This window comes from Erpetoichthys calabaricus, chromosome 1 (assembly GCF_900747795.2).
Source record: "Erpetoichthys calabaricus chromosome 1, fErpCal1.3, whole genome shotgun sequence".
In the NCBI taxonomy this organism is placed as follows: domain Eukaryota; kingdom Metazoa; phylum Chordata; class Cladistia; order Polypteriformes; family Polypteridae; genus Erpetoichthys; species Erpetoichthys calabaricus.
Window position 1 is genome coordinate 306,085,666 of NC_041394.2, and position 72,089 is coordinate 306,157,754.

Consider the following 72,089-nt stretch of genomic DNA (forward strand, 5'->3'; position numbering starts at 1 on the left):
CCTCCCTCCCTGACACGCTGGATCCTCTCCAATTTGCTTACAGAGCAAACAGATCGACAGAGGATGCCGTTGCGCTAACAATAAACATTGCCCTCACCCACCTGGAAAGAGGAAATACATATGTAAGAATGCTGTTCATAGATTACAGCTCGGCATTCAACACCATCATCCCCTCAAAACTCGTCTTGAAGCTTGCCGACCTTGGGTTGGGGACGACCATCTGCAGATGGATTTTCTCTTTCCTCACAAACAGGTCCCAGGTGGTGAGAGTCGGCAAACACACATCCTCATCACTCATTTTAAACACAGGAGCGCCGCAGGGCTGTGTGCTTAGCCCCCTCTTGTATTCCTTGTTCACCCATGACTGTATTGCAAAACACGGCACAAACACCATCATCAAGTTTGCAGACGACACAACCATCATAGGCCTTATCACTGACAATGATGAGACGGCCTACAGAGAGGAGGTGCTGGCATTGAGTAATTGGTGCCTAGATAACAACTTGTCTCTTAACGTCAGCAAAACCAAGGAGATGATTGTGGACTATCGAAAACAACAAGGCAGAGAACACCCGGCCATCTACATCAGTGGCATAGAAGTTGAAAGGGTCAACAGCTTCAAGTTCCTCGGAGTAAACATCACCAAGGATCTCTCGTGGACCCTTCACATAGACACTGTGGTCAAGAAAGCTCGCCAGCGGCTCTACTTCCTGAGGAGGCTGAGGAAGTTTGGCATGAATGCCAACATCACCTCAAACTTTTACAAGAGTGTGGTCGAGAGTCTGCTAACGGGCTGCATTACCGTCTGGTATGGGAGCTGCTCTGCCAGCAGCCGGAAATCACTACAGAGAGTGGTGAAGGCAGCAGAGCACATCACGGGCAAGAGTCTTCCTGCCATTGAAGACATTTACCTCCATCGGTGCTTGCGTAAGACAAACAGCATCATAAAGGACCACAGCCATCCAGCACGCCAGCTGTTCTCCTTGTTACCGTCCGGCAGACGATACAGGAGTCTGGCTGCTCGGACTACAAGACTTAAGAACAGCTTTTACCACCAGGCCATTCGACTCCTCAACAGCAACACCTGAACACTTACACACACTTACATTACATCTACATTGCACTACTCACACACAAACTGTACCTGCACACACTCTGAATACTGACTGGAACATGCATCTGCACTTTATGGAATATGCATCTGCACTTATAAAACATTATCTGTGCAATAACTGTCATTTGTACTTGCTGCTCATTCAACTCATATTGCTCTATAACTTCTTTTAAAACATACACATTTTATTTTATATGACTTGTCTATTTTTAACTTGTAATCTTTTTTTAAGCTTTATTGGATCTAGGCTGAGTGACTTGTTTTTCTCGTCATACACATTTCATTGTATGTTGACCCTGTGTTAACCTATATATGACAAATAAACCTAAACCTAAACCTAAACCTAAACTGACAGTTTAAACATCTGAGATAGCTTTCTGTAGCCTTCCCCTAAACCATGATACTGTTTTCAGATCTTTTGAGAGTTGCTTTGAGGATCCCATGCTGTCACTCTTCAGAGGAGAGTCAAAGGGAAGCACAACTTGCAATTGACCACCTTAAATACCTTTTCTTGTGATTGGATGGACACACCTGTCTATGAAGTTCAAGGCTTAACGACCTAATCCAACCAATTTTTTGTTGCAAGTAATCATTATTGAGCGGTTACATGCATTCAAATCAACAAAATTACAAGGGGACCCAAATTTTTGCACAGCCAGTTTTTCACATTTGATTTAATTTTATACAAGTAAATACTGCTTCACTAAAAATCTTTGTTTGGAAAACACCCCAGTACTCAGATGTTCCTAGGAAATGAAAGACATACCACTGTTATCTTTTTTGGTGAAAGTAGAGTAAATTATTATGCAGGCTGAGAGGGGTTCCCAAACTTTTTCATATGACTGTATAAACCCAGGCATTCACCTATTAGATAAAACTGTGCTCTGAAAACTGACTACAAAAAACAATTTTCCAGCATAAAATTTTAAAATAGAATGTAATCATTTTATATATTTTTTTGACAAATACAGTCTGATGAACTTTAATTTATCCATTTTCATTAGGCTGAGCATTCAGTCTTATCCTGACTCCTCTTACCTAAGCCCTCAAGGTAGATATTTGGTTTAACATTAGATTATCTAGTTATATCTGGATTATCATATACTGATAATTCCTTCACATTACAAAGCCATTCTAAGATCACTACTTCATTGATTTCAGTGCCATCAGTGATCGTACATTATGACAATGACTACTACATTATAATTCTTTACTCCTGAATTTGGTTAACTACATCTTAGCAAACTCATACTGACTGACCCCTTCCCTATGAGGCTATTGTCTGCTCAGAACAATTCCAGTGATATGGGACATGGCACCAAAACTGATGGTGGAAAGCAGAATGATGCCATACTCCACTTAACTAAAGGCATGGGTTGAGTTGGAAGTATAAATGAGGATGAGCAGAATCATAAAATTATTGATAGAAGTCATGACAAGTCTTTAGAAATTTTGTTAAACAGAAATTGCCCGATTTCCCCCACCTCGCACCCTCCACAATACTGGAAAAAATACTGCTTAATTTCGAGGAATTAAACACCATTTCTGCATTATATAAAATCCTATTAGAGTCCCTACCTTTCAAAGATCCAAGAGGACATTGGGAAGAAGATCTCTTAATCAATATATCAGAAAAGGAGTGGAAGGTAGCAAAGCAGAGAATTCACTCGAGCTCCATATGCACAAAGCATAGAATTATTCAACTAAAAATTATATATTGAGCCCATCTGTCTCGCCTAAAACTGTCCAAAATGTTTCCAGGGCAAGATCCATCCTGCGAACGCTGCAACCAAGCTCCTGCCTCACTGGGTCACATATTCTGGGCCTGCACCAAACTAACATCATTTTGGACCAAAATTTTTAAGTGCCTTTCAGACAGCCTTGGGGTCACAATCCCTCCTAACCCATTAACAGCTGTGTTCGGTGTTCTTCCAGACGAACTTGAAGTGGAGAAGGACAAGCAAACGGTGATTGCATTCACTACACTTTTGGCACACAGACTTATTCTGTTAAATTGGAAGAATCCTAACTCTCCTCTGATAAGTCAGTGGGAAACCGATGTTTTATATTATTTGAAATTGGAAAAAATCAAATTCTCAGTTAGAGGATCTGTACAAAATTTTTTCAAAACCTGGCAGGATCTAATCAATATTATTTTAGAATAAGAGAAATAACTATTACCGCATTTAATTCCCTTCTCCATCTCTTATTTACCTATATATTTATTTCTCCCTTTCTTTTATTTATTGTTGCCTTATTAAAAAGCCCTAAGCAATTCTCCTTTGGCTTAGCTCTCCTTCTCAGGGGTGGGGTTTGATTTGTCTTCAATTTTGTTTGGTTATAAATTGATCTATTTGTATGGAATGATTACAATAAAAATTAATAAATAAAAAGATAGCTCACTATCTTGTTGCTGCACAGATGCATGCTCCTCATGTTGCACAGATATTGTTCTGCAATGAGTGGAAAGCAGTTCTCAAGCCTTAAAAGTTGGGGATCAATTAACACAATGCAAGAAGTGCATCAATTACATTGTACACAGAGCAGCAGAAAAAAAAGAATCCATTCTAAAAACAGAGGTAATGAGGTATAAAACAAAACCAGTAATTACTTCACTTTTTTGCTCTAAGGGTACAAATTAAATTACAGACAATAATAAAAATTAAAGCTAAAAAGAATGGAAAAAAATCCAGGAAAGAACAATCAAAAGCAAACCAATACAGTGCACTTGTAGACAGGCAAATAAACAGAATGCCAGAACAAAAGAAAAGCTGTGTTTTAAATATACACACATTGAAAAACTGAATAATTAGTATTGTTAGGGTACTTGACAAGATGAAGAGGGTTAGAGGTAGCACAAGATATGAAAAAAGTCCAAGGCAAGGTACAATAAATAAATTAGTAAATGAAACAAGGTGTACCTATAAGACACAAAAAAGGAAAATTGTTTACAACTGAAGACAGAAATGTGCTACTTTTAGAATATACATATACATTGTTGTGTTGATTCCTGTGACTTTCTTTTGAATGTTCTGACATTACATACTATCATTGCAATATGTGTTAGTAATAATGATTTATTAACCACAAACATATGATGAGGTTAATAATGTTTTACAAAGGCTCTGTCTCTGGTCTATGGTTTATTTTGTTAAGTTTATCTTTTATTTTATTATTTTTTGTTGATGTATTTTTGTTAAGTTCTTGATTTTTATTCTTGTGGTGTTTTGATAGTTTGTTCTGTCCTTCATTTATGAGTTTGTTTTTTAACGATTTTTTAAAGATTTTATTCACTTTTGCATTGCCTCTTGGAAACACGATTTTGAAATCTCTTTCACCAGTTTTTGAGAAAAAAAACTTTATTATAATTATACATTAGTTTCAAGGCCTTGTCTACTTTTACTTTTACGGTCTCTTAACAGTTGTTATTTTTCTAGTTTTGAGTTTTACTCCTATTTTGGAGGGGTGGGTAAAATCACAGCAAAGAGGAAAGATAAACAAAAGGGTGAGCATACCATATCAATCCATCCATCCATCCATCCATTCTCTTCCGCTTATCTGAGATTGGGTCGCAGGGGCAGCAGCTTGAGCAGAGATGCCCAGACTTCCCTCTCCCCGGCCACTTCTTCTAGCTCTTCCGGGAGAATCCCAAGGCGTTCCCAGGCAAGCCGGGAGACATAATCCCTCCAGCGTGTCCTGGGTCGTCCCCTGGGCCTCCTCCTGGTTAGACATGCCTAGAACACCTCACCAGGGAGGCGTCCAGGAGGCATCCTGATCAGATGCCCGAGCCACCTCATCTGTCTCCTCTCGATGCGGAGGAGCAGCGGCTCTACTCTGAGCCCCTCCCGGATGACTGAACTTCTCACCCTATCTTTAAGGGAAAGGCCAGACACCCTACGGAGGAAACTTATTTCAGCCGCTTGTATTCGCAATCTCGTTCTTTCGGTCACTACCCATTGCTCATGACCATAGGTGAGGGTAGGAACATAGATAGACTGGTAAATTGAGAGCTTCGCCTTGCGGCTCAGCTCCTTTTTCACCACAACTGACCAATGCAGAACCCGCATTACTGCGAATGCCGCACCGATCCGCCTGTCGATCTCACGCTCCATTCTTCCCTCACTTGTGAACAAGGTCCCGAGATACTTGAACTCCTCCACTTGGGGCAGGATCTCGATACCAACCCTGAGAGGGCACTCCACCCTTTTCCGGCTGAGGACCATGGTCTCAGATTTGGAGGTGCTGATTCCCATCCCAGCCGCTTCACACTCAGCTGCGAACCAATCCAGAGAGAGCTGAAGATCATGGCCTGATGAAGCAAACAGGACATCATCATCTGCAAAAAGCAGTGACCCAATCCTGAGTCCACCCAACCGGACCCCCTCAACGCCCTGGCTGCGCCTAGAAATTCTGTCCATAAAAGTTATGAACAGAATCGGTGACAAAGGGCAGCCCTGGCGGAGTCCAACTCTCACTGGAAACGGTTTTGACTTACTGCCGGCAATGTGGACCAGGCTCTGGCACCGATCGTACAGGGACCGAACAGCCCTTATCAGGGGGTCCAGTACCCCATACTCTCGGAGTACCCCCCCCACAGGATTCCCAGAGGGACACAGTCGAATGCCTTTTCCAAGTCCACAAAACACATGTAGACTGGTTGGGCTAACTCCCATGCACCCTCCAGGACTCTGCTAAGGGTGTAGAGCTGGTCCACTGTTCCGCGACCAGGACGAAAACCACACTGTTCCTCCTGAATCCGAGGCTCAACTATCCGACAGACCCTCCTCTCCAGAGCCCCCGATACCATATCAAACAAAGAAGAAAACTAAAAATTACTGCTTTATTGTATGTAACTACACAAGCTCTACTCCCTAACAATCCGTGGTGGTGAGTTGCTTATCTGGCAACTATCCCAAGAACATTGTTCCCCAGTCACCAAAAATCTCTCTAAAAAATCTTCTAGTATATCTTCTCCTCTGTTAAAGCATCTGTCTTAGCCTTTAAACCCCAATCTAGGAATTAATTCCTGGGTAATGCCAGGAAAGACAGGAATTCTCTTTGAAATGTCTAGGTCCATTTCAATAGAACCCTCTTACTGTTCCCAGCTAGTCCTAAAACCCTAGCCTCCAATTTCTTAATAAAAGTCAAGGTACTCTTTCTAGATTCAACAGAGCTTACTTTCTAAGACATTGATGTCCCACGTGGAAACACCTTGCTGCTTCCTAATCTTTCTGGAGTATTTTCTGTCTTTTGCCATGATTTTCACATGATTTTCTTGTCACTTCACTGAATGTCTGCTGTGTAAGTGCGAGCAGGAGCACGCAGACGGCCGGTTGCTGTGTGCTACAACATGCTTGACCTGGTGGCGATCAACACACATATACTGTACAAGGCATGCATGGGTCCACTGAGAAAAGAAGAGTGCTCTTTGCTCACCTTCGTCGTTGCTTCTTACAAGAAAAGGCGATGGAAAAAGAAAAAGAGGATGTAACATTGACAAGCTTTTGTTCCAAGAACACTGCTTCCCCCAGGAAAGCAAACTCAGTCAGTGTCAGGTGCCCCTTCAATGTAATAGGAACCACAGCACAGAGAGAAGTGTGCACATTGCAACAGGTACACATGTCATAAATGTAGGAAGGACGGTCCTTGGGTGTGTAGGAACTGTTAACATTTGAATTTGATGATTGCATAGAGCGCTGAACTGACCTCTCTTAACTATTCTTTTCTCTGCATGTCCTGGAGTACAAAAGAAATACCACCATGAACTGAAATGTGGAGATTAGGCAAGATTGAAAAAAAAAAAGTGGTCACTGATTACAACTGTTAGAAGGCATGCAAATGACTATTAATAATATGAATAATGTTGCATCCGTACCACAATATTTTCCAAAATGTACTATACAGGTCATAAAATGAATTATTCCAAATATCATATATACCTATATCTCTGTTTATTGTCAATGTGACTTTGACATCATAGACCATAAGGTGCATACTAATTCAGCGTGAGCAGGAACACTCAATAAAACTGAATAAAAAAAAATCAAGTGACAGTGAGATACGATGAAGGCAGATTCACCAGCATTTCTGTGTCAGCTTTTATCCCTCCAGATCAGAGAATGTCCAGTTCCATTGTCTCAAAACACCACTCACATCTCCAGTTATTCTCAGTTTCAAATAAAAACTAACAGCATCAAATCTGGGTTGTATCGTGATCATGACTGAGAATAAAAGTACAAAAAAAACGCTACTATAAATTTACACTGGCTGTTACAGACGCAAATCAAATGTATGTTTTTATTTTAAAATATTAACAATAAGAGCAGCTCACTACTCAAAACGGTAAATTTGCAAGGCACACAGGATCGAACCCAGAGCCTTTTGATTGCAAGTGAGCAGTACTAACTGTTGCACCACGAAAGCTGTCATATTGCACTTGCACCTTTTGTGAAAGTGTTTATTTGATATTTGGACTTCAGCCTTCACACATTGTACAGTTCATGTCGACAATTTGATATTTATTACTAAAACATGAAAAACGTTTCTGTTTTAACAATGTGTTTCCATAGATTGTTTTTGACATGGAACACATATGAAATGTATGTATTCCAAGTATTGATCTATTATTTCCCCTCTAAAACTCCAGCACTTCACTCCAAGATAATCAAGGCTTGAGCCGGGAGAACTTCTTGCCCTTTCTGTGGTGGTGGGAGAGGGGGAGGGATCAGATGGTATAGCACGCTGCTTGCTGCTTGTGTTGATCAACATATTTAAAACAAGACAAAAGACGCTGACGAAGAGGAGTTTTTTTGTAGGCTTTGGTAATTCTAGTGTTAAATACAAATTCTGATACGTGTTTTCTCACTGAAACCAAGTTTAGTAAATCCACCTTAATAAAAGAATAAGTGTCTGAAACAGAGACATATGCATTGCATTTGTTATTCCAAAAGGTGTAGCATCACAAACATTTGCAGTAATGCATTTTATTAATATAAATGTGATGTGCCATCTGTTGGGATAATAAATGCAATGTGTTTTATTACTACATGCATTACAAAATACATTCCAAATGGTGGTATACTGCAAATGTTAGTGCTGCAGTCTATGTTTATTACTTAGATTTCAACCTTTCTGAGATGGGTAGCACAGCTAGTTTGACAGTATCCCTTTAGCTGAAGCTGCACCAAATGGTTTTACATTTCCTCATAAATCAAGAAAAGCTGGTTAAGAAAATGGCCTTGGGATAATTCTAAATCATAAACCACATACTGTGCTTGAAAGTAAGGTGAATTTACATCCTTTGAGGAGCTCATATTAGATATTATAACAGACTCCATCAAAATAGTACTACCTGTCTTGAGACCAACAGGGACACATTAATTGTTAATTTCTTAATTTGACAGTCCTTTGTCTGATTTAGCTGTAAATTATGATCATGAAATATTGATGGGACTTTTTATACACACACAGATATGGAAACTGAAACCTTTAGAAAATATTTATGTTTTACTCATCATTCTAGATTGTTAATGGCCCCAACTCACTGTCATAACAACACATTTAACGTAATTATTACTTACAAAGTTGAGATTCAAAATTTAAATAATACTCCAGTAAATGAAGTTATGTATGATAACTACTTATTTATGTTGAATTTGTTTTTCCCATACCAATACAGCCACAGATGAAAATAAGAACAAAGCAACATCTAAATTATCACTCTGTATTTAATGTTATAGATTATTTGAGAAAATTAAATATAATTAGGGAAAATAATTTAGATCATCTAATATCAAATATAATGTGACTTTGAAAGAGGCATTTGATACCGAAGTCTCTATTAAAGCACAAATTATTAAGAAATATAGAAATTCACCCTGGGTACTACTACAAAATGCAGACATCTAAGCTACAGGACTGAACTGTATGGACAGAAAGTGTTAAAAAGTATATAAAAAACTCACTTTATGTACCACTCTGACAACTGTTCCAGACTTACAGCAGAAATAATCATTATTTATTGTTTAGAGGAGTTCATATTCTAACAATTTGGAATTCTAATCTGCAATGCAAAGGCCCTACAAACATAAGCTCTGCAGATTTTATACACTTCTTTAGTGCTGAAATTTACAAAAGCTTACAACAGCATCATCTGTCATACTGTCTCTTTTTGCTCCCACCACTTTAGTAATATAAACTTCATAACTGAAAAGGAATTAATTATTATAAGTTCTAACATTAAACCCACTACCTGTCTCTTAGACCCAGTCCCAACAAAACTAGTAAAAATCTCAATGGCTGTTCTGGCAGGACCCCTTCTTAGCATTATCAATAGTTCATTGCTGACTGACATGGTTCCTGATGCATTATAATAGTCAGTTATCAGACCATTGCTGAAAATATCACACTGAACCAACTTCTACTTAACATTTATAAAGTTATTTCAAATTTACCTTTACTTTCTAAAAATCTACCATATAGTTTCTTCCTCTCCTTATACATCACAATTTATTTGCGAAATTCCAGTCTGGGTCCTACACCGGTCATAGTACAGGAACAGCACTAACCCATGTTGTAAATGACATACTAATATCCTCTGATGAAGGAAGTTCCACAGTAAATATGTTGTTAGATGAAAGTGTAGCATTTGATACCGTTGACCACTCTATTCTGTTGTTTAGGCTAGAAAATTACATTGGGCTCTTGGGACTATGCTTTATATTTATCAAATTGATTTCTATATGTACAGAAATGTATTGACAGTACTCCATCAATCTATTCAGAAGTTAAAAATAATGTTCTACAGTCCTCGTATTTTACTTGTATTCATATAAAACCCAGCTATATCTTTCTTTTTGATCAAGTGATGTTTCTCTGATGGTGTATAATTTAATAGAGTGAATTAAAAGAGTGGATGGAAGGGAGATACTTGTCCCTGAATATGTGATTCATGGGGGTGGGGGTGGGGGTGGTTATGATGCAAGCTGAAACAATGCTCTGTAACTTTTAACTTATTTGGTCTAAACATTAATTTTATTGAATGAACTTTAGAGCCTTGGGCATGGATGTCCTGAACTAGCCCTAAGAGCCACTCTGCCAAGCCAAGCTCTGTGTCATTGCTTGAGCCCCATCTGAAAAGTCTAAAAAGAAACCATTATTTCATGAAGTGAACTTCAGAGCTTACACTGTTGTGTCAGAAAGAGTAATGCTTTCCCTTATGAAGGACACTGCAAAGAGCCTAACAGCAAGTTGAGGAAGACAGCATCACACCAAACTAGGAACAAAGGAACATGTAGCAAAAACCAAGAGTGCACTCACACGCAAGAAGATTCCTCCACTTGAATCTGGAGCCACAACACTCAACTCCACACAGCACTGGACATCAACCTGAAAGACCTGATATTTGTACCAAGATAAATTAGAACTCTACATAGCCAGCCTCTTCTCTGTTATATGTTTGTCTGTCTCATCTACATACTGTCCTGTCTTCTAAGTTAATAAATATGCATTTATCATATTGTATAATTCTTATTTTTACTGATATATTGTATTACAGTAATCCCTCGCCACTTCGCGGTTCACTTTTCGCGGATTCACGACTTCGCGGATTTTATATGTAAGCATATCTAAATATATAATGCAGATTTTTCGCTTCTTCGCGGGTTTCTGTGGACAATTAGTCTTTTTACTTCTGATAGTTGCTTCCTCAGTTGGTTTGCCCAGTTGATTTCATACAAGAGATGCTATTGGCGGATGGCTGAGAAGCTACCCAATCAGAGCACGCAGTTAAGTTCCTGTGTGCTGCTGATTGGCTCAGCGACGCAGTGCTGCATTAACCAGGAAGTCTCATCTCATCTCACTCATTCAACATTAACGTGCTCTTTATACTGCATTCAGGGGATCATCACTTTCATCGTCATCATTTTTACTGCGCAGCATATTCATCACGTCATATATAGCTACATGTACTTCGCTATACAGTAAGTGTAAACTTATCTACCGATTTCATATTGCTTAGCAGTTGTCCCTGTTATTAATAGAGTAAAGGGTGGGTTGTAAACAATACAGGGAGGGTTTAAAAACGTCCAAATAAACGTTAAATAATTAAATAAATATGGTGTCCCTACTTCGCGGAAATTCAGTTATCGCGGTCGGCCTTGGAACCTATCTCCCGCGATAAGTGAGGGATTACTGTATTCTGTTTCATAAAATGAGTCTACTTCAACAACCCAACAAAAAGTTTAATGGCAGGAAACTCTTTCCACAGAGAAAGGTAAGGAAATAAAACGTGAACCATACCAAATTACTTAATTAAATATTGGCATTGCCAAGGCAAAAACTGATAATTAATTAAGTGATCAATTAACATCAATCAATTCTTCTTCTCACATCATTTCACATTTTCTTTCAATATTGCATCTCTGTTTGTTAGTAATTTGTATAAAAATATAAGTAATACATATGACTGTATCAGACTTGGTCCTTACTGTATCTGCCACAATTGACCGTAGACCTTTCAGATGTTTACTTTCTCCATTGTTTGCTGGCCATAGTGTAACAATTATGTTAATGGATAGATACCGTTAGGTTCCATTTATGTTAATGAGTTTAAATTGCTTTGTCTTCCTATTTACTAAAACAAATCTGTGTCTTTATGTGCATGCATGGTGTAATTAGTAATTTGTGAAGTTTATAATTGCATTTACCTGTAAACTGCTCTGAGCCTGCATTCAGTGGAGAGTGTGACATAAAAAAAGTGAATTAAATTGTACTGAATCCATAGAAAGGGGGTGTGGCTTATAATGACATATTTGCCTATTTCCTGTCCAGTATGATGGTCACCCACCTAGATGAAGATCAATGGCCCTGTCCTGACTCTGCCCAACAAAACACACACTGGCTGTTGTCTCTTCTAATGGTGCACCAGTTCATTTCACTAGTTTTTTACAACCGGATGGCAACAGCAACTCTAATATGACATACTGGAAAGTGTAATAATCATTGCTGGCAGTGTGTCTGGGCACCATTTCAGAACCTCTGGTTCTACAACTACTACAACAACTGGACCCCAGGTCTTTTGGGTTATTTAGATTATGTTTCTTTTTACAAAGCAAGTGTTACAGTACATATTGCTATTACTTATCATTCAATATGATTCATAATCTATTTATTAAACATTAATATTGGAAGTGACAGTGCAATCATGATATGGTCTGTCTTGAGTCCTGTGATAATGATAAACATCAAAGTGGGCATTACTTTTCTCACTTCTCATAATTCTACTTGTAGTTTATTTCTTGATAGCCAGGAGTTTTCCTCAAAGAGCATTTTACTAACGATCTGCTTTTGCACAATTTGCTTCCACTGGAAGCCAATACTGTTCCCAAGAGATATTCATTGGTTTTTCTTGGAAGTCAGTGTATGAAATAAGTGATCAACTGCAAATAAGAAACTGCCAGACACATAATGGCAGAAAAATTATGTTCAAGCTGTCTCTTAGACTAAATTGTATTAATTAAAATATATTATGTAAATTTTTCTTGCTTTATTTTTGGTATTGCTTTAGTCTGACACAAGGCATGTACTGGCAGTCATGTTTACAGACTTTTTTCCATCTTCAGCTTCAAGATATACAGTATTCATCTCATCTAGATTTTACTTTTTAGCTTCATTCAAACAAAAAGATAAGAACCCACTAAGCACAAGGAAATTAAACTTAAATTAGCACTTGCAAATTACATTTTGTTTATGGAAATATACCTTAAGCATAGTTCAAAACGCTAAACAGTGTTAAACACCATCTGTGCCCCTTTAATACATAGGTTCTTCTGAAATCAGTTTGGCATTTATAGTTTGGTTCGAGGAGCTGTTTAATTCTGCAAAGGGTATTTTCTTTCATTTTTCTATTATCCTCTTTTATAAATATTTTTTTAAGGCAAAGGTAGAAACCAAGCTTGGATGGCACACAGCCTCCCATAATAAGATAGTGTAGGATTCCCAGGTAGCTTAGGAAACATAACTATGGAAGGAAAATGAAATACCCATGTGGACAGAAGGAGAGCAGGCAAACCCTGAATGGCCTCTGAATTGAATCCAGGCATTACTGTGCTAATGTGCCTCCATGAATTTTTAATATATTTTTATGACTGAATGTTATTAGATCATCTTAATTGCCATAACAAACTTTCAAATTCATTTCATAAGTGAAATCATACAAAATGGTGTAGATAACCTGAACATAGGAAAACTGAATATGTTTATTCAATTAAACAATTAAAAAAAAGGTGCATTATAAGCTGGACTTTTAGTCAAACTGTCGTTACTTTTCATATATACAGTTAAAATCATCAAAGGCATTGTGACAATCTCATGATCTTATACTGTATAGTACAGCAAAGGTAAGAATTTAGAAGCTGTATTTAAAAATAGGCAGCAGTCACTAGGGATGGTGGATAAAAATCAGAAAGCACAATGCCGACTACAAAGAAAAAGGTGCGTTGCTTGAATTACCAAAGGATTTAACTAATTTGCTCAAATATGAAGCCTTTATAGGTTTAAGATGAATCATAAATCATTATAATGTTCAAAGAATCTCTGTTGGATACATAAAACAATAAAGTCATTGTCCCTTTGCTGTCTTTATTGTAAATGTATAACTACTTTACATAAGCAGTGTGAAGAATACAATATAAAACAAAGAATCCTGACATTCAAAATAAAGAAAGATTCCGTACAATGTAGCTTCCTTCTTATAATCAACAGTAAAGAAAATAAAAAAAAATGTAGAGAGTTATGCATAAGCAGCCATTTCACTTTATGTGGCATTTTTAGATTTTATTTTGCTGAATGACTTGTTTTAAAATGGAGCAAATTACTCAAAGTATTTAATATTCAACAGACTGAGTGATTTATTCCTGCTGTGAAACATTATTGAAGATCACTTTATAACATATTGACAGGTTTTAAGCACTTAATCAAAAATTACCTTTGTGCTGCTTCTACGATATGGTATTCAGTTTGAGAAATTAAAGATAAAAAAGACTTGTAGATCATATTGCAATTTTTAAATTTAAAGAACAGACCTCAAACCTTTATAAAGACATTAAATAATTGACCAAGTGCTGGGTGTCAGACTGTTAAACAGGATTGACCTCCCCTGCTGCCATTATTCCTGAGGCAGATAGCACCAGCCTGAATTTGATTATCATCTAATTAAATCACCCAGCACCTACACAATTTAGGAGACTACCACAACTATCGGAAAAAATAAACCTACACTGTTAATGGACAAAGAACCCTTAGATTCAAAATCTACAAATTAATTAAATTATAACAATACTATTTGTGTAAAAGAAGGTGGAAGCAAGTTTTGATAAATGTTGATGGGTGTGTGCAAAATGAAATACTTTCCATTTTCAAATAACATATTTTACAGAAACTGACCTGGAGGTTTTATCTGATTTGAAGCAGACAGCGTGAGCCTGGATTAGCAGGATTTCCAGCCTGACATCTCACAGATGTGATTCTTAGACTAGCATCTAGCATGTCTCCTGTGGCATATAAATAAACTAAAGCATACAATCTTGAGGATTTTTGACTCCACATACCAACAGAAAAACAATCTAATTAAAGTGTTAAATCAAACAAAGAAATTAACCTCTAATAAAAGTGACTGCTTGCAATGAAACACACAGCTACAGTGTTTGAGAACTTCCCTCACAGGGGATGCCTGCTACCCAAATGGCAATTTTACCCAGTGTGTGATTTATGTTGTATTTGTTAGCAGAATTATAATTGGTTGGCCAGAAAAAATAATACATTTTGGAGTGAGTTCTATTACCAAATCCAACTGTTTACTTTTCATAAGTGTCTAAATGTAATGTGATAAGGATAAGGTGAAGAGGGCTTTTCATTGCTAAATTATAGTATTGATTACTAAGTGAGCTTATAGTGACCCCTGTGTGATCTAAGAGGGTCATATCACAAGGGGACAAAATCATGATCATTTTAGTGCTAGAAAAATAACAGGTTATAACAAATGAAAAGTGGATTTTCTATTGCCCAACTGAGACCACAGACTTTTAAGTCCAATCTAGTATCTATAGTGAGTTTTTCCTAGCATTCAGTTACTGAATGTACTTATTCTAATGTTATGAACATGCAGGGAGGCAGTGTGGTGTAGTGGTTAAGGCTTTGGACTTCTAAACCCTAAGGTTGTGGGTTCAAATACCACTACTGATACTATTCGACTATGAGCAAGTCGCTAGACCTGCCTGTGGTCCAATTGGACAACCACAAGAAATGTAACCAATTGTATCATAAATGTTGTTAAGTCACCTTGGATAAAGGCATCAGCCAAATAAGTCAATGTAAATAGAGTATGAACCAACAATGGCAGCATTAGTCAAGAATCAGCCATGGAGTACATGGCAATCATCATGAGGCACACTCACTAATACTGAAAGGAATTATAGTTACAAATCAGATTCACACCTACATCTTTATGTATACACACAAAGAAGGAAAATGTTGGTATATATACTCATGTTATTTTTCATGACTTCCAAGTTATCATTTCTGGAAATTGGTACTATATACCATAAAAGGAGTCATTTTGCTTGGCTTTTCTCTACATTCATAATGGCTAACACGGTACAACACCCTAGTACTATTATATACCAGGAAATTGTGTATTTGTATCCTGGCCTTTTTTTCAAAATCAAAAGCAAACACACGTACACACACACACACACACCTCAAGACAGGTTGCAAAAGACAAAACACTTGAATATTAGAGGAAAATATTACTTCCAAGAAGGCAGCAGACTATCATAATAGAACTCAAATGAAAGTCCAAAGGCTGCATGGCTCAATGAATTCTAACAGGACAGCACCCCAATGTCCACCAGTGTGATAGACAGCCAGCCGTCATGCAGCACAGTATGTCAGTGGCTCTTGTTATCATCTAATTTATTACAAGAATTAATCTAATAAAAAAACAGTACTCTAAATGTCTCTCCATTCTGATTTTCTGTGTTAACAGAACATTCTGTTTGTTGTATATAAAAAAGTCTTATTTTAAGTCTCAATATTAAGATTTGAAATTGGCCTTGCTTCATAGCTCATACAGCATTTTATGTTAATAACACCAGCATAAAAATACTTTTATATGTGTCTATAAAATGCCATTCAAATTAATTGGATTTTTAAAAATATATTTACACATACAGTGGACCCGAAGCAATTTCCCCCCATAGGATTGTATGTAAATACAATTAATCCGTTCCGGACCGTACGAGCTAAATATAAATATTTTTTTTAAGATTTTTAAGCACAAAAATAGTTAATTATACCATAGAATGCACAGTGTAATAGTAAACTAAATGTAAAAATATTGAATAACACTGAGAAAACATTGAACAGAGAAACTAACATTGAGTTAGTTCATGCTAGCCTTACGAACCGATTGCTGTAAACACTTTTTTTTAATGAGTTTTAAGCACAGGGAAAAAAATTAACATTTGAACAAATCCGAACTTTATTTAAAAACCAACCATGAACAACCAAGAAAGTAACATTGCAGGAGTTCACGCTAATAGCCTTATGAACTGATCGCTGTAAACACTTTTTTTTAAATGACTTTTAAGCATAGGGAAAAAAAGAACATTTGAAAAATCCGTAATTTATACAAAAACTAACCTTGCATGAGTCGAGTTCTGGCATGAAGGAAGTGAGGAGGAACTGGGTGGAGAGGAGATTACAGTTTTGAGGTAAAGTCCCTCTGTGAGATGCACGTCGGACCGAAAACAATATACTGTACACATACAGTGAGAGACTGAACATGTGCGTAAATCACCAGCACGTATGAACCGGAATGGAAATGAAATAGAGCACAAAGAGTTCACAGCGCATGCACAGGGAGAGACTGAACACGTGCGGAAATCATCGGCGCATACAAACCGGAAGGGAAACTGGCTTGTTCATCATCCAAGTGTGTGGTCGTGAACAGATGCAAAAGTTTGCCAAACTTTTTGGTCGTAACCCGATTTGTACATGTTCAGAGACGTTCGTGACCCGAGGTTCCACTGTATATCTTCAACATCATTTAAAAGCCCTATTCACAGAGATGTATTAATTATTAATTACAGTGATCCCTCGCTATATCGCGCTTCGCCTTTCGCGGCTTCACTCCATCGTGGATTTTATATGTAAGCATATTTAAATATATATCGCAGATTTTTTGCTGGTTCGCGGATTTCTGCAGACAATGGGTCTTTTAATTTCTGGTACATGCTTCCTCAGTTGGTTTGCCCAGTTGATTTCATACAAGGGACGCTATTGGCAGATGGCTGAGAAGCTAGATTGCTTACTTTTCTCTCTCTCTTGCGCTGACTATCTGTGATCCTGACGTATGGGGATTGAGCAGGGGGGCTGTTTGCACACCTAGACGATACGGACGCTCGTCTAAAAATGCTGAAAGATTATCTTCACGTTGCTATCTTTTGTGCAGCTGCTTCCTGAAACGACATGCTGCACAGTGCTTCGCATACTTAAAAGCTTGAAGGGCACGTATTGATTTTTGACTGAAAAACAAACTCTGTCTCTCTCTCTCTCTCTCTCTTTCCCTGCTCCTGACGGAGGGGGTGTGAGCTGCCGCCTTCAACAGGTTTGCATTCTTTTAATTGTGAGACAGAACTGTCATCTCTGTCTTGTCATGGAGCACAGTTTAAACTTTTGAAAAAGAGACAAATGTTTGTTTGCAGTGTTTGAATAACGTTCCTGTCTCTCTACAACCTCCTGCGTTTCTGCGCAAATCTGTGACCCAAGCATGACAATATAAAAATAACCATATAAACATATGGTTTCTACTTCGCGGATTTTCTTATTTCGCGGGTGGCTCTGGAACGCAACCCCCACGATGGAGGAGGGATTACTGTATATTTTTAGTACACTACTTGGTGTTACAGTATACACGTCTACTGTAAATTAGAAAAATATCAAATCCCTTTATGAGGAACTGTCTAAATTCCTTTAGAATTTGGCTGATACCTAATAATGCCCTGTTTAAATACTCAGGGATGCCGAACCTCCAGTAACCTTTGGTATGACTCAAATTTTAATGCAATTTTGTATGGTATTGGGAATGCAGGCAAAAGTCCACATAATCTGTCAATATTATCTTGATTTGCATTGGTGTTTGCAGTTGTCACTCAGTAAAAACTAGCAATGACATCTGTTTACAATCCTCTCCCTCACCCAACTTCATGACACTATAAGACACTAGATCTGACCAAATAGACCACCCCCATTACCTAATTTGAAGGACTATCCCCTTGGGATGCACTATGTCAATGATGAAAACACCAATGGCCTCATGTATAAATGGTGTGTACGCACAAAAATGTTGTGTACGCCTGTTTCCATGTTCACATCGCGATGTATAAAAAGTAAACTTGGCGTAAAGCCACGCACATTCTCACAGCAGTCTCCCCCTTTGTATATGCACTTTTCTGCTTGGTTTTGCAAACTGGCGGCACCCAGCATCAAAGCAGTGCTACTGTATCTGTGTGGTCTCCCTTTTTTCAGATTTGCATCAACACAGGATTTATCAAATACACCAAAATTAATTGCATATTGTTTACAAATTTAATTCACTTGATAGTAATCATTCTGTAACAATATAATGATGTGCCAAATGAACAAACTATTCCAAATACCATAGCTGCTTTAATGTTATTACTCTCAGTGCACCACTCAGGTAATTTTAAAACATTGTATGTGCATGTGGTGTCATAGCTGCATAGCAGCTAATTGGAAAGCCCTAAAGCGGGTTGTGTTGAGAGTGCAGGAGTTTATCGGGATACAGAACCCAGCTCTGGAGGACATTTATAGCACACGTTGCCTAAGGAAGGCCACCAGCATCTGCATGGGTTCCACTCAGCCATGCCGCAGTCTATTTGAACTTCTCCAATCCAGCAAATGCTTCAGAGCGTTTCCTGCATGGACCTTGAGACTCAGAAACAGTTTCATCCCAAGAGCTATAAATGCACTCAATCAGTCCATCAAGTGCTCCTGCTAGAACAGCTTGTACTTATAATTACAATTACCTCACTGTAAACTAGGACTACAACTGTAATATTGCAAAACTTGACCCACTTTATGAACTATTTGCACTATCTCTGCTATATGTACATGTATATTGTACTTATGCTTTCATATTGTATATTGTTCATAATTTTCTATCATATTATTATTATTGTTATTATATCATTTCATAGGAAAATAAGTTTATGGAGGATTTGTATATTGAATCTCATTGTACCATACAATGACAATAAAGGAATTCATTTCAATTAAATAGAAGAGAGCATGTATTTACAGATGATGATGATTGGTTTCTAAGTTGATTTAGATTTCCAAGAGCTATCCTATTGGACCTGTGTCCTGTTAGAATAATTGTATGGATACTTGATATCATTTTTATGATGAAATCCATTAAAGTGTGCATATTACATTTTACAGATAAATTGTTAACTTCATTCAAATAATGTATACTGTTAATAATTAAACACATGAGGGTGTTGTGGTGCAGCAGTAGCTAACAGCTGGCACCCGTCAAACGGGATTGTTTCTGCCTCGCACGTGATGCTAGTATCTCTATGTTCCATAAAAGTTTTGAAGAATTGTCATTCTAAGCATACAGCTGGTTTTACATTTATTACATTGCTCATTGTTCGCCGATTGGTTATATGGAGAAAGAAAATGGAAGGGCAGGAATTAGGGGTTGGTACGTTTGATGGAGATAGCACTGGTGCATAACATTTTTTCCATTCAGGGTCAACATGTGTCCCAGCAAGCATCTTGCAGTTGGCAGAAACAACCCCTGGATGGGGCACCAGCTCATTGCTACCGCTGCGCCACCTTGCCCCCACATTACTTTAATACATTTCATCATGAAAATGATATCAAGTATACATCCTTCCATTCTAAAATGTTCAGAGAACTGCAATATGAATGTAATGTATTCTGTGTTGCGATCACTGCCTGAGTGCTCCTATCTACAAAAGAGAAAGCCTGTTTAAGGAGCACATAGTAATTAATGACTGGGTCGGGAACACAAAGAAAACAAAGCACTTAACGTGCTCCTTTAGTTAAGAAGGGATTTGAGAAACTCTAGTAAATTAAACATTGATTTTAACATGAAGTTTGCAACATTCTACTTCAATGATAAACTACGAGATTAAAGTGGACATTTCAAACATTTTTTTCCTTCACTGTATCCCTAATATTGTTTTTCTTTTCTCTGTGCCCTAATACACTTCCTTATGACACTCTGACGGTGGGCTAGGACTTGCCTTTTCACCTTGACTTTGACATCTGACCACTTCTTTTTTATTTCAGGCACTGTGTGACTTTCTGAACTTGAATTTTTGAGTGCCACTCCGTCAGTTAAGTTCTGGTGCTCATACCACTGTCTAAGTCACCAAAAAGTAAATTTTCCTTGCCTCCACTTCACTGAGTAGGACCTCCACTTCACATTCACTAAAGTGTGACTTCTATGCACGGCATTATACACAAGGCCCCAGGTCTGCAAGAGAAGAGTGGTTGCACAGGAAAGATAAAATATGATACAGCATATGAATGGCATAGAAAACCTTTGAAAACGTTATAGTAAATATACAGTATTACTATTAAGAAGAATGTATTTTTTGATTTTCTTAATAGATCATGATCAGAACTTTTTAATAACCCATAAACTGGTTAGCATTGGGTTAAAACTGACACATACTACATATTATATGCATTATATTGAAATGATTAAGGTTGTAGCTGCAAAGGACTGCAAGGCAGGTCAGTTGAACAACTGTGCCAAGGGAAACTAATGTCAAAAACATGTAAAGACTGAGCTGCAGGGAAGAAGATACTACCTTCAATAACAAGACTAAAACTTGCTGAGAAATACTGTAAAATGCCATTTACAATTATAATGCGATGAATTGTTCTGTAATATGACAAAGTCAAATCTCAGATGTGGAGGTAACCATCCTCAGCAGCAAAAATAAAGGAAAAGTGTTCAACAAGCCTGTTTTCCCACTATGTTATGTTATTTATAAGCTAAGATAAAACATATCTTTTGCTACAATTTAGATTTTTTTTAATCCTATTACTTTGAATGACTAAGAAAACATAACCAATGCTGAACAAAAAAAGCCTAATAAAACTCTTTTAAAGCCTCAGTAATAGTAAATAGCAAAATACACCTGAGGATGCCAATGTAGTTTAAAAGGAAGGTCACTAAGAATGGAAAGAAGGATGCAATTCTCTGCGGCCAGGCAGTGGAAACATGAAATAAATTGCAGAGCCCTGCATTTGAACTGGATGGATTTTCAAAATTATTCAGTATAACATTTTCTTCACTAACCATAAAAATGTGTTTACATATATTATAAGTTATATTATTTATGCATTCAGGCAGACTTTTAAAATAAAAAAAACAATTTTTGTGTTTTATATTGCTTATAACCTATTTTTATTTGTATTATTATCATTATTCAATTAATTGTGCCCAAAAGGAAGACTGCACCACTTCCTTGATGAGGAAGCACTGTGCCTCTTTGCAGCTGATGTGAGGAAAACTTATTACTCAAGAGACTGCGCAGACCAGCTGTTGGTGGTCCTGAATAACATCTTCAACACTTCCCTGCACCAGGCCAGCTTTCCTTCATACCTCAAATCTACAATATTTAAACTGGTGTCAAAGAAATTGTTTTATGCCTCAATAATTATTGCCCAATAATTCTCACACCAATCCTCATCATATGCTTCGAGAGGCCAGTTGTGGGGCACATGAAAACACAACTCTGTGCACCACACAACCCCTGTTCCAACTGGTCCATCAAATATGCCATATCATCTTCCCTTCACCTGTCCACATCTCACCTGGTCAGAAATAACACTCACTGTACATCAGAATGCTGTTAATTGACTTCAGTTCAGCATTCTGGACTTCACGTTGTAACTGGATTTTGGACTTCCTGGTAGAAAGACCACAGATAGTCTAAATTGTCAATAACATCTCCAGCACCACAAAGCCAAGCACTGGAGCTCCCCAGGGATGCTTGCTCAGCCTGTTTAGCATGCTTCTGTTTACCTTGTTAACTCATGACTGTACTGCGAGGTACACCTCCAACTGCATTATTATGTTTGCTAATAATACAACAGTAGTAATGATGAGACAAAGTACAGAGTGAAAGTGGAGCTGCTGATAAAATAGTGCAAGTGCAACAAACTGTCTCTCATTGTTGATAAAACTAAAGTGATGATCGTGGACTTCAGGAAGACCCTGCCCACACTCCAATTTACAACAAAAGTTCTTGAGTACACAGAGTGAAAACCATTAAATTCCTTGGTGTGCATCTGGAGGAGGCCATGGTCTGACATGGTCTATCAAAACACCATCCTTTATCAAGACAGTGCATCAGCAATCCACTTTCTGTGGCATCTAAGCAGTTGCATCACTGTCTAGTATGGGAACTGTAACACATTCGATCATACAATTGATAGTGTGCACTGCAGTGAGCATCATCAGGACTTCTCTCGCTCTTGTTCACAATGTGTTGCATCTGTAAGGACTACAGCGTTGTGGGCAATCTTTCCCACTACAGTGATCCCTCGCTATATCGCACTTCGCCTTTCGCGGCTTCACTGTATCGCGGATTTTATATGTAAGCATATTTAAATATATATCGTGGATTTTTTGCTGGTTCACGGATTTCTGAGGACAATGGGTGTTTTAATTTCTGGTACATGCTTCCTCAGTTGGTTTGCCCAGTTGATTTCATACAAGGGACGCTATTGGCAGATGGCTGAGAAGTTACCCAACTTACTTTTCTCTCTCTCTCTCTTGCGCTGACTTTCTCTGATCCTGACGTAGGGGGTGTGAGCAGGGGGGCTGTTCGCACACCTAGACGATACGTTCGCTCGTCTAAAAATGCTGAAAGATTATCTTCAACGTTGCTACCTTCTGTGCAGCTGCTTCGTGAAGCGACATGCTGCACGGTGCTTCGCATACTTAAAAGCTTGAAGGGCACGTATTGATTTTTGACTGTTTGTTTTTCTCTGTCTCTCTATCTCTCTCTCTCTCCCTGCTCCTGACGGAGGGGGTGTGAGCTGCCGCCTTCAACAGCTTTGTGCCGCGGTGCTTCGCATACTTAAAAGCCAAACAGCCCTATTGATTTGTTTGCTTTCCTCTCTGTTTCTGACAGTCTGTGCTCCTGACGCGCACTCCTTTGAAGAGGAAGATATGTTTGCATTCTTTTAATTGTGAGACAGAACTGTCATCTCTGTCTTGTCATGGAGCACAGTTTAAACTTTTGAAAAAGAGACAAATGTTTGTTTGCAGTGTTTGAATAACGTTCCTGTCTCTCTACAACCTCCTGTGTTTCTGCGCAAATCTGTGACCCAAGCATGACAATATAAAAATAACCATATAAACATATGGTTTCTACTTCGCGGATTTTCTTATTTCGCGGGTGGCTCTGGAACGCAACCCCCGCGATGGAGGAGGGATTACTGTACTCCCACAATCTCTTTGCCCTGCTTCCATCCAAAGAAGGTATCACAGGGCCAACATTGCCAGACTGATCAATGGCTCCTTCCCACAGGCTCCAGAACACAATGTTCCTACTTGTTCCTGCACTTTCCCCCCTTTTATGGACTCTTATTTAAGTAGGCTACTGTTCTGCATTCCTTTGCCATTATACATTTCTTATTATCACCGATTGCTGTTTGCTTATATGATATTAGTTTGTACAGATGCTGTTCTTCTACATTCCCTTATGTGAAATCAACCACCCTCTGTATTGTTATATTGTCATATTTATTATCTAAATATTACACGGTGGCCCTGGGAAATGTAATTTCAACCATTCTATAATGTACCAAGGTATATGTATGGATAGTTTGACAATGCTCTTTTGGAACAGATGGGACCTGTTCCGCCGTGACAGGTTACATTTGAACTGGAGGGGGATTGTTTAAACTAGGGAAAGGGGTGGCAGGGAGTTTATGACAGGCCAGGTTTAGATTTATATATGGAAGAACAAACAATGGTGTAGAAATAAAAATGTATAGTAATGTAAATTCTAAGCAAACATTTCAATGTAGAAGGAGTAACACATTAAAAATAGCTTGCCTTAATGCTAGAAGTATCAAAAAGAAGGTAAGTGAGTTGCAGTTGTATGTAGCAGAGCATAAGTATGATATTATAGCAATAATGGAAACCTGGCTAAATAGCAAAGATGGGGATGAGTGTAATATAGAGGGATACACATTTTTAGGAAGGATAGACAGAACAGAAAAGGAGGTAGGGTTACTGTTTATGCTAAACATGATTTAAATGTAATTCCTCTTCAGTTGGATGATGAGCCCCATCTTAGTGAGGACATGTGGCTTCGCCTGGAAAATATTAGGGAAAGAGGTCTTATTTTAGAAGTGTGTTATAGACCACCCAATTCAGACAGTAATTTCAACACACATCTTTTTAGTAATATCAAAAAGGCAAATTTAAACAGAGATATTATAGTCATGGGGGACTTTAATTATCCAAATATTAAATGGAATAACCTTGCAGATGGAGGAGCACAAGAGCAGGAGTTTTTAGAAGTAATCAGTGACTGTTTTCTAACACAACATGTTAAAGCACCAACACGGGGTGAAGCCTGTCTTTATTTAGTATTTTGTAACAATCAGGACAGAATTGAGGGTGTAGAGGTGATTGAACCACTAGGGTCAAGTGACCATAATGTAATACAATTCTCAGTATTTTGTAAGAGTGCAGATGCAAAGACTAAAATTGTTAAGTTGAACTTTGTTAGGGCTAATTTTGAGCAGATACGACAATGTCTAAGTAGGATACACTAGGATAAGCTTTTAAGTGTGGAGACAGTCGAGGAGCAGTGGAACAGGTTTAAAAATGTTTTATATGTAATGCAGGACAGATACATACCTAAATTTGGAATTAATAGGAAACTAAAAAAATCTCCACAGTGGATTAATAAAGATTTAAAAAAGAAGTTGCAAAGGAAAAAAACTGTTTTATAAGGCATATAAGACTAATGACTGCAAAGTGAATCGTAGAGCATATGAGAACATGAGGGCAACCATCAAGAGGATATCAGGGAGGCTAAAAGACGGTTGGAGAGGAATATAGCAGATAAGGTGAAAGACAACCCCAAGAGATTCTTTCAGCATTTTAGTAGTAAAAGAACAGTCAAGGAGGAGGCCAAGTGCATCAGAAATAGTAAAGGGGAATTAAAAGATACAGACAGTGAAATAGCGGATGCCCTAAACGTACATTTTTCTGAAGTGTTTACAAGTGAGTAAGTGGATAACCTCCCAGAGGTAACAGGGACTACTAAAGAGGTACTGAGGGATTCAGAAATTGTAGAGGGAGAACTGCTGCTCAAATTAAATAAGCTGAAATCAAACGAATCACCAGGACCAGATAATATTTATCCTCATGTTCTTAAGGAGGCTAGTGAGTACATATATAAACCCTTGACACATATTTTTAGGAAGTCACTGCGCACTGGAGAGATTCCGAAGGACTGGAAAATGGCAAATATCATCCCATTATATAAAAAGGGTGACAGGGCAGATCCAAGCAACTATAGGCCAGTAAGCTTAACGTGCATCACAGGAAAATTAATGGAAGGAATTATTAAGGATAAGATTGAGCAACACCTGGCAAGGACATTAGTTATTAGGAACAGTCAGCATGGGTTCAGAAGACGGAGGTTTTGTTTTACTAACATGCTGGAATTCTATGAGGAGGCAACAAAAGGATATGATCAAAGTGGAACATATGATATTATTTATCTGGACTTTCAGAAAGCATTTGATAAGGTGCCACATGAGAGGTTGGGCATCAAATTAAAAGAAGTGGGAGTTCAGGGTGATGCTTTTAGATGGGTGCAGAATTGGCTCAGACACAGGAAGCAGAGGGTGATGGTGCGAGGAACCTCATCAGAACTGGCCGATGTTAAGAGAGGTGTTCCACTGGGGTCAATGCTAGGGCCACTGCTATTTTTAATATATATAAATGATTTAGATAGGAATATAAGTAACAAGCTGGTTAAGTTTGCAGATGATACCAAGATAGGTGGATTAGCAGATAATTTGGAATCCGTTATATCATTACAGAAGGACTTGGATAGCATACAGGCTTGGGCAGATAGATTTGTGGCAGATGAAATTTAATGTCAGTAAATGTAAAGTATTACACATCCATCCATCCATCCATTTTCCAACCCGCTGAATCCGAACACAGGGTCACGGGGGTCTGCTGGAGCCAATCCCAGCCAACACAGGGCACAAGGCATAGGAAGTAAAAATGTTAGGTTTGAATATACAATGGACGGTCGGAAAATCGAGAGTACACCTTATGAGAAGGATTTAGGAGTCATAGTGGACTCTAAGCTATCGACTTCCTGACAATGTTCAGAAGCCATTAAGAAGGCTAACAGAATGTTAGGTTATATAGCACGATGTGTGGAGTACAAGTTGAAGAAGGTTCTGCTCAAGCTTTATAATGCACTGGTGAGGCCTCATCTTGAGTACTGTGTGCAGTTTTGGTCTGCAGGCTACAAAAAGGACATTGCAGCACTAGAAAATGTCCAGAGAAGAAAAACTAGGCTGATTCAGGGGCTACAGGGGTTGAATTATGAGGAAAGATTAAAAGAGCTGGGCCTATACAGTTTAAGCAAAAGAAGATTAAGAGGTGACATGATTGAAGTGTTTAAAGTTATGAAGGGAATTAGTTCAGTGGATCGAGACTGTTATTTTAAAATGAGTTCATCAAGAACACGGGGACACAGTTGGAAATTTGTTAAGGGTAAATTTCGCACAAACATTAGGACATTTTTCTTTACACAAAGAACGATAGACACTTGGAATAAGCTACCAAGTAGTGTGGTAGACAGTAAGATGTTGGGGACTTTCAAAACTCGACTTGATGTTTTTTTCGAAGAAATAAGTGGATAGGACTTGCGAGCTTTGTTGGGCAGAATGGCCTGCTCGTCTAGAGAGTGTTCTAATAAAGTCCACTTGACATAATTTGACTTAAAATATAATTTTAAATTTTTTAAGACTGGCTTAAAATATCATTGCATGCTGGGTCTTCAGTTTCACATATGATTTCTTAATTTCATTCCTGATAGGCAGTAAGCATTGACCAAACATGATGATGTTGTACCACGAGTGTAGCTGGTTTGAGTTTACTTTACATTGTCATTTATGAAGTTGTTATTTATATTAAAAACAAGTTCCTGAGATCAATTGATGATTTAGGTGGGAAATAAATGTCAAAAAATTAATCAGGCAAAACCATTAGCCACTGTGAAAGTAATACATAAAAGGAAACATGCAAGAAGTCACTCACAACTGTATATTTGAGAAAATAAGAAACCAGAATTTCATTCAATAAAGATGTGGACAACGAGAGTCGGTAGCCTATGCAATAAACTAAAGCAAGCCTCAGGAGCCGGCCAAGTAGTTGCATTTAACAAGATACGGCAATTGGTGGTAGATATTGTTGAGCATGAGGCACAGAAAATTAAATATAACAAATTTAAAATACAATAGAATTTTTTCTATTCCTCAGAGGCTGTTTTCCAAAAGAGCTAAATTTCATTTTTCAAAGCAAAGATTGCAGCTCTGAAAATGAAGTCTCTGCTTGATAAGACGATCTAATTTTTCCTTACTTTGTGCAGTAAATCCTGAATCAATAAGTAAACCCACACAATTAGGCACAGAGCCTAGTTCTGAGGATAAGCAGCAGTGAGGACTACTTTTGCTATTCTTTTAGATAAAGTTTAATTTCAGAATGAATCTGTAACTTAATTATTCTGAACCATATCTTTTGAACTGCTCACTCATCCCACTCACATGAAAATAAGATGAAATAAAAAAAGATTTGGGTAATATTCTTCCTCAATTAAAAATATCCTAAAACATTGATACGCAAAATAGAAGTGTATCTTTCTTTATTTTTATATTGTATAGATATAAAATAGCATTTGGGAGGAATTGCCAGCCTGGCGGGAGTTGTCTGGGGTTTGGCAACATCAATTTAGGCCTAGCTCTGCTCTATGCCATCTTAGTGGTATCCTCACCTCTAGCAACATCTTGCCAGTTGGGCACACTCCCACAAATAATTTTTAATATACTGTGAATGAGACAGCAAACTAGTAGTGGTGTGGCAGTTATTATGTTAGAGAGCACCGCCTATTATTATTACGCCAAAATGGCTACTGTAGCTTAGGTATTTATGGTAGACCCAGTTTGATCAATATATTGAAATTCCAAGTATTATGATTAAAGTTAGTTAAAACTTATAACTAAGGGAGGCAGACCCTTTAAATTCATTTTTAGCAGCTGAGGTCTAGCAAGATTACAATGAAAAAAATAATCTCAGCTGAGATATCTGACCCTTCCTCGAGCTGCCACCTGCATGTCCCAATGATCCTAGGAGCTCTGTTGTTGTGGGTTTTATGCCCCTGGTAGGGTCACCCAAGGCAAACTGGTCCTAGGCGAGGGACGTGACAAACAGCGGTTCAAAAAACCTCCTATGATGCATACAAACATTGGATGCCGTTTTCCCTCGCCCCGATGCGGGTCACCGGAGCCCCCCTCTGGAGCCAGGCCTGAAGGTCGGGCACAGTCCGAAGAGGCAACGTGCGTCCCCCTTCTCATGGGCTCACCACCTGTAGGAGGGGCCAAGGAGGTTGAGTGCAGTGTGAGTCAGGTGGTGGCCGAAGGTGGGAACATTGACAGTCCGATCCTCGGCTACAGAAGTTGGCTCTTGGGACGTGGAATGTCACCTCTCTGAAGGGGAAGGAGCCTGAGCTAGTGCACGAGGTTGAGAGGTTCCGACTAGATATAGTCGGGCTCACCTCGATGCACAGCGTAGACTCTGGGACCAGTCTCCATGAGATGGGCTGGACTCTCTACCACTCTGCAGTTGCCCCCGGTGAGGCGAAGAGAGGGGCAGAGCTGTCAACTGATCACCACCTGGTGGTGAGTTGGCTTTGATGGTGGGGGAGGATGCCGGTCAGGCCTGGTAGGCTCAAATGTATTGAGAGAGTCTGCTGGGAACACCTGGCAGAGTCCCCTGTCAGAAGTAGCCTCAACTCCCACCTCCGGCAGAACTTTGACCACGTCCCGAGGGAGGTGGGGGACATTGAGTGTGAATGGGCCATGTTCTGTGCCTCTATTGCTGAGGCAGCTGACCAGAGCTGTGGCCTTAAGGTGGTCGGTGCCTGTCATGGTGGCAATCCCCGAACCCGTTGGTTCAAGCTGAAGAAAGAGTCCTACAGGACCCTTTTGTCCTGTGGGACTACAGAAGCGGCTAACAGGTACTGGCAGGCCAAGCGGAATGCGGCTTCGGTGGTTGCTGAGGCAAAAACTCAGGCATGGGAGGAGTTTGGGGAGGCCATGGAGAACGACTTCCAGATGGCTTCGAGGAGATTCTGGTCCACCATCCGGCGTCTCAGGATGGGGAAGCAGTGCAGTGTCAACACTGTATATGGTGGGGATGGTGCATTGCTGACCTCAATTCGGGACGTTGTGGGTCGGTGGGGGGAGTACTTCAAAGACCTCCTCAATCCCACTAACATGTCTTCCAATGAGGAAGATGAGCCTGGGGAATAAAAAACTCCTTGGTGGCAGGGCCCTAGGGGTGGATGAGATATGCCCGGAGTTCCTCAAGGCTGTGGATGTTGTAGGACTGTCTTGGTTAACATGACTCTGCAACATCACATGGACATCGGGGACATTGCCTCTGGATTGGCGGACCGGGGTGGTGGTCCCCCTCTTTAAGAAGCGGGACCGGAGGGTGTGTTCCAACTACAAAGGGATCACACTTCTCAGCCTCCCTGTAAAAGTCTTTTTGGGGGTCCTGGAAAGGAGGGTCAATCAGATAGTCGAACCTTGGATTCAGGAGGAACAGTGTGGTTTTCGTCCTAGTCGCGAACCCTTGGCAGAGTTCTGGAGGGTGCATGGGAGTTTGCCCAACCAGTCTACATGTGTTTTGTGGACTTGGAAAAGGCGTTCAACCGTGTCCATTGGGGAATTCTGTGAGGGGTGCTCTGGGAGTATGGGGTACCGGACCCCCCTGATAAGGGCTGTTCAGTCCCTGTACAACCGGTGTCAGAGCTTGGTCCGCATTGTCGGCAGTAAGTCAAACCTGTTTCCGGTGAGAGTTGGACTCCGCCAGGGCTGCCCTTTGTCACTGATTCTGTTCCTAACTTTTATGGACAGAATTTCTAGGCATAGCCATGGCATTGAGGGGGTCCAATTGGGTGGGATCAGTAATAGGTCACTGCTTTTTGCAGATGATTTTGTCCTGTTTGCTTCATCAGGCCGTGATCTTCAGCTCTTTCTGGATCGGTTCGCAGCCGAGTGTGAAGCGGCTGGGATGGGAATCAGCACCACCAAATCTGAGACCATGGTTCTCAGCCGGAAAAGGGTGGAGTGCCCTCTCAGGATTGGGAGCAAGATCCTGCCCCAAGTGGAAGAGTTCAAGCATCTCGGGGTCTTGTTCACGAGTGAAGGAAGAATAGAGTGGGAGATCGACAGGCGGATCGGTGCGGCATCCGCAGTGATGCGGGCTCTGCATCGGTCTGTCGTGGTGAATAAGGAGCTGAGCCGAAAGGCAAAGCTCTCAGTTTACCAGCTGATCTACGTTCCTACCCTTACCTATGGTCATGAACTTTGGGTAGTGACCGAAAGAATGCAAGATCGCAAAAATGAGTTTCCTCCGCAGGGTGTCTGGGCTTTCCCTTAAAGATAGGGTGAGACACTCGGTCATCCGGGAGGAACTCAGAGTAGAGCCACTGCTCCTTTGCATCGAGAGGAGCCAGATGAAGTGGCTCGGGCATCTGATCAGGATGCCTCCTGGACGCCTCCCTGGTGAGGTGTTCCAGGCACGTCTAACCAGGAGGAGGCCCCAGGGAAAACCCAGGACACACTGGAGGGACTATGTCTCTCGGCTGGCCTGGGAATGCCTCCGGAAGAGCTAGCAAAAGTGGCTGGGGAGAGGGAAGTCTGGGCATCTCTGCTCAATCTGCTGCCCCCGCGACCAGGAGGATGGATGGATGAGATATCTGAGAAACAACACATTATTTTATTTGCAATTCTGAATGAACAAGTGACATTGTTAGTGAGGTGTCAGTTGTCACATTTATTCCCATGCTTTGATGCTAACCCCACTTTCTTTGCTCTTTCTGCTGTTCCTATGTCTTTTTTCTGTTACCTGTTAAATGTTTTGAATTTTCTTTTGAGCCTTCTTAGACCCTTACCTGAGAGATGTTTAGTTAGTGCATTTTGATGTGTTTTTGGTCCTGTTATTCTGTACTTCTTCTTTCTCTGGATTGTTTACTTTTTTGTATTGTTGAGATTTAAAATTTGCTGGCTTATTTACTTTTTATTACTTTCTTATTTCTAACTAAGGTTTTGTTTTTCTTTTATTTTTCTTTACATTCAATATTGATTCTTTTTGTAATTATGATTTCTAGCTTATTGACCCATTATCTTTAAGATGAGTATTGTGGCTCCATGTTTTGATTTTCTTTTAAGTAAAAGATCACTCCTTGAACTTTGTTCTTGTCCTTTGTAGTAATGTATTATTGTTTCTATTCTTTAAAGCTGTTTTTTTAGTTTGAGCAAATGTACTTTTTATTTTCTTTAGTAAATGTATAAATCGTCTTTGTTGTTTAATTAGTCTTCAATAGGTTGAAGAACAGAAAAACATAGTGGTTTCTAGAGTTTAAGAGAACTTGTGAGATTTTAGTCTCCTTTAGGAATTGAATTACAACATCAGCTTACATTAATAAAAACAAAGTGTTAACAATTACAACAAATCACATTAAAGTGAAGAAATGATACTATAATGTAATATGCCGATTACATTAAAATTAAAGCATGACAAACTACTGTAGGATTGGCTAACCCAAATACGTTGGTCTTGAACTTAAATTTAAAAATAAGAAGATACTAAATTGATTGAATATAAAAGTAGGGTGTTACAAAACCAAAACAAAATTAGCCAGCATAGTGCAAGAAAATTAACAAAAATTACATGATACCCTGTTTTCTGTTCCAGTCAGATTATTAAAGAAAACAACAGATAGTTTTGATTGCAAATAATAAAAACCCAAGTGAATGACACATGTGAAATTATAAAATGTCTTAATTTGATCTAACAATAGAAAAAAATAATAAGCTATATATGATCACAAATAGGTACTGTTAGAGACAACTACATTTTACAAACAGATTATTACTGTGTCCATCAAGCTTATTTGGTTAGCTAAAATCTAAGTTGTCTCAGCATCTGAATAAGATACCTCTAACAGGTTTTTTTTAAGTTCTTACTTCAGCTGAACAGCTTAGTTGTTTGTTTCAGACTTCCATGACCTTTTGAATATCTGCTTCCTAACTAAAGCTTTAAAGGCACTGCCACATGTGTACTCTAGTAATTGATATTTTATCACATTTTGTTGGATAATTTATCATTGCCTTTGAAGATTTTGAAGATCTGAATCTGGTCAACACACAGCTTTCTTTAAGACCTAAACTGAGCCCTGCTACAATACAACTTTTTTTGAAGCATGGTAATCAGAACTCAATTCAGTACTCTAAATATGGTCTTAGATTGCTGTGAAAAATGCAAAACTCCAATGGACTGAGATTGCCATCTTTTTGTTAAGTATATGTGTTAAGTGGTGAAGCAGTACGAACAAACACAATCCATTCAAAGCTGTAGAGCTGTCAAATACAATCCATATGTCCTGTATCTATATCTATATCAACAGTTGGAAAATGTTTATTAATTACTTTGGCCTTGAAGTAATTTTGTGTGTGTGTTTAGAACAGAAACTAAATCGAAAATGCAAGAAATGAGGCTTAAGTTATTATATTGAACAGAATCAGGCTACTGTAGCAAAACAGGAAACACTGGGAATTAATCTATCGTTGGTAATATTTTCATTTCAGAGTCCAAATAGGCTTTTAAGATATAGATAAATGAATTCAATATTACAAGAGAGGAGTAAGGTGGGTATAATACCCAGTCGTTAGAAAATACAAAACAAGTTGCCACAGACATAAGCTAAGAAGGGTATATTTTACTTTTAGAGGAAAAGATGGAAATAATAGAAATATTTACAAAAATGAAAGGCTTTCTCTATTTGAACACCTACATGTTATCTCTTTTTACAAAATAGAAGAAACACATTTTTATTAGTCCCTGCTCAATTTTTTTAGTTTAATTTTAAAAAGTGCAAAAACAAATTACATACATTTAAATAAAATGTGAGACAGGGAGAGCTGTCAGGGGAGAAGTATTGTAACTACCTGAAAAGGTGCGATGGGGGACTGTACTAATATCCAGAAAACATTAGTAGGCTGGCAGCCTACACAGATGCAGAACTGCAGAACCTGTTTCTCCTTCCTTTGTGGGGCTCCAATGTCACTGCTCCAATCTCATGCTGCTCCTTTCAACATGACATCACTCCTATCTCCAACCAATGACTGCACTGATTTGAAGTCTCCTCCTGCTTACATGGAGTCTGAAGCACCGCCCTTGCGCCCTAATTCTTTGAGCCAATCTCCTTCCAGAGACTTACTAAGAACCATACATTAAGTTTAACAGATTTTATCAAGCCTCAGAAGTGCTTATGCCCAAGTAAGTGCATACTTCCTTTCTTCACACTCTTTCTGCCAACCTCTCCACATGGCTTTGCCTCCTTCTAACAGTCCACAGAAACCTTTAAAGGGTCTCGCTCAGGTCTGGACAGCTGGTCCTGTCAACAGATGTTGCAGTATTTTGTTGGAAGTTGATTTAAGAACTACGGGATCTCCCTTGTGAAAATTCCAAAATTGGAAGAATATGCCAACCATGCTGTTAAGCCTGATAACTTACAGCAGTCTAAAAACTGATTTGATTTTTGTATGCTTGAGCAGTCACAGCAAGTCCCATTTTTTGAACAGAAGCAAAAATAATTTACATAAAGGCAAAAAATAAAATTGAGCAGAACACATGAGATTGAAGTGAAGCCAGAGCACCTAATTTGCTTATAATACAATCCTTATACATTGGTAAAACTTGAAAACATGATAGCAGGTATATAAAACGAAAAATCTGGATACGATATTGGGACAACTTAGCTATTAGCTAAACAAACAGGCTTAATGGACTGAATGGTTTCTCTTTTTTTGTCAAATTTCTTATGTTCTTAAATAAAGCTGATAAATATTTACTCTTTTACAATGCTCACACGTATGAATAATATGCAAAGACTTAAAAGAATAGAGAGATTTAAACACATTCCCAATACACAGTTTTTACACACAAAATGTAAAATATAGCACCACAAAAATATCACAGAAAACATGCTTTCATGTTTTCATGCTACTGTTTCTAAATGCAGAATGGTCTGCACAGTGGTTAGCTGCCAATTAGCTCCTGGGATTTACTGTAGGTTTGATGCACTGCCAGGTTATTGTATGTGTGAATTGTGCATGATTTACAAATGGCCTCATGAGTCTGTTTCTTTTAAATATCGCCAAGGTTCACACATGGCCACTAGATGAGCGAAATAATTTGCACTATTGTTACATATATTTTCGATTAATCTGCAACCTTTTTTCACTATGTGCAAAAGCACAGGAAAATGTATTCTGGTGCAGAACATGGAATAGGGAGGGCATGTCTACAGGGCAATTACCTGAAACCATTTTGGAGGTGCTTGTCTGCTTATAAAATCCATCGGCCAACAACGAGTGTGTAGCAGGATCCTAGATTGTGGAGTTTGGGGAAAGCAAATACCAATAGTAATACCTCTGACCCCAAGTGTTTGGTATGAAGTGCAGGACCCTGCGGGCAGACAGTGTACAAGGGAGATGAGAATGTGTGTGAAACTGTATGGAAATAGCCTTGGAAGATCTGGGCGGGGATAACAGATGTAACACTTCCAGCCTTAGGGACCAATATTTCTTGTTTTTTGCTCCCCTCCTCAAAAAAAAAATTTAGTGTGTTTCACAATTGCAAAATTGCATGCAAATCTAATTTTAGGAGAAATTCCGTGAAACTGGATGCAAAGCAAAATTGGTTTTGTTTCAGTCATCACTAATGGCCACATTATAGATGCCCTGGGTCCTACTCTCAAAGGAGCCACAATAAGCTGTATTCTGTGATTTTTCAATGTAAAAATGGGATTAAAAAATAGATATGCATACACAGTCTTTTACTTAAACAATCATGGTTTAAGTCATAAGAACTGGTAGAAAATATATATTTTATAGTGAAATGCAGAGGTTGCTCTACATTTCATTTTAATATTTGTTTTCTGTGTCTAAATTTCAACTAATAAACTGTGCTCTAAGTTTGAACATCTGATTGATGTTAATGTATGCAAAGGCTGCAGCATTTTATTTAAGCTTGGTCTGGCAAAGTCCACCATTCTATGTTAATCACCAGCATTACTTAGTTTGCAAGTGTTTTTGTAGCTGATGTAATTAGTTGTCAAGGGTTTCTAAGTGGGCCAGAAAAGCCTTTATAAATCTGATGCAACTGCATCAAGACTGCTGGGAGACCCTACTAAGCAGTTGTCTGCTGAAAAGGACTTTCTTATCCTTTCAGCAGTGAAAACAAAGATTGGTCGAGTGCAACAAAAATGTTCTTAGCACAAGGCAGCAATTAAAATTGGTTTGTAACTGCTGGCAGTTCAGAAATGCAGACATTTAAATTCTGACACATTTTAGACTTTAAGATGATTCTGTTTGCATTGTACTTGTTCACAAGATAAACGTGCATTGTAAAACATGAACTTTGTTGAAAGCATTTAGGCTTTCATATACAGATGCAATTGCTGGGAGATAATATATAGCATCCTAATCTCTAGCAAAAACTATATTGCAGGTGATAACAAATAAATAACACTAATTAGAAGTGCTTCTACTCACAATGTGGAAATAAAATAGTGCCACAGTTGTGCACATGGGAGGCAGCTTAAGCGCGCTATTGATGGTAAGTATGCGCCAAACCAGAGGTTGGTGTAGTGTTTTAATGCCTGCTCTCTTCCTACCTCGGCAGAACAGAAAATTGATGGCCATTCCATCACTGACGTCACTTCTATCATCTGCCTTCCTGGACAAGCCTGTTTCTGCTTGGAACCCATTACCAGAAGTTTAGCCATTTTTGGATTAGTTCTATATTGAGCTCTCTTCTGAAAAGACTCTTCTGCAACTTGCTATTTGTATTCCATGTTGCCAGCTACTCTAATTATACTTGGTTACCAGAGTAGTTCCTAAACTTTTTGACGTTGTCCTGTCTCCTCTTTATAATAGATAGATAATACATTTTAAGGCATAACACTGATATGGCAACAGGGCTGTATTTTTTTACTTTTGGTCTTCTCTTGATTATACTATTTATCAGCAAATGATGTCACATTTGATTTTTAAGGAGTTTATCAATGAGCAAGCAGACGTTGCACCATATTGCAGCAGATGCCGATAGTTGCCAAATAATTCTATAAGCAGAAGAAACCATTCTCATATTCATAGACAGGAAGAGTGAACCTTATTCTCTGGAATGGTGGACAAATATGTGAAAGAAAGTCCAACATCAAGAATAAACATATTACTAGTAAACCAAGTATAATAACAGCATCACCATATTAGGTTACTGAAAACAGCATAACAACACTCAGTTTGCTGGTCTTAAGTTCTCCATTATTGGGTTGCTGGAAGAAAAAGCATAAGCTGATATCATTGAGCAAAACAACAACAACAACATTTATTTATATGGCACATTTAATACAAATGGTGTAGCTCAAAGTTCCTTACAAGATGAAGAAAGAAAAATTTTTTTAAAAAAAATAAGATTAGGCAGGCGGCACGGTGGCGCAGTGGGTAGCGCTGCTGCCTCGCAGTTGGGACACCTGGGGACCTGGGTTCGCTTCCCGGGTCCTCCCTGCGTGGAGTTTGCATGTTCTCCCCGTGTCTGCGTGGGTTTCCTCCGGGCGCTCCGGTTTCCTCCCACAGTCCAAAGACATGCAGGTTAGGTGGATTGGCGATTCTAAATTGGCCCTAGTGTGTGCGTGCCGTGTGGGTGTGTTTGTGTGTGTCCTGCGGTTGGTTGGCACCCTGCCCGGGATTGGTTCCGTGCCTTGTGCCCTGTGTTGGCTGGGATTGGCTCCAGCAGACCCCCGTGACCCTGTGTTCGGATTCAGCGGGTTGGATAATGGATGGATGGATGGATGGATGGAGATTAGGCAATACTAAGTAACAAAGAGTAAAGTAAGGTCCGATGGCCAGGAGGACAGAAAAAAAAAATAATGCAGATAGACTGGAGAAAAAAAAAATCTGCAGGGGTTCCAAGGCCACGAGACCGCCCAACCCCCACTGGGCATTCTACCTAACATAAATGACAAGAAGACAAAAAACAACTCCTAACACAATTGCAAAACATAATAGAGTAGATCACATCCATGTCAATAAATAGTTAAACAGGAGTGCATGAAGAGAAACCCATCCAGGCATAGGCAGTACAAAATCAGGGTACCAAAATAACCCTCATCCCTAGGGTTAGGGAAGTGTAGCACTAAAAACTGCACTTCAGTTCCCAAATTTAAAAACAGCTCCACACTAATGGCAAATTACAAGGTTTCTTAGTAAATAGCATGTTACAAAAAAATTAGGGTGAGATGGGCAGAGGAATTTAAGCTGGTAACTAGTGAGGAAATACAGGTACTGCCAATAAAGTTAAGTGCTTCTATTTTAATACTTTAACAGAAGTCAGGGTGTTAAATTAAAGAAAAGATGTAGGAAGACTGATAGATTGTCAGCTGAAAAAAAAGCTGAAATCAAAAGTGCCTTACCTTCTGTTCAGGGGTCAATTTTTTAAAAGAAACACAAAAAAATCAAACCATCCCAGAATGTATACCTCCTTTACAATTTCCAGATCACACAGCCTCTTCTTGATAGTCCTTGTAACTGCTGGGAGGTTATCAACTCCTTAGCATGTGTAACTATAAGAAACCACAAATTTAGAGCATTTGCTACTTCACTGTCTGTAGGTTTTAATTCACCTTTAAGTGTTACTGACTGGGCCAGACCATGAAATTATGGTAGGTGAAAGTCGATACTGTTTGTTTATATATAACTAGTGGTGTCTTCGGGACCAAAAAAACAACCCAATAACTCCCTAGCAGTTTTATTATATTGGTGAACTTGCAGAGGCAGCTTAGTGGGCCGGGAGAGTTTGTATCTTGTCTGAGATGGACGCATAGTCGAGTGCTGCTGTGGCACAAATTGAGCAGGACAGGCTGGACCCTATCTCGGGCAAACATATGGTAGCAAACATATGGTCACTCCTAAACGTCAACCTAAACATCTACATGCTTCCACAGGTATGTCATCTGGACCAACGGCCTTTCTTTCCATTTTTCATCCTCTTCATAGCTGTCCTTACTTCCTCCTTGCTAATCTATTGCACTTCCTGATTCACTATCTCCACATCATTCAACCTCTATCTCTCTCTCATTCTCTTCATTCATCAGCCTCTCAAAGTACTCTTTCCATCTGCTCAACACACTCTCCTCGCTTGTGAGTACATTTCCATCTTTATCCTTTATTACCCTAACCTGATTCACATCATTCCCAGCTCAGTCCCTCTGTCTAGCCACTCGATACAGGTTCTTTTCTCCCTCCTTAGTGTCCAACCTTTCATACAACTCATCATATGCCTTTCCTTTAGCCTTTGCCACCTCTCTCTTCACCTTGTGCCTTATTTCCTTGTACTCTTGTCTACTTTCTGCATCTCTCTGACTATCCCACTTTTTCTTTGCCATCTTCTTCCTCTGTATACTTTCCTGTACTTTCCCATTCCACCACCAGGTTTTCTTTTCCTCCTTCCTCTGTCCAGATGTCACACCAAGCACTCTTCTTGCTGTCACCATTAGTACATCTGCTGTAGTTTTCCAAATGTCTGGTAACTCTTCACTACCACCCAATGCTTGTCTCACCTTCTCCCTAAACTTAACCTTGCAGTCTTCCTTTTCCAAATTCCACCATTTGATCCTTGGCTCTGCCCTCGCTCTCTTCCTCTTCTTGATCTCCAACGTCATCCTACAGACCAATATCTATGGTGGTTAACTACACTTTCACCTGCCACCACTTTGCAGTCTTCAATTTCCTTCAGATTAACTCTTCTGCCCAGGATGTAATCCACCTGTGTGCATCTTCCTCCACTCTTGTACGTAACCCTATGTTCCTCCCTCTTCTTAAAATACGTATTCACCACAGCCATGTCCATCCTTTTGGCAAAATCCACTATCCTCTGGCCTTCTTCATTCCTCTCCTTGACACCATACCTACCCATAACCTTCTCATTGAAATCTGCTCCAATCGCCACTTTCTGTCCCTTGGGTACACTGTTCATCACTTCATCCAACTCACTCCAAAAATCTTCTTTGTCCTCCATTGCACACCCAACTTGCGGGGCATATACACTAACAACATTCATCATCACACCTCAAATTTCCAGCTTCATAATCATTACTCTGTCTGACATTCTCATCACCTCCAAAACCCTCTTGACATACTGTTCCTTCAGAATAACCCCCATGCCATTTCTCCTCCCATCCACACCATGATAGTACAATTTAAATCCACCTCCGATCCACCTGGCCTTACTCCCCTTCCATTTAGTCTCTTGAAAGCACAATATATCAATCTTCCTTCTCTCCATCATATCTGCTAACTCTCTCCCCTTACCAGTCATACTGCCAACATTCAAAATTCCTACCCTCAGTTCCACTCTCTTTACTTTCCTCCTCTCCTCCTGCCTCTGGACACATCTCCCCCCTCTTTTTCTCCTTCTTTTTCTTCTTCTTCGGCCAACAGTAGCACAATTTCCGCCAGCACTCTGTTGGCTAACAATACTGGTGCCGGTTGTTGTTAACCTGGGGCTCTACCGATCTGGTATGGAAATTTGTATTGTTGTCTTCATATTGATTTGGCAAAATTTTACACCAGAAGCCCTTCCTGACATAACCCTTCCCATTTATCTGGGCTTGGGACCAGCACAAAGAAACACACTGGTTTGTGCATCCCCTGTGGCTGGGTTATAGGAGCAAAGAGCATTAAATAAAGTAAATAACTATGTATAGTTAATTTACGCACTCTAACTTTATTGATCCATTAACATTTTAACGTCTGCTATTGTTGGTGGATGATGTTAGTCCTGCCCGCATAAATTAATGCTGCAGTGTTAGGAGTTGTATAGCAGCCTCTGATGACTGACAGTGGAACTGCAGACCACGTAAATAAAAACAGTGCCATCTCTATTAGGAAATATAGACATTTGTTAAGAAAATACAACAGGCAGCTGATTGTAAATTTCAGATAACCATTTTCATTCATTTTAACAGCTGCAGGGAAAGAAAGGAAACTATAAAAAAGTACACAACTATCCATCCATTATCCAAACCGCAATATCCTAACTACAGGGTCACGGGGGTCTGCTGGAGCCAATCCCATCCAACACAGGGTGCAAAGCAGGGAACAAATCCCGGGCAGGGCACCAGCCCACAACAGGACACACACACACACCAAGCATAATTTAGAATCATCAATGCACCTAACCTGCATGTCTTTGGACTGTGGGAGGAAACCCATGCAGACATGGGGAGAAGATGCAAACTCCACGCAGAGAGGACCCGGGAAGTGAACCCAGGTCTCCTAACTGAGAGGCAGCAGCACTACCACTGCACCACCATGCTGCCCTAGTACAGAACTAAAAGGTGTGATGTTGTTGCCATACAGTATTTAAGCCCAAATCTGCGTATTTCTATCATTTTGTCATAGTGAATGTCATCTCTACCCATTTCTTATAAAGATATAGTTCTTGATTTTTTACATAGTTTTATTTATACAGTTAGGAAATTTATTACATATTTATTGTGATAGAGTTTTGATTAGTATAAATAACATTCTTGGCAACCCGAAGAAGTAAACCAATTTATAAAGAACAGAAGCAGATGCAAATAAATAATTTTCCACTTGAACAGCTAATAAACCATCAATACCACCTGGGCTATTTTATCATTAATTGGGTGTTTTTAAAAATGTTTACAATTAAAAAAAAATAACACGCAAAAGTCAATGAATAGATTTGCCTATACAGAACAAAACAAATGTATTAATGCATTTGCTAAATAATAAAAGGATGTGTTAATTTTAAAACTCCAGAGCCAGGAAAATAATTTGTTAAGCTTAAGCAGTAAGTTCAACTAAAGGTGAAGAGTAAAGATTCAGAACGTCTATTCCAGATGTAGCAGTTATAGATAGCTACCATAATAAGCAGAAGAACAATGTTGTCAGTGTTCATACAGTGTTTAATCGTAACTACAAATAATCATTAGATAGACAGGTGAGCTTTTTTCATTAATAATGTTATATTGCAGGAATTAAACACAACTAAGCAAGTTCAATACAAGTGCAATAATATTTTATTACTTGGTACTTTATTGCTTAGCACCAAGATCTAATAGATTACAAAATCACTGATATTTTGTGGTTAAAAAAAACTAAAGTTTGCATCTCTGTTCAGTTCCACTGATTCAAAGTGTTAGCAAGCTTATGCATCAATTAAATGTTCAATTCACTTTAAGTTACTCTTGTATAGGGCGGCACGGTGGCGCAGTGGGTAGCGCTGCTGCCTCGCAGTTGGGAGACCTGGGGACCTGGGTTCGCTTCCCGGGTCCTCCCTGCGTGGAGTTTGTATGTTCTCCCCGTGTCTGCGTGGGTTTACTCCGGGCGCTCCGGTTTCCTCCCACAGTCCAAAGACATGCAGGTTAGGTGGATTGGTGATTCTAAATTGGCCCTAGTGTGTGCTTGGTGTGTGGGTGTATTTGTGTGTGTCCTGCGGTGGGTTGGCACCCTGCCTGGGATTGGTTCCTGCCTTGTGCCCATGTGTTGGCTGGGATTGGCTCCAGCAGACCCCCATGACCCTGTGTTCGGATTCAGCAGGTTGGATAATGGATGGATGGGACAGAGGAGTGTGACAATGCGGGTTCAGCTCCATGCTCCCATCTGCTGTCTGGGAGCCCTTCAACCCGTCACCGTCATTAATGTTACCGATGAGCTAAGCAGTGCTTTATCAAATGTCTTCAATAAATAAATAATCCAATAAAACCAGAAATGAAAAGTGGAGGTTAAAAACAAATAGAGACATCTTCTAAAAACAACTAGGTAAAATAGCACAGGAAGCAATCCTTTAAAAACACAAAGCCCGGTGTCTTGTTTTTCCATGGCGGCACCCCTGCTACTCCCATCTGGGCTGCTTAACAGGAGAGTCACCAACCTGCAGGAACAGCTGCCTTTCACTCTAGTCCGGTAGCCCTCTGATCCCTGGCTTGGGTTATTTCCCCAGCGGCCAAGGCACTCACGCTGGGGCTAAACCAGCCCAAAGCCTCCTTGACTCACGCTCCTTTCGACTGTCAGTCATCTCTTCTGCTGGTCACTCCAGCTCCTAAATTGCTCAGCAAGAGCGACCGCTTCCTTCAGTCCCACTGAGTGTCGGCCAAACACTCTCCTCGTGGGCTCACCTGCCAGCTGCCTGCTTTCTCTCATTTGAGCCTGCTCTTGCTCGCTCGCTTGCTCTCCCACACGGGCGCTCTCTCTTTCTCTTACTTCCTGCTTTCTCAAGCAGCCTCCGTCTTTCTCTTTCTCTTTCTTTCCGTTCATTTTTTCTCTAGCTGACTCGTGCTTCTATAAATCGAGAGGGCATAGCAGCTGCAGCAAATTAGCAGCCCCAGGAACAATCACGGATGTGGGCAGTCTCTCACCTGTGCATTTAGGTGAGAAACCCCCACATTGCAAATCGCCCTGAGAACTGCTGCAGCCACACAACCACCATGCCCCCTCACTAAGCCGCGAGCGCGGTGATTATTTATTTAAAACTGGCCTTTGCTGAGAGCTGTGCACCTGCTATACCACAGGGAGCCTGGACAACTATTTTAGCCCTGTTTTTAACTTGAGAAGCCCTCCAAGCAGTACAGAATTTCCCTCAGGAATGGCTTGATGATTATGACTACATGAAGCAACAGATCCTCCTCCGCATTGCTGTGAGCCCTGTGGCCAAGGGGCGCCAGTTTTGGCTGTGGCATATTGATCTGGATCGCCCTGTACAAGGACAGCTTAGTGGATCTGATTCTAAGCTAGATCTGCAGAGATCCACGCTAGAGTGTGAACTCCATAGTGCAGACTAAATGCAGCTGCTTTCGCTGTGATCAACTTGGACATCTGGCTCAGGAGTGTCAGCTCCCACCTGCACAAACAATGGCAATTGGTCTGGCCCAGATATGCGGCTCACAAGTTTCCCCCAAGATGTTAAAGGAGGACAATTTTAAGGTCTCTATTACGTTGGCCGGAAGGAAATGCTTGGCACTGTTGGACTCTGGTAGTGACCTCTGTGTAGTCTGCCTTGACTTTCTCCGGCAGACCCCTTATAAGACTACAGACTAAGTAAACATCTGCTGCATCCATGGGGACATTAAAGCATACAAGACTATATTACTCCCTCTGAAATTTAAAGGGATGAACTTTAAGGTTTGGACTGCCATATCCGACACCTCACCCTGGCCACTCCTAATAGGAAAAAGGAATGCCCTCTTCCCACAGGTCTTGGCTGCCTGCAGAGCACCTATCCCCGTAGTAGATAGAGAGTGGCTCACCACAGACTATGTCAGTCAAGGAAATGGGTCTGAATTTGAACCAGAGTTGTCCAGCGAGATGGGGGACGAATCCTCAAGTGAAGACCCGGGACTGCTGGCAAAATGCTTTTATTGGGTGAATATGGGCGGGAATGTGGATCGAAAGTTTTGGAATTGAGCAGTTACACTCCACGGTCTATCATCCACAGACAAATGACCTGACTGAACAATTTAATAAAACCCTAAAACTGATGATTCGGCAGGTAGCCCATGATGATCCAACTTCTTGGGATACAGTTGTACCTTTCCTCTTGTTTGCTGTCCGGCAGGCTCCGCAAGCATTGGCCAGTGACCACGTGTGGTGTTGGGACATTTTTCGGGATGAATGAACGGGAACTCGCAAGACGCCCCCTGGGGGCAGGTTTGTTGACCGACTCATTTTGCTGCAAGAGCAGATTTCCAGATTGTCCTCTATTGCGGCACAAAAATCTCATTATGCTTAAGAAGGGAGATCGCATGCTGATGTTGATCCCAACCGATCCACATAAATCTCGGGCCAAATGGCAGTGGTAGAAGAGCGTATGTCTCCTGTGAATTATAAAGTCAGAATTCCCGGGGGGTGGTAACCTGTACAAATTTTGCATGTTAATCTTTTAAAGCAGGGTTGCCCAATACATCGATCGCGATCTACTGGTCGATCACAAAGGTAGTGTGGGCAGATTGTATGGCATAAAAAAAATAGAGGATGGATGATAGGCTGATTGTGACAGGTACCTACTGGGTATGCACAAATATAGTTTTGGTTTTACTGCATCACGTAAGAACTCAGTGAAATAGACATTTATATGTTTACTGACAGTAATGTATTTAGTCACGTTTATGTTTCACATAAGCTATTAAATTCAACAGAACTGACAGTGTTTTGCTCCTAATTTTCTGTTGTATTCAATGTCTGGTGCATCACGTTGCAGTGTACAACAGTAGTCAGCAAGCATTGCCGGATTCCAGTTGCCCTGGTATCGTATCTCCATCGTAGTAATGTCCTGGTGAAATCTTTCACCTTGTTCGTCACTGACAGCACCAAGATTTGCGGGGAAGAAGTCCAAGTGTGAGTGGAGGAAATGAATCTTGAGTGACATGTTGCACTTCATTGTCTTGTATGCTTTGAGAAGTTTGTCTACCAGCTGAATGTAGTTTGGGGCTCTGTAATTGCCCAGAAAATGGTCAACAACGTCTTTGAAGGCTTTCCAGGCCCAACTAACAGATCTTCAAACTGCTTGTCACTCATAACATGCCTGATCTGGGGGCCAAAAAAATGCCCTCTTTGATCTAGGCGTCAGTTATTCTTGGGAACATCTGTCTTAAATAACGAAAACTTTTGCCTTCCTTGTTCAGTGCTTTCACGAAATTCTTCATGAGTCCCAGTTTTATGTGAAGAAGAGGCAAAAATATCTTTGCCGGGTGGACAAGCGATTCATGTGCCACATTTTTCTGTCCTGGAACTAAACTTTTTACGGAGTGGCCAATTCTGTCAAGAACAGTGTAACTCTTTGGCACAGCTGTCCCATGCACAGATCATCATCAACAGTACTTTGTATAGCCGAGCTGTATTCCTAGTAACAGAGCAATGACTTTAAGATCTCCACAAATCTCTGACCAAATCGTTCAATTCGGACTGTGTTATCAGATGTGGATCGCCTGATGAGCATGGTTCAAAATCCGGGTCAATGTCACTGTCAGTACCGTGCATTGCAGTTTCTTCATCTGGTTCATCTAAGGTCCAATCCTCAAAGGTCCTTCTGTTCTCGCCATATCATCGGAACAGTAGACGGTATCATCTTTCGAGTGCCTCTGAGCCAGGCTCCCAGACTGACAGGACATGTCGCACAGCAAATGTGAGGTGCCCATTCCTTGTCTTCATCACCAATTTTGCAGCCGAAATACAGATGATAAGCTTTCTTCACAAGAGCAGTCACCCAACGTCTCTGAGGCGCAAGTATATATTCGCCACAGATATAGCAGAATGTATCGCAGCTGTTACAACATTGGCGAGACATATCGCCCGACACCAAAACGTCTATAGCATCAAGCTTACTTACTGTTATATTGCTACAGATACTATACTTAACTATACTGATACTATACATACACATTGACTATCTATATTAACCAAATGAGCAGGATCGGTGTATGCAAGCCACCTTTATAGCATGCTGAGACAGCGTCAAGCTCGTTCAGACCTGCCCAGGCATGCCCAGGATGTCAACTTCCACAGAACAGATTCCAACATGGCCTGATTCCATGCCTGGACATGCCCAGGCTGCACAAACCGTTGTTGATAAGTCACTTACAGGAGCGAAAATGTTTGGATACAAATATAAGAAAAAATCATGACAAAACCGAAGATTTCTCTGAAACGGTATGTGATGGGTAAATTTTGACGTGTTATTCGTGATCACCCAAAAATCTATAAGAAACACCCAACAGTGTTCAAGAAGCAAAAACTTTGTTGTGCAGTGTTATTTATGTGAATCAGCCTTTTCCCACATGTAGATTATTAAGTCCAAATACCATTCCACCATGACTGATGATCATCTGGAAGTGTGCTTGAGGCTGGTTATCAGCAGCTACTGTTCAAACTATGCATCCCTGGCTGATTCCATTTAGTGCAAGTCATCAGAGTAAGGTAAGGACAAAAAATGTACAGAGTTGTATTGTGCAATATGGGTTCATGCAGTTATGCAAGGTTCACCAACATATATTGTAGATTAAATTCAAATTCAATTCAAAAATACTTTATTTATTCCAAAGGGAAATTAATAATAATAATAATAATAAAGAATACTCAATATATTTATAAAAAAAAAAAGTGTGGGCACCCCAGTTTTAAAGGAATGGTACAACCGTCACAAAGTCCTGGTCATGGCCGCAGTGGCACCCCAGACTGAGGTCACTATTGGGGATGATTTAACTGACATCTAGAAAGCGGAATTGCTATAGCCGATCAAGGGTCACTTGGACGTCTTCTTGGCAACGCCTGGCTAGACGATAATTGCAGAACACAGGATTGTCACTCCACCTGGTGTCGCCTACCAGAGGCAACAAGGAAAGTGATACACGATGAAGTCCAAAAGATGCTCCAATTAGGCGTTATTCGGCCAAGCAAAAGCGAATGGTGGAGCCCAATTGTACTCCTCTCAAAATCCGATGGTTCGGTTTGGTTCTGTATCGATTTTAGGCGTTTGAATAAAACTTCCAAGTTTGATGCATACCCAATGCCACGTGTAGACAAGTTGTTGGAATAACTGGTGGCTTCATATATCTCCACCCATGACCTCACAAAGAGTTATTGGCAGGTCCCGTTGTAGGAGTCTAGTTGTGAGAAGACCGCATTTGCCACTACAGACGGGCTGTTTGAATTTACTCTCTTTTGGTCTCCAGGGTGCACCGCTGACCTTTCAGCCAATGATGGACCAGATCCAGGTCCATCGTGTATTTTCAGTAATGACTGGGAATCTAATCTTGTCCGCGGGGTTGATGGCCAACCGTAAGAAGTGCAAACTGGGCATTTCCGAAACCCACTATCTGGGATATTCCATGGGGAAGGGTTTACTCAAGTTTCAAATGGACAAGGTGGGGGTGGTGCTTGCATATCCCCATCCCGAAATGCAGAGGTAGGTTTGTGCCTTCCTTGGGCTTGTGGGGTATTACAGGCGGTTCATTCCCAATTTTGCGCATCAGGCCACCCCCCCTCCCCCCCCCCAGGGACTTGACAAAGGGCAAAAAGAATCGTAATGTTGTCTGGACTGACGCATATGAGAGATCTTTCATGGACCTAAAAGCTGCTTTATCATCAATCCTGGTTTTGCACAATCCAGACGTTTCGATGGAATTTATTCAGTAAACAGATGTCAGCGCTTTTGGTTTAGCAGCGGTGCTGTCACAATGTTTTGAGAGGGAAGAACACCTCATCACGTTTCTCAGCAAAAAGCTGCTAACCAGGGAGCGTAATTATACCAGTATTGAAAAGGAGTGCTTACCGATTAAGTCGGTAGTGGAAGCCCTTCATTACTATCTTTGGGGACGACAGTTTACTCTGGTGACTGACTACGCCCCGCTGCAATGGCTGTACAAACAGAAGGATATGAATGCCTGGCTCACTTGGTGGTCTATCAGTTTGCAGGCTTTTGCTTTTGATGTTCGCCACTATCCCGGGGCCACCCACACCAATGCTGATGTTCTCTCCCACCTAGCCAAGCCTGGCTTGGACGGTTGCTTTGCCCACACCAGTGTGGACAAAGGTGAGGGGGGAGATGTTAGGTTTCTAAACTCGTTTGGGACTGACCCATCGGGACGACACTCAGAATAGCATCATAAAGCGTAAGTGTCATGTCTGTGGATAAAAGTTTATCAGTTGCCAATTGCACAGCAGATATGCATGGAGCTTGGAATAGCTTGACTCCATTTAGTGGACTTTGTATATCCTACTTTATTTGAGAAAAAACTTCCCTCTAATGAGTACTGAGAATGTTAAAAAGAAATCAATCGAAAAAACTAGTTTAGGAGTTCAAAGAAGAAATTTAACTACTTATATCTACTTTCACCACGATTTGAGTAAATCTTTTTGGATCCCTTTAGACTTGTTACAGTAGATACTTCACAGATCTTCGGGCACTGACCTAATGTAATTCTAAATATACAAACACGTGATAAAAGGACCACCAAACTAACTGGAGTGCATCTCCTGAAGCTGATCAATTTTAGCGAATAATGAACAAGATAGAAAACAATGTAGGTAAAGACCTTTTGTGAGTGTTCTCAAAGCCAATTGTTATCTGACATTAAACTGACAAGTTTAAAGTACTTCTTTGTTGATCTTCTCCCAAGTTATCCACATCAGAATGCACTGACTGTCAATAGCAGGAAGGTCGATGCCACGTATTTCACAGGCCACTTTATTAGATAGGGTTTGATCCTCTTTTGTCTTCAGTCCTGCCGTAATTCTTCATGGCCTAGACTGAACAATGTGCTGGAAATATTCCTCAGGTATTTTAGTCCATTTTGACATGGCATAACGCATCTGCTGCAGATTTGTAAGCTGCACATCCATCATGCAAAACTCCCTTTCCACTACATCCCAACAGTACTCTATTGGGTCGAGATCTAGTGACTGTGGAGGCTATTTCAATACAGTGAACTCATTGTAATGTTCAAGAAACCAGTTTGAGATGATTTGAACTTTATGACATGGCACGTTATCCTGCTGGAAGTAGCCATCAGAAGAACACTGCGGTCATAAAGAGATGGACATGGTCAGCAACAATACTCAGGTAGGCTGTGGCATTTAATGATGCTCATTTAGTACTAAGGGGTCCAAGTGTGCTGAGAAAATAACCCCAGACTATTATACCACCACCACCAACAGCCTGAACCATTGATACAAAACAGGATGGATCCATGCTATCATGTTGTTGACGCCAATTTCTGACTCTACCATCCAAAATCAAAACTTATCAGACCAGGCAATGTTTTTCCAATATCCTATTGTTCCATTTTGGTAAACCTGTGTGAAGTGTAGCCACATTTGCGTGTTCTTAGCTTACTGACAGGAGCAGCACCTAGTGTGGTCTTGAACTGTTGTAGCCCATCTACTTCAAGGTTCAACATGTTGCGAATTCAGAGATGCTGTTCTGCATCCCTCGGTTATAATGAATGGTTATTTGAGTTAATGTTGCCTTTCTATTAGCTGGAACTGACTGGACATTCTCCTGTAACCTCTGCCATCAACAAGGCATTTTTGCCTAGAGAAGTGCCGCTCACTAGATATTATCCCTTTCTTCAAACAATTCCCTGTAAACCCTAGAGATGGTTGTGCTTGAAAATCCAGGCAAGTCAGCAGTTTCTGAAATACTCAGACCAGCCAATTTGGCACCAGCAACCATGCCACTTTCAAAGTCACTTAAATCACCTTTCTTCCCCATTCTGATGCTCGATTTGAACTTCAGCAGGTCGTCTTAAAAATGTCTACATGCCTAAATGCGCTGAGTTACTTCCCTGTCATTGGCTGATTAGATATTTGTGTTAACAAGCAATTGAATGGGTGTACCTAAGAAAGTAACTTCATGTTACATTGTCACACCAGACATGTGCAAATGTAAAACAAAAGTAACAAAAAAACACAATAATTCAAACAAATAAGACTATTTTAATTTAACCTATTAGTGGAAAAATCTATAAATTGGCTCAAAACATGACATGGCTTCCTTGCAAAAAAAGGTCAATGGTAAAGAAGTGGGAAAAAAGGAAGAAACACTTCACAAATGAGAAGTTAAAACAACTTATAGAACATGCAGCAAAAATAAGTATTGCTTTTCAAGGCTCATGGAAACCCCCTGACAACTTGTACATGCACCAGAATTGCATCTTCCACATTTCCAGAGTGCTCTTTGCACGTGCTTTGATATGCAGAGTTATACCTCTCCTCAGCCACGGTTTGAGGATTCAACACTGGAGATATCAGGTATTCATAAGAGGATACCCACTTTATCTCATTAACCATCCACCAGCAAACATACCATCCCTTGCCATCTGACACACTCCATAGATGGACCAGATATAAACATCATGAGTACTTCCAGGAGGCCACTTGGCCGCAATATCAGTAAAAGGTCCCTAATGTTTAAATCTCCTGGACATATAGTGCCAAGAATCCTTAAATGTAGATGGGATTCGAGAAGTTGGGAATATGAATAAGGATTAGTATTCCATCCACTGGACCTACAATGTCAGGAACGCCTGCAATGGCAAGAAAACCAATTTTAGTGTCATGCAAGGCATTTGCCAACCATGGTTGGAAGTTACTATGTATGTAAAATAGTTATGTATGTGGTGAAATACTAATGTGATCGTGGCATACACAGTTTTGTACACAGCTGCATTACTTGAGTGCATCACCAATGGCCTGCAGGATTCCACTGGTGGCATAGAAACGCAGAGTTATCAGACGCCGCTGCAGAGTTGGACTGAAGGCAAAATTCTGTTGTGTTTCTCTTTCCAATTTGTATACCACCAGACCAAGAAAGCCTAATATTTTACCCATGGACCGCCTGTTCTTCTCTATTAATTATTGATTACTGAGATGATATAAGGAGTTTATGTCTTCTTGAAAAACTGCATTCAGACCAGTGACCTGGCTTCTTCAGCAGAGCTGTCTGAGTTGCACAATTCTCTGAATAGCTGCCATTGTCATTGCTGGTGCTAAGGAGTGATTCACCTTCCCACTTTAAAGGATGTGACTGATTACAAAGAGTTTGATCTGTTAACTCCTTATGTACTCAAATTATAGCCTACATTATAATCCTATATTTAATAATAATAATAATAATAATTCATTACATTTATATAGCGCTTTTCTCAGTACTCAAAGCGCTATCCACACAGGGAGGAACCGGGAAGCGAACCCACAATCTTCCACAGTCTCCTTACTGCAAAGCAGCAGCACTACCACTGCCTATTTATACTGCAACATTCATTTATTATTATCATTACTATTATATATTGTCACACACGTGCGCATGGGAAACAGCTGAAGGGCCTAAACACTTGTAATTCTACGCCAGGCCAGGGGGCGGCGGAGTGTACTGACTATCTCTCTCAGTCCCTTGCAGACCTTTCCCGGGAAATTCTGCCTCTTGCCGGTCCCAAGGATGACGTCACTTCCTATATATATTGTCACAGGTGGCTGGGGGTGGTACCTGGCCGGGACGCCCAGGAGGACCGGAGGGGGGCTTATGCCTCCCCCAGACCACGTGGGGGCAACCGCCCTGGTGGCTTTGAAGCTCCGCCCTGTAGGGGCCCGTGGTCACCACCAGGGGGTGCCCCAATGCCTTTGGAGCTCCGGACCTCAGCACTTCCGCCACACCCGGAAGTGCTGGGGGGAAGAGGATCGGGGACACCCGGAGTGCTTCCGGGTGCGCAGCCAACAATTCCGCCACACTGGGGAGTGCCGGCGGAAGATTGTCGGGAGGCACGTGGAGTACATTCGGGTGACTATAAAAGGGCCCGCCTCCCTCCATTCGAGGGTTGGAGTTGGGAGAGAAGGAAGGACAAGGTCTTGGAGGAGGCAAGGAGGCGGCCTGAAGAGTGAAAGGGGCATTGTTTGTTGGCCAGGACTTTGGGGATGTGTGTCACACTTGTAAATATGGAGTACTATAATAAACGTGTGTTGGGTGACTTCAACGTGTCCGCCTGTCTGTGTCTGGGTCATCTTCCACAATATATATTGTCCAAAAAAGATTGTCAGTATGTTTACTGTAATCTACTTAGGGTGATCTCTCTCTCTCTGTGACAGAAATAAAGAAAAACTTTACAAATACTGAGTTGGTTGGATTACTTATTAATTTCCAAACAAGATTACATACTAATTTACTTACAAGGGGTTTTGTGAAACATTTGCTAATTAATGAATGGTCTTAACACTAGAATTACCAGAGCCTATGAAAAAACTTGCAGATAGGTAAATAACATTCGATCTGGCTTTTATGTAAGCAACATATAAATGTTAATGTTTTGGGCACATGCACCGTCCTTATATACAACGTCCTTTGTATGTAAGAGCCAGATTGAATGTTATTTACCTATTTACCTTTATTTATTTACTTACTTCCTACAGTGTAAAGTCACAAGTAAAGTGCAGAGCTTCCCATATACATATACTAAGTATAGCGATGGCAAAAGTGTGACGTGCATTCTTGCTCCAATGTAGAACCGTCGTCATGATTTGAGTTTACCTCTGTTATAGCATGTCTATGTGAAAACAGCAGTGTCAAGTGCAAGAGGAGGGTGTTTGGGCTCATGAACACAGCTGAGAGAATAAAACTGAATAAAAAAAAAAAAACAAAGTTAACCTTTACAAGTATCATAAATTACACCGGCTGTTACAGACTGGAATCAAACGTATATTTTTATTCTAAAATAGTAAGAATATGAGCAGCTCACTTCTCAAATTGGACTCATCCGGGATCGAACCCGTGAAGTTTTGATTACCAGTCAACAGTTGATACCGTTGCGCCACTGCAGCGCTCATAGCAAATGCGTGTCAATGTCGCACCCTAAGACGGGTTCTTTTTCTGCAGTTATATTTTTGAATAAAAGTGCATTTGTTCTGTTATATTTGTACCTTTTGTGAAAATGTTTCTTTGATATTTGGAATTCAGGCTTCACACATTATGCACTTCATGTCTACATTTTGTCAATTATTACTAAAACATGAAAAACGTTTCTGTTTTAACGATGTGTTTACATAGATCATTGTAGACACGGAACACACATGAAATGCAAGTGTTCCAAATAACGATCTAGTATTTATAAAAAGTGTCATTGTGTTTGACTTCTCACTCTATACAACTCCAAGCAACTGACACACAGGTAAACAGACTTGAGCTGAGAAAACTGTGAGGTGGTGGGGGGATGTGATAGCAGGCTGCTTGCTGTTTGCTGTTTATCCACACATTTACAGGACAAAGGATGCTGACGAAGAGGTGAGAAGCGATTTAAGGTGGGATGGATCTACAAGATTTTTCATAGGCTCTGGTAATTCTAGTGTTACTGTAAGTATCAGACAACAGAGTACTTAGTGCTACAAAGTTATGTGCCCCAGATCAGTATTCTTTGAAGAAGGTCCTTTGCTTAGGATTTTGGATGCTATGGCAATAATAGCCTTCAACTTTCTCTAGAAATTCTATAGCCCTAAAATCTTGTGATCTCTAGCACTTCCACTTCAAATTAAACTTCAAGTCAGATGCAACAAAGAGCAACTATATTATTGTTTAGGAAAAAGAAATTATGCTGCAATTACATTTATAATTCATGGTGCAATGTGTGTATTATATTTCACCTCCGTAACATATCCCGTGTTCGCTCCTTCCTCTCCTTCTCTAATGCTGAGAAACTTGTCCATGCTTTTATCACATCCCGCATCGATTATTGTAATTCCCTACTGGCAGGTGCCCCTTCTAATCTTATATCACAGCTCCAGCTTATTCAAAACTCAGCTGCAAGAGTCCTTACTCGAACCAGCAGCAGCGAGCACATCACACCCATCCTGCTCCATCTTCACTGGCTCCCTGTGTCCTACAGAATTGCATATAAAATCCTACTAATAACCTACAAAGCTTTAAATAACCTCGCACCAAGCTACATCAGTGACCTCCTCCATCACTATGTGCCTGCCCGCCCACTAAGGTCCTCTGATTCTGGTAATCTTGTTGTGCCCCTCACTAATCTACACTCTATGGGTGACAGGGCCTTCAGCTGTATAGCGCCCAGACTCTGGAATGACCTACCAAAATTAATCAGGTCAGCTGACTCCATGAATTCTTTTAAAAAACAACTCAAAACTCATCTGTTCAGGAAGGCTTTTAGCTCTACTTGACTTTATTACCTTTCTCTCAGTTTACTTCTCTGTCAAGATGCCAATGTAACCTGTATGTGTGTGCTAGACCATCAATTATGTTGTCTGTTTTTTTTTTCAGAATTTACTGTCTTAATCTTCTTTATTTATTTATCTGGTTTGTACAATGCTATATACTGTATATTCTGCCGTTCTTTAATATATTCTGTAAGTGCCTTGAGCATGGGAAAGGCGCTATATAAATAAAATGTATTATTATTATTATTATATAATCTGGCCCTGATCTGTTTGACCTGCTGCCCTCAGGGAAGTGCTACAGGTGCATCACAACAAGGACAAACAGACTCAAGAACAGTTTTTTCCCAAAAGCCATAACCATTCTAAACTCACACATGCACTGACTACACAGTCTAACCCCCCAACCCCTGGACTTCCTTCTATCCGTCAACTGTGCAATATCCAATATCTAAATGGTACTGATAATAACTGTGTAATATCTGTATACTGTACAATATAATTACTCTCAGGGTCCAACATCCACTACTCACTGCACATGATCATCATTATTGTGCAATATTTAAATTATGTGCAATAACCCAATAGGGCAATAGTTATTTATTCTTTCCAGTATTTAAATAATGTGCAATAACTCGATTTAGTTATTATTCTTTCCATTTGTATATAGCGTCGCAGAACTTTTTTTGCAACTTTGTTTATTTACTTGTTGTGTTCTACATATATGTCTGCACTGAAGGGGCTGCTTTTAATCTCATTGTACATGTGTATAGTGACAATAAAAGACATTCTATTCTATTCTATATATTGTTAGTGTAAGCATTTTTCAAGTCTTCAAAAAGAAATTTTGCTTTGACTGGCTGTATTTTATCATTTGACATGGAGGCACAGTTGGCAAATTTATTTTTGTCCAAAATATTTCTACAGGAGCAAGTCACACATGAACTAATAAAAAACAATACAGGATAGAGAAATGGCGAAGGTTCTGATTTCTTAAGGAATATTGATAATGTAAACAGATTAAATTACCGGTACACAATACTGAGGATAGTAAATTAAAATTCAAACATAATCACATCTTATTATATAAAAAACATATAGAAGCATAATGTGAATGTCTTACATTTTTTGGACAATTTCTGACAAGGTTTTTTCAACGATTAATTTTTTATAGTAACAAACAAATTTACTTTTGATATTTGACAATAATTATTCCCCATATACTTTTGTATACAAAAAAAATACATTCAAGATAATAAAAAAAGAATACAAATTTGAGTCAAACCTCCATTCTAAAGATAGTCTATTAGTGATAACTTATAGTGAGCATTATTATATTACCATGAGATGGGTTCACCCTTCTTTGTACCGCCACTTATTTGTCAGCATCTGAAAGGAACAGTTGTGTCTGTTCTTACAATAATGATTATTACTGACTCACATTTTTATTCAACTGTGCCACTTCACAAGAAACACACTGAATACTGGAACACAGAGCAATATAAGATGCTATGGTCAGTTGTGTAACATGAATATAGCATAAGATCATATATTCTGTAAACTGTACCTTCACTTTCATTGTGTCTCTTTTGTAGCCATTAATGTTACATTTCCAGGGATTCTAAGAGTGTATGGATCTCAAGAGAGTTACAGTTTCAAATGAACATTGAGGAATTTGAAGGAACCACTACCAAATGACTAAAAGAAAAATCAAGTCTGTTGCCTCAGTGTGCCATTTACAGTACACCTGGGTAACATTCTTTTATTTTTTCCAGTCAGTGTCCTCCTGGGAGTAGAAAATTATTGATTTATTCTGTACCTTTTATGCTGTCGTTTCACAAGATAGCTTTCTTCCTTTATTATTAAGCACTGTCATGGAAAGTATGATTATTTTAATAGATTACCTAGTAGACAGCATTAGGTTTAAATTTTGAATGAAGAAAAAATGAACATTGCTGGGTTCTCTTTTCATTTCCTTTTGTGGTTTTGAAAAGAAATAAAAGAATGACTTTATAAAAATTCCCTTCACTTGAGTCATTCACAATAAAACTGACATACTTAAAATTTAATGTAAGATTAGGCTAAGATTTTTATTTTAGGTTTAGTCACTCTTCTTTTTATCATATATTACAAAGTGTTTATAAGTGCTGTTAGACTTGCTAACACTTTATATTTTAATGTTGTTTTAATATTTTATTAAGTACTTAAAGCTTAATGATAATTAATAGTGATCTTACAAAATGTTACAAAACTTAACTAAAACTATAGGGATTACATATAACCTAAAATCACTTTACCAAACATTGTATTGTGACGGCACTAACAAATTGCATCAGCAATGAATCAACAACAGTATGAGCTGTCATTCCATCATGTAAATAGGCAGCTTCAGAGGCAGCTACAGGGTACCGATAAAAATGGCAAGACTGCCAAAATCGCACATGAGTACTACCTACTGCAGCAACAAGGAGCTGTTTGCTAAGGGCAGTGAGTGACCTAAGGAAGCAATGTAAAGAGCATGAATCTATTGAGTTGACGCCTGTGATCACCAGCACATTGCTACATTTGTGTCAGAAGTGAGACAGATAAAGGACCTACTGTCTGACTCAGAAAAGTGCCAAGTGCCACAGAGACACAAAATGGACTTATTAAACTCTTCTGAGATGTTATTGGAGATTTGGAATCTAGAATGGTGTTTGCAGCATCGGTGCAGGAAGGAAAATAGCTGAGAAACTGCTGCCTCCAGCACAGCTTCTCCATTTGCTAAGGTCCATTGGCCTGGACCTGTACTTGCTGGTGTAACTTTGGGCTCATGGAGCTGGGGAAATTTTGGCAGTTCAGGTTGCTACTCACATCGAGTAAGCAATGTGAAGCAGAGTTGGCAGCAAAACTGTGCAGGCAGAGGGCAAGGCAGATTGTTTAGGTGTGTTAAAGGAGTTGTTGACTGTCACTGTCTTTTCCAATATAAGGCAATAGTTCAAGTGTGAAGAAAACAAATAAGTTCAAGACTGAAAGATTACCATCCATCCATCCATTATCCAACACGCTATATCCTAACTACAGGATCACGAGGGTCTGCTGGAGCCAATCTCAGCTAACACAGGGAGCAAGGCAGAAAACAAACCCTAGGCGGGGCACCAGCCCACCACAGGTCGCACACACATACACACACACGCACACACACACCAAGCACACACTAGGGACAATTTAGAATCACCAATGCACCTAACCTGCATGTCTTTGGACTGTGGGAGGAAACCGGAGTACCCGGAGGAAACCCACACAGACACGGGGAGAACATGCAAACTCCATGCAGGGAGGACCCGGGAAGTGAAACTGGATCTCCTAACTGCGAGGCAGCAGCGCTACCCAAGACAAAGAATCAGAATTTGTAATTTGAAGAGAAAGGGTTTTATTTTTGTACTTCCTGTACTTTCCCTGTTTGTAATTTTAGTTCCCAGGATAGTAACTGTCTGTGTGAAGGATGCATGGTCTCCTCATGTGCTGTAAAATTATCGGATAACTTTATATTGGCCTGGTCTAAGTATGTGCTTGTGTACAGTGTGTAATTTTGCCCCGAGGTGAACTGATAAACATATCAGCTTTTATGTGTGGAGTCAAATGACCAAACAAACAGCCAACTGGGACAGCTAAGTAGAAAGCAGATCAAAAGTAAAGGCAAACAGACAGCTGATCGGAAACAAAAGCCATGCCCAACAACCAACAAGCTAGAACGATAGTTAGTAACTGCTTTAATTGTAAACACTCACCAACAGACTGAATTAAACCACCATTTTGATGAAGCTTCTATAGCTAAGAACCACAGTTGCCCAGTGTCTCTTCCTATCTTTGATATGCAGATGTTTTATGGGATTCTGATAACAGTGTCCATGTAGTAATGTAGAACCCTTGACCACAAAATCATAGATTTTTTCAGGTCAGAAAATCTTACAGTTGAAGCGCTTATCTGTAATTCATTAACTTCAGACCCAAGAACCTGAGTTCCAAAGGCAACTGTTGCACAGTAAATTTGAACTAAAGACCCCATGACTTTGATTATAAATGCCAGGACAGGCTATGTTTTTTTTTTCAGTTTATAGAAAACACTTAACTTTAGAACATAATTTCAAATGAAAAATGCATATATACCAAATAACTTTGACCTGAAAAATAGCAAATGTATCATTTAATATGGATGCACATTAAAGAAGAAGTACAAGAAGTTGTGTCTAATCCAGTAACAACATTAAAATAAAGGAGATGTACTTTCTGGTAAGCTACTTTCCCCTAACATGCTCTTAAGTAACCTAGTATACATGAAAAACCATAAAAACAATTGTGATGGTTTTTAGGGACAAGAGGAGATTTTTGTCATCCAAACTGTAGAACCAGTTAATATCTGAGTTGAATAAGGTTTTATTTTTAAAGGCAATTCAAATGATCATTGAGGGCATCTGCTAAGGTCAGTAGACCCAAGTCACTTGACATTTCAGTCAAACTCAGCTTATTTGTCTCAAATTATTAATTTGTCTGAGCATGTCTCTTGCAATTGTGAGATATTTTCTTAAACGACTTAAACTTTGCAGTTTTCTATATATGGCCATCTTTTACAGTGTGGATGCAAGACCACTTATGTCATGCAATGCATCACATACCTAGTAGTGTGTCAAGTCCGAGGAGCTAAAATGGCAGCACCCATAAAGAACAGAATACAAAATGGTGACAAAATTATATAATTAAACAACTGATAAATAATCAAAAATTAAAGTTAATAATACATGCAAAACAATTGTGAGGCTGGGTACAGATGCCTTCTTGGGAGTTACATATTCTAGTTAAGGTTTAAACCCATACTAACATTTAAAACATAAGATTATTGTAGAACTTGGTCTATGAATATTCCTTGAGAAATCAATAATACAAAAAAAAGGTTATAAAATTGAATAGAAATTAATCCACATCACAACCTACAACAACTGTATGTATAATATCAAAATGCTAAATTAAGTTTAATACCAAGAAGGGAACAAAAATACCATTAAAACTGCTAAACTGAGGAATCCATATTTAAATTTAAAGAGTTAGGGAAACTATGTAGCTGAATAACTTCTTTAATGAAAATATCTACTAGTACCTTCCCTGACAGAAACATCTTAAGTGGAATACAATGTGTTACTTCTGAAAATCTGTCCATAAGAAACAATGGATTTAGTATTGTCTTATGAAGAAGGTTGATCATTAAAGTAATTCCTGATGATGTTAACTGTAAGGGGAAAAAAAGTGCTTGAAACTGCCTGCCTGTTAAACTAGGACATACTTCTTCCAGCACATTTAAATTAAAAAATGAGAATATGTATATCATTTAACTTTATATTGTTTTCTCTAATAATAGTTTACATATATGAAGTGTTACTTCTTTAAAGTAGATATTTGCTTAGCACTTTTTCATTATGTTCCACATAAGACATAAGAGATGTTACTAGAATATACCATTTATCTTTATGCTTATCTGTGTAACTGAAATGCTTCCTAATTATTACATGTAAATGAACCTAGCTGATTAAAGGAAGCTGTTTTGCTAGATTTGTTCCATCTGCTATGTTGCCTTTAACAAAGCACATGGGCTCCACCAGTTGCTATAAATAAAGGACATCCATTGTAAAAATGGCTCAAGACTCTTCTTTATCTGCTAATTAATTTCTGTAAATCTCCATTGGAAGGGCATGTAGTAGTAAAGGTTGCATAAGTCCAGTTGTTGGACTACTATTTGAAATGCAGCTGTTTCACAGGTCTTAACATAGATTTTGCACCAATATGAAATTAACCTCAGATTCTATTAGGCCTTCTTTACTACTAATCTGCTTCATGTAAAAAAATCGGGAGTGGTCTCCCCTAGACTTTCTCGTATAGTCAGATATGGGGATTGATATTTGAGGAGTAAACTGCAAGACAAAGATTATATTTTTATACTAGCAATGTACCCGCGCTTCGCAGTGGAGAAGTAGTGTGTTGTAGAAGTTATGAAAAAGAAAAGGAAACATTTTAAAAATAATGTAACATGAGCCAGTACCAGCGAAGACAGTTGCCTCAATGAGGTTCTTGTGCAAAGATTTGATCTGAAGCCTGGTGCCGTTACAACGTTTTGGTGGTTGAAGGTTTCATAGTAACATAATTGGTGCACTGACCTTCAAAAGTAGAGTATGCGGAAGCATGACTGGAGGATTAAGAGTGTGATGAAACTCTATCGGATAGTGCACCACGTCCTCTATTTCTACAACAGAGTCGACAGACTTATATGTTTTTATTCCGGAAGTTAGTTGGTGAAGTTAAATGGTGTTTATATGTGAAGTCATGTCATTTTTTGGTGTTAGAACAGCTCTCTCCTTCAACCATGAGATGTCCTTTTCATGCAGATTTCATAAGTTGGGGTAACATTTTCAATAAGTTTTGAATTATTATTATTATTAAGGGTTTGTAAGGTACTCACCAGAAGACAGAGATTGTTAGGAACATTGATTTTACAATTCTGTTCAATTAAATTGCTATCACCTATTTTGTTGAGGAGAGCAGTGAACACTCCGGCTTTTTTGTCGCAGTTCAAGTAAACCCTCATGTTTATTCTTAAGGTAAGAACATTGGTCCTAGGCCATGCTTTAACTTCATCAGCATGTGTTCCTCTTGGGACAAAAGAAGACATTATTTTCGAAAGTTCATTTCGGGGCATGGCGCTAAATGAAACATACTTAACGTTTGTTAGTACAGTGTAAAGGATGAACATGGGAAATTTGGGCTTCCTTCGTATATTAGAAGTCACAGAAATAGTGAAGCTGGGTTCCCCTATCTACAGTATATATACAGTTTAGGGTGTACACCCATCCCCCCCGCCTTGGATGCTGCAATAGGACATAAAACATACCTAACTTTTGTAAGTACACTTCAAGGAATGAGCACGAGAAATCTCAGCTTCCCACCTATATGGAAAGTGGGAGAATTAGTGATGAGTCAGTGAGGACTTTGCCTTTCATATGTATAGATTATGTACATTAAAGAACCATCAACAAAAAATCTAGTCAAATTAGTAATATATTGACCAATTATTATAAAAGTAAAGTTGAATAAACCAAACTCTGCAGCTGCATGAATAAAAGGTAAAGTACCACTTCCAGTTAGCGGAAATAGCCCAAAAGTTGAAAGAAATTTATATTTTGTACCTAATACTTGTATGTAAAAATTGGTTGACCTAAGTGAAATCATACTCAAGTTATCATGTTTACATACACACACACACGCACCCCCATACACACACACACACACAGATAGACACACAGACATAATTCCAAAAATGGTATTTTTGGACTCGGGGAGGTCTAAAACATTGAGATTCACCAAAATCTATAAATGGAATTTTTGAAGGATTCCAATACTTTCCCTATTCTTCGTATACGAGAAAGTCAGGGAGGTCTAAAATGTCGAGATTCATCAAAATCTTGACATCAAATTTTTGGATGATTCCAATACTTACCCAATACTTCGTATACAAGAAAGTAAAAAGAAAGAAAATCTTATTATAAATCCTTAAAAATCACTGCAATTTAAAGTATTATTCTTGAACATTTTTCTTGCTATAAGATAAAATAAATGTTTTGGTTAATGGCACAGTTGTAAATTCAAGGTCAATCTCTATTTGTTACCTGAAACCTAACTCGTTTATAAAGATACCATTTGTTTTATGTGAAAAAGGCAGGTTTTAAATGAATTTTCTGTGAGGGATTGCAAATCATTTCAATATTTGTTGGTGATTTTGCTTTCATTTAGTTTCTTGAATTAGATACTAAAACATGTTAAAGCACAGTGTTTGTATTCATTTAAAGATCTCCAGGAACCAACTTCTTATTCATGGCTAAATTTAGCAACCTTTTAGCTGACCTTGTAATAAACTAGTAGCAAAAAACAGTCAGGATTGTTGATGTTAATATTTAGATAGATTTGTAAATAAATATCTTTACCACATGCATTCTGGAGCTTTTTAACCTGAGGCATGCATACATACTATATATTATCAGACCTGCTTAATCCATTTCAGGTCATGAGTTGAACCTGGTTTTGACAAATAGTTTTGACATATACCCAAAATCACAAGATATAATTAATTCTTGTGTTAGTGATATTCAAAATGCAATAATCATCCCTCTAACTGAAACAATCTCTTCCTTGTCAACGGAATCACAGGTTAAAATCAGAAGGATTTGACATCTACACTATAAAAAATAAACTGAGGAACTCTTCTCGTGATTCTTGAGAATTATATAGATTTACTATAAATCATCTCTGAAACAGCCTTTACAGCCTTCAAAGAAATTCTCCTACATACAGTAGTTAAATAAGAAAATCTAGTGTGAAAAGACCAACAAAATTACTAGTGTAAAAAAGCCATAGAAATATAAGCAATCTCTTTTTTTTTGTCTACTTTCAAGATTATTCTACATAAATAGATGTAAATGGAAGCAAACCTCTTGTCCTGTTTAGGAAAGTGGCTAATTTGATAATTAAGAAATCTGAACTGCTGTGAATATTTCCTCCTAACATTAGTAACCCTAATTTAATAAATGACAACACCACATTAATAATTTCTACTTAGCAAAAGAAAAGGAAATTCTATGTTTGATTTACATAATAAACCTAGTCAGAGAAATTAGTTCAAATCTGAATTACTGAATGCTGAAAGAATACATTTTTAAAATGATCAGAAGTTCCTTATTAACAGGCAGATTTCTGTAAGGTGTACTGGGACCATTGCTAGAACTTTATTAGATCTAAATGTTCCTCTTCTATTTACAATACTTGACACGATATTAACTTTGAAGCTTCTGTCTCACATTTAATTCCTGTTTTTATACTAGTCACAGCACACAGACAAGCTTAGCTCATGTTGTCAATAGGAATGCTATTGCCTGATTGCTGACCAACCAATTTCTTAATTTAATGTATATCTTGTTGTAATTCTTGAATTTAATCACATGGCTTACTCTAACAATGTATCAGTTACAAATTAATAATAAAGTGACTTTATATTGTCTTTAAATTTCAGAGACACATACTCTCTTAATGACATTCAGTGCCACAATTTCTATTAAATTCTTGAATTTTACTCTTCAAAAGTCTCTTACATTCCCTTCTTTTCTTTGCTTTATTTTAGCTCACTTGTTAGTCAAGAATTTTCAATTTCAATTGTCTCTTTTTATTGAACAGAAAATAACCAACCACATGTCAAATGACAAATACAATAATAAAAAAGACAACATCTAATCAGTTAATTGGTGCTATTCTCACTTGTAGTTGTATTCATCAATAAGTACCTTGTTTTAATAAACTACCAAAAAAAAAAAGTAGGGAAAATCTAGGCAATACGGCATAAACACCAATAATTTAATTAAAATTACTACTTTAGATGAACAATGTATTAAAACTATAAAAACAGATTATAGATTAAACAAAAAATACACACAGAGTGGCGCTAATAAAAATAACTTAGTTCCTGTTCCAAATATCAATAACGCACATAGTATTCATCTCTGCCCCTCCGAAACATTAATTATGGCTCTATTAAATGTTAGAGCTTTAACTAACAAGACGTTTTTTATCAACAATCTTATTAGTGATAAAAAAATAGATTTTATTGCACTAAGTGAAACGTGGCTTAGCTCAGATGGCACAGCTGTTTTAATCGAATCTGTGCCTCCGGATTACAGTTTTACTCGTGCAGATCACCAAGGAAAAAGAGGCGGCGGCTTGACAAACATTTACTCAAATCGGTTAAAATGTAAAGATGTCAGTTTTGGTAAATTCAAGTCCTTTGAGTATCTCGCCGTTGTTATTCATGGAGATTCTCACGTTCTGGTATTATCCGTGTATAGACCTCCAAAATTCAACGCGTCTTTTTTGAGGAATTCTCTGATTTAATGTCAATTTTAATTACGAACTATGACACACTCTTAACAGTCGGCGACTTTAATTTTCATATAGATAATCAGTGTGACCAAAAAGTAAAACAATTTATGAACCTCCTGGACTCTTTTGATTTGAGACAGCTCGTTAATCAGCCTACACATAAAGCAGGTCATACGTTAGACTTAGTGATTACTAAAGGACTAATAGTTGATATTAAGCAGGTCATTGATATGGGTCTATCAGACCATTTTCTTCTACTTTTTAATATGGAAATAATGATAGAAAACACTCATGAGAAGCATATTGTTAAAAAACACTTCTTTGACTCATCAGCAGCTTTAAAACTTACAAACATTCTAAGTAATCAATCCATTTATAGTGCCAACTATAATAAACCCAGGTAACTCAAAGGAATGCCTCCTAAGTACTTCCAGTAAAACCTGTGAGGCTATCGATGTATTTTTCAATAAAAAAATTAATGATATTAGAAATAACATAGTATATCTCCCCAACACTAAGGATCCTCTTAAACCCCAGTATTCCATTATAAACAAATTAAACTCTTTCACTAGGATAGATTTACCTGATTTACATAAAATAATTTCTCAAATGAAACCCTCTCCCTGCGTCCTTGACCCAATACCAACAAATTTTTTCAAAGAAGTATCGGGCGTGCTAATTGATAATGTTCTTGACATAGTAAATTCGTCATTAGATATGGGGGTCTTCCCAGACTGTCTTAAGACTGCTGTAGTTAAACCCCTACTTAAGAAAAATAATCTCGACCCCTCTGCTCTTGAAAATTTTAGACCCATCTCTAACCTGCCTTTCTTAAGTAAAATTCTAGAGAAGGCAGTCATTATGCAGTTAAATGAGCACTTCAATAAACATGCTATTCTTGATAAATTTCAGTCAGGTTTTAGAACAAATCACAGCACAGAAACTGCACTCGTTAAAGTAGGAAATGATTTGCGGGTAAATGCAGACAGAAGTCATTTATCTGTTCTCATCCTCTTAGATCTGAGTGCCGCATTTGACACCATTGATCATAATATTCTTAGAAGTTGCCTTAGTCAATGGCAGCGTCTTAAATTGGTTTGAATCCTACCTGGCAGGGAGAAAATTCTTTGTTAGTTGTGGTAATTACAACTCAAAGACACATGATATCCTATATGGTGTTCCACAAGGCTCTATCCTGGGTCCACTGCTCTTCTCAATCTACATGCTTCCATTAGGTCAGATTATCTCAGGGCACAACGTGAGCTACCACAGCTATGCTGATGACACACAGCTGTATTTATCAATTGTACCTGATGACCCCTATTCTCTTGATTCACTAACACAATGTCTAACTTGTATCTCAGAATGGATGAATAATAACTTTCTCAAATTAAATAAAGAGAAAACTGAAATCTTAGTGATTGGCAATAATGGATACAATGAGGCTATTAGAAATAAACTGGATGCATTAGGATTAAAAGTCAAAAACTGAGGTAAAAAGCTTAGGGGTAACTGTTGACTGTAATCTAAATTTTAAATCGCATATTAATCAGATCACTAGGACAGCATTTTAGCATTTTAAGTTAGACCTCTTATATCATTGAAAGATGCTGAGAAATTAGTTCACGCGTTTGTTTTCAGTCGACTAGATTACTGTAATGCACTCCTCTCAGGACTACCCAAAAAAGACATAAATCGTTTGCAACTAGTGCAGAATGCAGCTGCTAGAATCCTTACCAGGAAAAGAAAATCCGAGCACATCTCTCCAGTTTTGATGTCACTACACTGGTTACCTGTGTCATTCAGGATTGACTTTAAAATTCTGCTTATGGTTTATAAAGCCTTAAATAATCCCGCCCCATCTTATATATATATATATATATATATATATATATATATATATATATATATATATATATATATATATATCGGAATGTCTGACGTCTTATATTCCAAATCGTAACCTCAGGTCCTCAACTGAGTGTCTCCTTAGAATTCCAAGAGCAAAACTTAAAAGAAGTGGTGAGGCGGCCTTCTGCTGTTATGCACCTAAAATCTGGAATAGCCTGCCAGTAGGAATTCGCCAGGCTAATACAGTGGAGCACTTTAAAAAACTGCTGAAAACACATTACTTTAACATGGCCTTCTCATAACTTCACTGTAATTTAAATCCTGATACTCTGTATATTCAATTCATTATAATAACTATTCATGGTGGCTCTAAAATCTGTACTAACCCATACTCTCTCTTCTGTTTCCTTTTCTGGTGTCCTTTTCTACTCAAAGCACCATGATGTTCTAACAATGATGGATGGATTAAAAGCCAGAAGTCTGTATGACCATCAGCATCAAGTGACTCCATGAGAACCCTAACTACAAAGAGGACTATTTCATTTATGTTAGGTAGAATGCCCAGAGGGGACTGGGCGGTCTTGTGGCCTGGAACCCCTACAGATTTTATTTTTTTCTCCAGCTTTCTGGAGTTTTTTTTTGTTTTTTCTGTCCACCCTGGCCATCAGACCTTACTCCTTTTCTATGTTAACTAATGTTGTCTTATTTTAATTTCTTATTTTGTCTTTTACTTTTCTTTTCTTCATTATGTAAAGCACTTTGAGCTACTTTTTTGTATGAAAATGTGCAATATAAATACATGTTGTTGTTGTTAAGTACACATAATATCAGATACTTTAAAAAGTCTACTTGATTAGTTTTCTCATGGACAACATTTATTTTACATGAATCTTTCCAGAAAGGTGTCTCTACTTTTTCTCAAGTATGGCTGTTAGATACTCTGTACAACACTGATGTTGACAATCTGCCTGTGTGCATACTTGCATATGGAAACAGCATAGATGTTTTTGAAAGACTGAATTATTTCTGAATTTTATAAAGTATAGGGATTAAATGTGCTCCCAGAATCCCAATTGACTGTCCATTAATGAAATCTGGTCCTATCTTACTCATTGTTCTCTATTGTCCTCCAAAATACAATGCATCTTTCTTATCTGATCTGACAGAACTACTAACCCACTTAAGTTGCCTCTACCTAGGTTCTTATTCTTGGTGATTTCAACAACCATATTCACATTTCTACATGTAAACTGAAGATTGAATTCCTATCCTTACTGGACTGTTTTAATTTGGTGTAACTTGTTAATTTTACTACACACTCTGGTGGTCATATATTGGACCTGATCATCTGGCTTATCTGTTGGCAACACTTATAGTAGTGATTTGGGACTAGATAGATAGATAGATAGATAGATAGATAGATAGATAGATAGATAGATAGATAGATAGATAGATAGATAGATAGATAGATAGATAGATAGATAGATAGATAGATAGATCTTTATTGTCATTGTCACTTTTACAAAGGAACAACGAAACTGAAGGTGCAGTCGACTGAGTGTGAGCCATAAGAGTTAAAAAGACAAGAGGAGAGAAAATAATAACAATAATAACGAATAGTAATAAAAGTACCTTACAAAATATACAAATTGCACTTGTTATATAAACAAATTGCAGTGGTTAAATGTACAAATTGCACTGGTTGACTTTTTGCACATTGGGAGAATGATATGGAGCAGTTTTATTCTGAGTTCAGGGTCATGATTGCTTTTGGATAAAAGCTGTTTTTAAGGCAGTTTGTCCTGATTTTCATTGCTCTGTATCTCTTGCCCGATGGCAAAAACTGGATGAGGTAAAGACGGGGATGTGATTAATCCTGTGAAATGTCTATTGCTTTTTTGCAGCATCAGGAGGTGTAGATTTGTTACAACCAAACCAATTGTTCTCTCCACTGTCCTGACGACCCTGTGGAGCGCTTTCCTTTCTGAGGAAGTGCAGCTGCTGTACCACACACACAGTCTGTATGTGAGCACACTCTTGATGGAACAGTGATAAAAGGCAAGGAGCAGATTTTTGGGGAGATGGTTCTTTCTGAGGATTCTCAGAAAATACAGTCTCTTCTGTGCCTTCTTCAGCAGCTTCTTGGTGTTGGCACTCCAGGTCAGGTCATTTAAGTGTTCAGCTCCATGGTACTACTCAGAATTACGGACATTGAAAGCAGCTGGCCGACGCCTTGAAAGAATGTTAAGTAAGACTGGCCTCACTGTGCACATCTAGGCTTTCTCTGACCATCAAAGGGCTTACAGGGATGCACTAACTGCAGCCACAAAAGCACATTATGGCAAAAAAATAGAAAGTGGCTGTGATAACCCAAGGGTTTTGTTCTCTGTATTTAATAGACTACTTCAAAATAAAAAATTCCCCCATTTTTTCCGTAAAAATATTGAAGATCTAAATAATTCAACATAAATCCATCATTCATTTATATCTTTCCCTGTCTTCCCATTCCATCCAGCTTCTTTTCTAAGTTGTCACCAGTTATATCTGCCTTTGTTAATGACCTGCTGTGTAAGATGAGGCTGTGACGATGCGGGTTCGGCTCCATGCTCCCCTCTTCTGTTAGGGAGCCCTTGAACCCAACACTGTCGGTAATGTCACCGATGAGCTAGACAATGAGGCAATAAACAATTGAGTAAGGGGATGATGTATACAAGTGCAAAGTGCTTTTATTTAAAGACAAATCAAAACAGTGTCCACAAAGTGCAATGATTCAAATTAAAGTGCAGTAATACAATGTTCACTAAATAAATAATCCATTAAATGAAACGTGGAGATTAAAATCACTAAATAGAACATTCCTTTAAAATGAGGTTAAAACAATGCTGAAGGCAGTCTCTTTAAAACCAGTGTAAAGCCCGGTGTCTTTTACCTGGCAGCTCTCCTGCTTCTCCTATCTGGGCCACGCAACAGGAGAGTCACCCTTTCTGCAGCTGGCCTTCTCTCCACATAACTGATCTGGAGGCTCCCTGATCCCTGGCTTCGGTTTCGCTCTCCCGATCGAGACTTGGCTTTAATCCCAAGGGCCAGGACGCTCACTTTGGGACTCCTACTTCCAAGCCTCCCGACTCCCGCTGCCATCTTGGCCTTACATGGCCAGTCGCCCTTCACTGGTCACCCCCACTACTCGTTCACTCAAAGGGAGCGACTACTACTACTACGACTCCTGGGTGTCGGCCTAACACCCAGGCTTCCACACAGCTGCCTGCGAGCGCTCGCGCGCTCATCCGCACCGGCTTTCTAGCCTTCCTGTCGCCCTTCTTCCTGCTTCCTTCTGCCACCCCCGTTTCCTTCTCCTTTCTCTTTTTTGTTCTTTTTTTCCTCTCTAACCTGCTCGCGCTTCTCTATATATGCGGAGAGGACATGGCAGCTGCAGCCCATTAGCCACAGGAACAATCACGGATGTGGGCAGTCCCTCACCTGTGCACTTAGGTGAGAAACGCCCACACCGCAGTTCGCCCTGCAGCTCGCTACAGTCACCATGCCCCCTCGCCAAGTGGCGATTATTTATTTAAAACAAAACGGCCTTTGCTGGAAGAGCTGTGGACCCATAAGACCACAGAGGCCTACTACCTGTAATAAGTGTATAAGTTTAATATGTCACTGTGTTCTGTGCAATTATATTTTATAAATCTACTTTTCTTTCTACTCACAAGCACAGTTGACATAGAGCCAGATTTAGCACAGGGGTTCACCATATAAGAACTGCTAGGCAAGCATTATAAGACAAGACGGTTAGAGACAACTGCGAAATGGGCAGTCAGACTGATGACCATTGTATACTATTTTTTGTGTATCAAAGTCAGCATGAAACTGTGTCCTTTTTTGCCTTGTTTGGAATCGCATGATTCACCTAAGTGGGGGTCTGCACATGAAGAAAGAGTATAAAGCCTTGGAACATTGCCCGGCACACCTTTGAAGCCAGCGGACGGATAGAAGATAACGTCATCCAATCCTGAAAATCCTTACACCGCAAGGCGAAAATGGCAGACTCTACACATCTGGCCCCCACTCCCAAACTGGGTTCTTGCCATTGGCTTCCGTCTGTTATGCAGCATAAGCCATCATTAAACAAAGTTAAGTTATTTCTCCTATGTGATTTCTTACCGCAGTTTCACTAAGGGAGGGGTATTGCCTTTTTATATCATATCATATCTATATCGATTAGGGTTATGTAACACGCCACAATTACAAAAGAACTAATTCCAACAAGGGAGCTAAGACCCAACCCCACCACACTTTTTAAATCCTGCTTTCATGCCATAATCCTAACTGTTGCAACAACAATAAATAAATCCCTTGACTCTGGCTTTGTGCCAAGCACTTTAAAAAACACTTCTATATCACCAATGTTAAAAAATGTCTGGTCTTGGTGTTGATAATCTTAGCAATTTTTGGCCTACATTACCTTTTCTGTCAAAGGTTCTTGAGCATTTTGTAGCCTCCCATCTCATCAAACTTAACTTCTAATAATTTGATGGAACCCTTTCAGGTTGGTTTCAGAGCACAGCACAGCTGTGAAACTACTCTAATTCAGGTAACTAATGATTTGCTTATGGCAGCAGACTCTGGACAAACCAGCATATTAATTCTGTTAGATCTCAGTGTCACATTTGACACCATCAGGCATGACATTCTACTGTCCAGAATGGAGAACATGCTGGGTATCTCTGGCACTGCCCTCCAGTGGTTTAAGTCCTACCTGACTGACAGTCAAGAGTTTGATAGACTTGGCAACAGTAGATCCAGTTCAGCGCCATTCACACAAGGGGTTCCTCAGGGCTCTTTCCTCGGCCCTCTGCTCTTCTATATCTATATGCTTCCCCTAAGCCATATCATTCATAGCTTTGGACTGTGTTCTCATTTTTATGCAGATGATACTCAACTCTATTTTTCAATGTTAAAAGCAAACCTTCATCAGAGCCTTCTCAACTCATCAACTGGCCTCAACAAATTAAAACCTGTATGGAGCAGAACTCTTTAAAATTTAACTGCAACAAAACTAAGCTCCTGCAAATTGGCACTAAAATGCATCCTAAGAAAATGAGCTCCTTCTCAGTCACTCTTGACAGTGATCTCATCAGACATTCTTCTAATGCAAGGAATCTTGGTGTGATTTTTGATTCCTCCCTTTCTTATTCCACCCACATAAACCACATTAAGAAACATTCTTACTTTCACCTCCAGGACTGAATCTGCCCACCCCTGATTTAAGCTATTCTACACTTTCTTTCAGTTTACCTCTCTGTCCAGATGCTCTGGATAATTTGTGTGAGTTATATCATAAATCATGCTATTTCTTCAAGCTTTCTTTTAGTTTTGAATTTAGTATTTTACTCTGGTTTATTTTTTCTTTCTTCTGTTTATTCTATTTATTGCTTTGTAAATCCTGTATTTATCTGTAACTACTGTTCTAAACAGAAAATATTTGTATCCAATGTTACATATACCCTCCTGTTCTTTCTGCGACTCTGTGAAGAGCCTTGCGCATGGGAAAGATGCTATATAAAAAATTTATTATTATTATTATTAGTGCAAGTTAACTTGCAACTCAAAAGGGCAGGAAGTTGACAACTTTGGCAAGGAAAGTGTTAACTACTGGATATGATAAAGGCAGGGCATTCCTTTGCATGTTTTACCTATTGTTATGAATGATTTCACAGTTCTCTACATTTATAAAAGGAAACATAAATTTGTGAAAGTTTTAATGCTACCAGTTAGATGATATCTTGGATATATGTTAGAGCTCTAGTAAATATGGAAAAAGCTCTCATCATTTAGTTTGAAAATCTAACATATTTGTATACTGTATTAATACTCAAGGGGAAATTCTCTTTTTTACATACCTCAACTTACTCAGAGTTTCAGGGACAGAGTCAGCTATTTGTACAACACCCCTGGATGAACTGCA